Raw genomic sequence first — 53,505 nt, 5'->3', positions numbered from 1 at the left:
AACTTCAGTATTCAAATGTGTGTGTGTATATATATATATATATATATATATATATATATATATACGTATATCTATATACAGTGAGGCAAAAAAGTATTTAGTCAGCCACCAATTGTGCAAGTTCTCCCACTTAAAAAGATGAGAGAGGCCTGTAATGTTCATCATAGGTACACTTCAACTATGACAGACAAAATGAGAAAAACAAATCCAGAAAATCACATTGTAGGATTTTTTATGAATTTATTTGCAAATTATGGTGGAAAATAAGTATTTGGTCACCTACAAACAAGCAAGATTTCTGGCTCTCACAGACCTGTATTCTTCTTTAAGAGGCTAACCATTGCTTTTGTTTGTTCAATACACAGGGTTAAGTAGGCTAATCTGTTGTAGTTATTCACAAAGATTCTGTTGACAATCAGAGAGGTAGATACTGTCACGTTCGTTATACGAATGAGACAAAGGCGCAGCGTGGTAAGCGTACATTCTTCTTTTATTATAAGAACGAACACTGAACAAACGAACAAAATAACAAAACGAACCGTGAAGCACAATGCGTCTTGGCAATGCGTCTTGGCTGGATGCTCACTTGAGCCCGGCAAGTGCGGGGCGCTAGCACAAGGCGCACTGGGCTGTGCAGACGCACCGGAGACACAGTATGCAAAGCCGGCGCAGGATATCCTAGTCCAAGGAGGTGTACTGGAGACTAGGAGGCTGAGCCGGCACCCTCCGTCCTGGCTGGATGCTCATTCTAGCCCCGCAAATGTGAGGAGCTGGAATAGATCGCACCAGGCTATGAATGCGAACTGGAGACACCGTGTGCATCTCTGCATAACACGGTGCATGACCAGTCACACTCTCCCCATGGTAAGCACGAGGAGTTGGCTTAGGTCTCCAACCTGACTCAGCCAATCTCCTCGTGTGCCCCCCCCCCCCCCCCCCCCATTTTTTTTATTGGGGCTGCCTCTCGGGCTTGTCTCCTCGGTACAACTTCTCGTAATATCGCCGTTCCGCTTTCGCTGCCTCTATCTCCTCCTTAGGAAGGCGATACTCCCCCGCCTGCGTCCAGGGTCCTGCTCCATCCAGTATCTCCTCCCAGGTCCATTTTCCATAAAACGCTGCTCCTCCTTACCACGCTGGTTGGTCCTTTTGTAGTGGGTTCTTCTGTCACGTTCGTTATACGAATGAGACCAAGGCGCAGCATGGTAAGCATACATTCTTCTTTATTATAAGAACGAACACTGAACAAAATAACAAAACGAACCATGAAGCTAATATCAATAGTGCAGACAGGCAACTACACATAGACAAGCACCCATGAACACAAAAGGGAAAATGGCTACCTAAATATGACCCCAATCAGAGACAATGATAAACAGCTGCCTCTGATTGGGAACCATATCAGGCCACCATAGACATACATACTATCTAGACCTATAAAACCTCTAGACATACAAAAACCCTAGACAATACAAAAACTAGCATACCCACCCTAGTCACCTAACCAAAATATAAAGAAAACAAAGATAACTAAGGTCATGTAAGATAACTAAGGTCTGACGAAGAGGAGTAGTATGAAGGATCGGAGGACCAAAACGCAGCGTGGTAAGTGTTCATGTTTTTTAATGAATAACGAACACTGAACAAAACAATAAACGTGAAGTAAATCAAACCGAAACAGTCCCGTGTGGCACAGACACTAACACAGAAAATAAACACCCACAACTCAAAAGTGAAACCAGGCTACCTAAGTATGATTCTCAATCAGGGACAACGATTGACAGCTGCCTCTGATTGAGAACCATACTAGGCCGAACCCAGAAATCCCAAATTATAGAAAAACGAACATAGACAACCCACCCAACTCACGCCCTGACCATACTAAAACAAAGACATAACAAAGGAACTAAGGTCAGAACATGACAGGTCAGGGTGTGACAGATACAACATTGTTGTGTGTGTTTTTTTTTAACGGAACTTCTTGAAGGCAGAAATGAGCAATGACTACCCGGCAAATCTCTGGTTTTAGTTCTTGATATTCGTCATACCTGCAGTTTAAGCCTAGTTTCAGTCAGCAGGCTTGTGGTTTCACTGTCTCCCAGCTGTGGAGTGTGACAGAGCCACACAGCATAGGTTTTAGCAACACTATTCCACTCTGTACAAAACCAATTCTGTTCCAGTTATGTTCTATCAGGTTGTGTTTTGATGATCAATTTCTTCTCCTGATCTCATCCATTTCTAAATCTTATACATTGCTGAGTGGTGTCATTCACAACATACGCACAGGAAGGTTATTATTGTTTTTTTAGCCCAGTTGATCTAAAGTCTTACACCTCTATGGTTTATTAAGCCTAAATGTTTCTGACTTTATATAGTCACCCATCTATAATTAAAATGTCAAAGATACTGTGAGTCAAGAGTAAAACCATTAGGGGTTAGATGCATCTTCTTAAGACCACCAACTGACTGTAAACAAAACAGTATTGTATAGCTTCTAATGTAGAGCTGTAAAATCAAGCTAAATCCGATATTTTAGAAGACTTAGTGAGCATGGGGAATACAAGTGTAAATGTATGGTTGAACGCTTTCATATCAGTAAATGGCAGATGCATCATTGATTTGGCACTTTTACACAGGAGAATGACAACACAATGCCCCATACACACTCTTCAAGTGGATGGTTTTAAGAGGAACTGAGGCACATGATTTATATCGCTTTGTCAATATTGATCTGTGTCAGAGATAATAGAGCATGAATCATCCAAGTATTTTCAGTTCCTGATCTTTAACTCTGCTCATCAGAGAAGAGACACAGGGGAATGAGTCATACTGTAGGTAACCTACTGCTGCCACTGCTACCAAATCCATAGGCAAAGTTCATACTACCAACACCCTTACTGGGAGATGACAGACAGTCTATTTATGTTCTTTGGTTGTTTAGGGGTAATGAGTAAACTAGATAGGTGGTAGTAGAGTAGGGGCCTGAGGGCACACACTTAATATGTTGTGAAATTAGTTTGTTGTAAATGTATTGTAATGTTTTTCTGTATAACTGCCTTAATTTTGCTGGACACCAGGAAGAGTAGGTGCTGCCTTAAATACAAATACATAATAGAACATTAAAAAAAATATCTGATTAACTACACAGGCTTTTGAATGGACACAAATTTACATTTGACATTATTTTATGTAATGTACACAAACAAGCCTTAAGCCTTAAGGTATTTGTATAACTAAGAGATGGTGTTGACATGTGAACCTCCCATAATTAATTGAATTGGTTTACTGATAATATGCAACTAAACCTGTTGAGCACTTGCACACTGGGGTGGCTACCATTTAGGAGCTTTGATGTCTTCCTTCGCACATTGTGTTTCACCTGAAAGGCTAATAAAGGAGGACTCTGTTTCTGTGTCGAACTTGAGCTAATGACAAACACAACAAATATGAGTTGTAACACAACTGTTGTGTGATATGCATTGTTTATACAGCCTGAGTGTCTTGGTTGTAGACAGTTGGTACAGTTTTACTTGATTTATCAGTTCTTCTAAGTATTCTTATTATTTACAATATTGTTCTTTGACAATGTGCATGTCTGACAAATGTTCCTTCTATATACTAAGGTACTTTTTCATTCATATCGATACAATCCCAGTGCTCAGGATAATTTCTGTACTGCAAATCTTATCCAGAGGATAGTGGTAGAGAGTGAAAGAGGTATGAGGCATTATAATCAAGATATGAGCCAACAGGCCTTTTTAAATGCAAATATTGGAATGCCATTTAATCATGTCCTCCTCAGCTCTCTTTTAGTTGTCTCTTTTGTTCAGCAGTGGATATGTGGATCCTAAGGCGAATGTCAGCATTCACATTTGATGAGCTGAGAATAACAACTTATTTTATTTAACCTTTATTTAAGTAGGCAAGTCATTTAAGAACAAATTCTTATTTTACAATGATGGCCTACCCCGGCCAAACCCTCCCCTAACCTGGACGACGCTGAGCCAATTGTGCGCCACCCTATGGGGACTCCCGATCACCACAGGTTGTGATACAGACGGGATGGAACCAAGGTCTGTAGTGACGCTTCTAGCACTAACATGCAGTGCCTTCGACCACTCGGGAGCCCTTAAAACTTTGGTTCACACTTTACTTGAAGCACCTTTTAATTAAGTGCTATATTGCCATACGAACATGTTCGTATAGAGCATCATTAATCTGTGATATATTCACAATACAACAAAGTCTCTTCTGCCTTTATTGCTTTAGTACAGTGTTACAGTGGTCTATTACTGCATTATAAGATGTAGGCGATATAACACTAGGTAAAAGGCAGTGGCATGTATTCATGGATACCAAGGAAAGCCAGGCTTCCCACAAAAATTGACCAAGGAAAAAACATATAAAATAATGTGTCTTTCACCTCTCTGTGTTCAAATGAGTGGATTTGGCTATTTCAGCCACACCTGTTGCTGACCGGTGTATAAAAACGAGCACACAGCCATGCAATCTCCATAGAGAAACATTGGCAGAAGAATCGCCTCAACGAAGAGCTCAGTAACTTTCAAGGTGGCACCATCCATTGGATGCCACCTTTCCAACAATCCAGTTCGTAAAATTTCTGCCCTGCTAGAGCTACCCCGGTCAACTGTAAGTGCTGTTATTGTGAAGTGGAAATGTCTAGCAGCAACAACGGCTCATCCGCAAAGTGGTAGGCTACACAAGCTCACAGAACGTGACAGCCGAGTGCTGAAACGTGTAGCGTGTAAAAACCATCTGTCCTCAGCTGCAACACTCCCTACTGAGTTCCAAACTGCCTCTGGAAGCAACGTCAGCACAATAACTGTTTGTCTGGAGCTTCATGAAATGGGTTTCCATGGCCGAGCAGCCTCACACAAGCCTAAGATTACCATGCACAATGCCAAGGGTCGTCTGGAGTGGTGTAAAGCTTGCCGCCATTGGACTCTGGAGCAGTGGAAACGCGTTCTCTTGAGTGATAAATCACTCTTCACCATCTGGCAGTCTGACGGATGAATCTGGGTTTGGCGGATGACAGGAGAACGTTACCTTTTTGAATGGATAGTGCCAACTGTAAAGTTTGATGGAGGAGGATTAATGATCTGGGGCTGTTTTTCATGAGTCCCTTTGTTCCAGTGAAGGGAAATCTTAACACTACAGCATATAATGCCTTTCTAGACGATTCTGTGCTTCCAACTTTGTGGCAACAGTTTAGGGAAGGCCCTTTCCTGTTTCAGCAGGACAATGCCCCCGTCGAGATCAGTGTGGAAGAACTTGACTTGCCTGCACATAGCCCTGACATCAACCCCATTGAACACCTTTGGGATGAATTGGAACGCCGACTGTAAGCCAGGCGTAATTGCCCAACATCAGTGCCCGACCTAACTAATGCTCTTGTGGCTGAATGGAAGCGCCTGCAGCAATGTTCCAACATCTAGTGGAAAGCCTTCCCAAAAGAGTGGAGGTTGTTATAGCAGCAAAGGGTGGATCAACTCCATATTAATGCCCATAATTTTTTTATTAGATGTTTGACAAGCAGGTGTCCACATACTTTTGGTCATGAATTGTATTTAATGGAAAAAGCATTTGAGCAAGCGAAATAGCACCCCTCTGTTTCTATATGTGTAGGCCATCTATCTGATGCTGTCTGGTTATAAAGCATATGACATTGTTGCCGCCCGTAGCATTGCATGCAAGGGAAGCCAGCGAGCATTTGCCCTCCCTTGATTAAAATAAAAACATAAAATAATAGCTGATCAGAGTTGAGCTAAACTGAGTGTCAAGGGATGCCAGTTTGGATTTGGCTTCACTCCGATCACATCGCTTCAAGAGAAACAAAAGAAACTTGAATTGTTGCATCTTGTTGTGTTGTTTCCCTCCGGTGGCTAGCTAGTTAGATAAAATTGGCCTTTTCCTAAATTAGCTATGGATGGAGATAGGGATTTAGGTTTATGGTTTTACTTAATTCTCCTTACTGGCCAATGATTATAACAGCGATTCTGATCCAACCATAAATTCATACATGGACTGCGAGGATGGAAGTTCAATAGTTACAGTATGTAGCTAGATGTAGAAGGCTAATGTTGCCATGAAAGGAAGTTAAAGAGTGTAGTGGAAAATCGATTCAAACATGACACGACCAAGAACTTTGAATTCAATTATAGACTTTTAATACACCCGTATTACAAGCCGGAGAGCCCCGCGGGACCCACGGGACCCACCCCCTCCAGAGCTCTCGCTCCAGTATTTATCCACATATTACATATAAGCCCATCCCACATGTAAATTACGTTACATTTCAATCCGTGCATCCTGCTTGTTCAGCCCAGTAACGCCCACATCTGCTTTCGGCCAGATTATATGATGTCAAGACCCTTCCTTTGACCTAAAGATAATATACATCCCCCTTCCTGTGGCCTGTGCTCAGACCCTGTAATTAACCCTGTGTCCCTATTGTATGTGTCTTTCATCTCTTTTAGCTTTAGGGTTCCCAGCTGTTCTGGTCACCTTCTTTTCATATGGTTGTCTAAGAGCAAACAGACTTATGTCTCCCCTGTGATGTGACTGATGCCTGTAATCAATCAATTGGTCATTGGCTGACCCCGTCCTTAGGCAACCTCTTTGATCCTTGTATGTCCAGCTGGCCTAAACGTCTATGTGTCTGCATTTTTAGTGTCCCCTATGGCCTTTAACTGCTTCCTGCCCTATACAATAGAAAATGCATTTTTACCAGAACAGGGAATGAACCCATACGTGTACCTTTTCTCTTTTGTTATCAAATCATGTATATAATCTCTCCCACATAACCAATTTCACCCACATAACCTCCCTCTGGTGCTTTAATAAGCACCAAAAAACTTAAAAGGACATATACGGAACATAATATCAACAGTTGATTAACAAAAATCAAGCTTCCTAATTAACTAGACCAAACATCTCTAGTATTTCATAAGAGTAAAAGATCTAGTTAGAAACAAACAATAAAAGAAATACATAACATTCTGTTGAAGCATGAGTATGTAGGTACAAAGTCAAATTGACACAACATCATTCTAAATCTAGGCTTTCAACTCAGACACCTCTCCAACAAACATGATACCAACCTCTGTTAAAAGATTAAGGACATGGTCCATAGACACTTATAACCGGGATATCCCACTGTTACCTTCATGTTTTTGGCAAAACTAACTTTTAATTAAAAGAAAACCCAGATATATTCATCGATATACCTATAAAAACATTCAACAAAACATACAAAAACACAAAACCAAAAGCAAAAATAGAAATACATAGTACCCCTGAATTTACTATGGAAAATACCCTTTTTGTGGATACGTATCAGTTTATTTTATTTTATTTAACCTTAATTTAACTAGGCAAGTCAGTTAAGAACAAATTCTTATTTTCAATGACGGCCTAGGAACAGTGGGTTAACTGCCTGTTCAGGGGCAGAACGACAGATTTGTACCATGTCAGCTCGGGGATATGAACATGCAAACTTTTGGTTAGTAGTCCAACGCTCTAACCACTAGGCTACCCTGCCGCCCCAGTTGACTGTCCTATGACTTTGGAATGTCAGCATCTACATGTAAACCATCCTTATGAAAACCCTGGCAAGTGTAACCACCTCCAGAGACCAATCCATACAGGCAGTTTGGATTACCAAAAGGGCAGTCAAGGGGTCCACCAACCACATTGCATAACTGTCCATTCCCATCAGTATAGTGGCCTGGCCTACCCGGCACAGGATTAACTATCACCAGAGTGTCAGCTCTACTTACAAACATCTGTTTAACCGTTGTCTGGATCACAAGTGATTTCACCCAGGGTAGAACACAACAAAATACAATACCCAGAGCCAATATCCCCCCTCCCAGCATAAAGGTCATCCTAGCAAACATGGCTCCCCATTTCCAACCAATCCCAAACATGAGAGTCAACCCCAGCATTTGCCTTAACCTCTACTCGTAACCCTTTAAGTATAGCCATAGCGATTGCAAAGGATCCATTAGGCGCAGTGTTATTGGGAATAAAGGTGCAACAATCATCCCCGAACATAACACAAACTCCACCCTTCTCTGCCAAAAGCCAATTGAGAGCCTGTCTATTTCGCCAAGACATTTTACTGGTAACCTGTACCTGTTCCCCCAACGCAGTTAGAGCCGAGTCAGTATAGTTAATGAATCTCTGTTGGTTATAGTATATATAATTAATCCACTCTAAGTTCTTATTTGGAGTTATCCACAAAAATATAGATTCAAATCCAGATTTAACTTCATCTCTTGCCTTAAACTCCCGAGGTACCCCTCTAGGCTGTCCAATTGCATCAAAGTATACCTCAGTGTCTTTCTCATACGCCCTCTTAACTCTAGAGTTAACATAGTCATCATGGGGTGATTTAATAATGGTTACCTGTTGAATTGCTCTAACTAAAGTACAAAGACCCAATCCATCCATCTGGCAGTACATTCAACAGTTTGTTATTTCCACACATCCAGAACTATCCGCAAGACCTCTGTCTTGATTGTTTAGCATAATAAGAGATGGCGCAACCTGAGTTATTTTACCACACAACTCTTTTCTATTCCTCACCAACCCTTTATCTTTATTTCTACAAACCCCTGCAGTCTCTAGTACCCAAATAGTATCACATTCTACAGTGGTGTTTCCTACATCAATACCTTCGGTGTTATGGCTGTAAAAACATTCATATATTCCTTTAATCACAGTGTTTCCATCTAACAAAGGTCCATTTAATTCAGTTCAAATGTTATATACAGCACAATCCTTATCACCCTACCCAGTGTTGTTCTACACAGTCCTGTTCTTGCTATTTCAATTTCAAATTCTTCACCTTCTACTAGTGTCATCTTGTTCATGATAAACTCCCAGCCTTCCACATATTTGGTTAGTGTCAGATCACATCCTTTGGGGTCCCAAACAGCTTCTCCCTTTGTTATATGACGCGTCCATCCACAGAGTGACTCCTCCGGTACAGGTTTCTTCTTCCATACAGAAACTGTCCTCTGTTCCCCTGGTTCTGTTAGAAGTTGTGGCGGAACATGAAACTTAAACCTATCAACAGGTCCTGTCTTTTTACCTCGTTCGACAGGTTCCTCTCTTCTCTTCCTGCTTTTATCATTTATCTTGATGGTGAGTGCGTGCATCATCTTCGTATTGTCCTCAGTCGCTCTTATTCTGTCATTGTCACTGTTCTTTCGTGGTCCTAATTCCAATAGTTCATTATGGAGATCAGGTAAGAGCTGAAAAATCAATTGTAGGGAAATCCCCATTTCTTTCATCTTGCAGGATTTCTGTTCTTCCTTGCACGATTTCTCCTTCTGCTCTTGGTATAATGCTTCTCCTCCGCTTTCTTCTCCTGTTGTTCCCTCCTCAGGCCGAACCTGGCTTCCATCTGAGAAGGCATCCATTTCAGGGAAGAGATGTTCCCATTCTTTAGGCGATACCTCAGGGTCCCACTGTAGAGGGCTTCTGTCAAGGAGGTCTGCCCCAACAGGTATATCACCAGTAGTAGCAGACATGTTACCCCCTCCCACTTCTGGGCTTTCTGGCCATACTGGAGGAAACTTTGGTCGTTTGTCTCTTTACTTTTCAGGCTCTTTTCTTTTCAGGCTCTTTTCCCCTGGTGCTTCTTCGGAGTGTGTTAGCTGATGCACTCGTTGTATTTGGTCTGCCATTTTATTGAGTCCTCCCCGGGGCTTTGATCGATTCCGCTGCTCCTGCTCCCTCCGGGGTCCTTTCTGGTGAATCAGCATCCTCTGTGTCCCCACCTCTGTATGGTTGTGTCCTTCTCTCCGTCGGGACTCGGTACAGTGGTTTAGATGATACCACGTCTTGCTTCTTTTCACTTGGACGGCCGTAATTGTGGCCGTTGCCACCTCGTAGGGTCCTTCTCTCCTCGGCTGATCCCACTTCCTTCGGAACACTCGACCGTAGACTGGATCTCCTGGTATCACTGGGAGAGGTCCTTCTGGTCTCCTTGGATCATCAGATGTGGAACCTCTCGTCCTGGTTCAGGTTTCTGCCTTCTTTCTGTGGGGCATTCATACTTAAAGACTTATGGCCTCTGTTCTACGATTACACCATGCATTCTCTTACTTTCATCACACAAACTGACATTCCAGCTGAAGCTGGAGAACCCTTCTCCATCTGGTTTCCTAAACAAAAGACTTGGAAAACAAAAGACACAACATAACATTATTGACAATGTTATGTGTTATGCATGACTGTATTCATAAATACTGAAATCTAAGACCATGACAATTCCCATTCTCTCTTCACCCGACTCTATGCTTTCAGGATGTGTTTCTGCTGGACTCTACAAAAATGGAGGCCCTAATTAGCTTCCTCATGCTTTTATCCAGTCTTCCCCTTTCGGCCACAGGTTCTGAGAGGTGTTCCCAAATCATGTCATTTTTTACTTAGTTCCCCATTTGCTCTATATCAACTGATTAGCCTATGCATAACCTTAATCAACATTATTTTTTCTTCTTGAACTAATTCAACACTGAATGGGCTTCCACATCGAGCCTTCAACATGTAGTTACAATTACCCTAATATCTATCCTTATTCCCATGATACATTATCAAATAAACCAAATAACCCCCAAACTCAACCCAGTATGTCTACAGTAGAATCTAGTCTCTCTCTCTCTCTCTGTTGTTTTGTTTCACGTCCTCTGTCATGGTGTTTTCAAGCTCACCCATTATTCAGCTGGACCTTACTTCTTGTGAAACTTATGCACCCATCAAAGAGAGACATGACGATCTTTACCACTGCAGGTGCTGTAAGAAGTATATCCCCAGCCTGGTGTATCTTGATGTACACTCAGTCTCCAGAATTCAGCCCATGCCGTTCCATCTGGCATCTTACGTACTCTTCTCCTGGAAACATACATACTAACACATGGGTTATTTCCTGACAACAGACTTTCTTAAATAACAGCCCTATGTAAACATTCTGTTATGTAAACATTCTGTCTCAAATACCTGACCTCTTGCCACAAAAATATTCATAATGATATCCAAGTTATGGTCCCTACAGCAACTGCTGTAAGAATAACATGTACTCAGTCAAGTATCTTCCAGTTGAAAGAATATCCAATCCTAACAAAACTAAGTCCTAAGCTTCTTCAAAATGCCACTACTTATTACTTTTACCATAATCTAGGTGTGTGTAATGTTCTATCTACCCTTAGAATTGTCTCTATTTCTACAAGACCAACTATCCTTGTGAATTATCTTGTCTATTAATATACATTGTTAATATACATTGTTTCTAGAAATAACACCCCCCCTTGTTATCATAACCTTCATATGAATCCCCAATGTAGTTACAGTTTCTAACCCATAACACATAAGTCACTACTCCTAAATTCCTTCCATAGTTTGATACATACTTAAACATTCTCAAATCATTTTTAGTCAATTTATATCAGTCTCCCCTCAGACACTTATTTTCCTCAAAACACAAATAAATTGACCAAACAAGAAAAATAGTAAAGTAAATTATAATAACTGCATATTTGCAATAAATTACCACTATTTGTAATGTCTTCTTCATCCTTGGGTGTTATCACACAACAAACTATCATTTTTATTCAATTACTTATGTCATTCCAATGTATCACTCCAATTACAATGATATTGTAAAATAAAAGAAACAAAAACCCTTAATCTAATATTCTGCGAGTTCTGTCAACCAACCAGGATTAGTTTCCAGAGTTTTCCTATATTTAAAACATAACTAAATGTTGTTTATAAATTATCCAATCCAATATTCAGGATAATAGTCCTTAGTGTTTACTTTAACTCAAATTTTACCTACTCAATTTAGTTCATCATCCCTTTAATAATTGACATTATACTAAAAACTTTTAGTACCAGTAACATCTATTTTATCATGCACCTTTTTGCCTCTGTTTTTCTATCATGAGTGGCCTGGTAACAAAAGGTCATTACCCTAATCCCCCCTAGTCTTTCTTCTTCCAGACACATCTCATTCCAGATACAGTTCACAGGTCATCAGACACAGTTGTCCTTCACTATTCAGCCAGTAGGGTGGGGTAGAGTTCCACACACACACTTGGTGTGATGATAGTCACATTCCATGATAACTCCCTCATTCTACTGGCAATCTCTCAGATAAACTACAGATTATGTAGTTATCAACATAACCCTTGCAGAGAATCCTACCTCAATAAACTATTTGACATAACTGTTATCCCTTGTTAACATATTTTTCCATTTTATATTTTATATGCAGAAAGAACAAAGCACATTTTGTATTTACCCAAAGACCATAACCCCAGGGAACTGATATTTTCTCCTATAACCCCATGTTAAATAAAAATAAACTTATTTAAATAACTAGTCAATTCAAGATTACAACTCTTCATCCTTTTCCCAAGGATATAATGGAATTTCAAAGTAATCGTACACTTTGAATAGAGACTGGTGTTGTTCAATCATTTTATAATTCAATCCCACCTGTTCCAACAATTTCTAGTGAAGTTGATCAGTCTTCACAGGAAATTATTAGGGTTCAGGGCATTTGACACCATTCAAATGTTTTCACTCTCTCTTTTCTTTAGAAACAACTTAACTATATTTTCAAAAACATTTCCATCCTTCTGCATACCCAGTCTAAAACTGAATTGAAAAAAACATTGAAAATGTAACCCCTTTTCTTTTGGAAAAGAAATGTACATTTCGTCAGCATTCACCATGCCACCTAAATCAGCAAGCTGCTAAAAAATCCCCTCACTTTTCCCAAGCATGCAATAAAAGCTCCAGCCATGCACGGAACACACAATTCCTCCCTGCTCGGCCCTCTGTATGGTCCTACCCTTTAGAAATTGAAACACCCATACACTACAATTTACTCTTCTTTCAACCACCTTCACCACATTCTGCAATCCTTCATATACGTTTATTCTCCGTATTTTATCGCTAACAACAACTTCCTCCACGCATTCAATCGCCATTGACACCACCAGTTTAATACAAAACGACTCCAAGTGGGGCTATTTGTAAATTACATCGGTACCTTACTAGAAGTTAGGTAAAACGTGATCTAGTACGTATTTTATCACATATAAACTGTACTCTTTATGAACCACTTTTTGATAAATCAGAGACTATACACCGCTTGGAGAAAACTCCATTCATATTAACCTTAGAATGATCAGCCGCTGTTCTTTTGAAAAGGGTGCTCCCACATTCCAGTGTCATTCTTACACTAATTTTCCCACACCCTTAGTTAGCCCTGCTCTACAACTTCTTACACTTCCCCTATCGTAATGCATTTCTGATGATAGAATGTTAAGTTAAGCTTCGTGTTATGGTTTTATGTGATTGTTCCAATTCATTATTTTATTTATCCTGTTTACCGGGTAATGTTGCCCTACATTATACCGTCTGCTCCTTTATATCCAAATTGAATTGGTAGAATTAACGTTCGCGTCTTTCAGCGTCCCTATGGCTTTATTTCATTTCGCTATCTCTATATTCCAGGAAGAAACAGTCCGTTCGTTTCCATGTCACTTATTTATTTCCCCTAAACACTCCCATCGCATTATACACTTTATTTACTATTTCCCAAGGCAGATCTACCCTACTTTCTCAAATAATAGTTTATTCACATCACTTAATACCCCTAGTAAAACCTATTCTATAATGTCTACAACTGTATTACTGAATTCTACAGAAGCCTTAATGTCTTATTCTAGTACAGCACCTCAAATATCACTGTGTTTTTATCTTTGCTTATACTATTACTTTAACTTTGTTCAGTGTATTAAATCCTATTTCATATAATTTTCCTTCTAATTCAGCTTATTCATAATGTAATGCACTTTCTTATCTCTTTATTTATCCGCTTGCTATTTTGTTTACGGGGCTCGTGATATTTTTAATATGTGTTCTAGACTTCTCACTTTATTCTAAACCGCCTAGATTTATTTTAACCAGCATATTTTAGTCTATTTCTTTCTACTTTGCATCCGTTATACACTACCCATGCCTTGTTTAATACCTCTTTTTGACACCTATTGTATTTTTACAACTCATTATCCAGTCAATGTTTTATCCTTATGTATTGCCCATTATTTATCGACTTCCCAGTGCGTGTTAACTGCGCTATCTTTCTCAAATTACACTGTTAACTGTTAGAGAGGCCTGCGCATTCCCAGTTGGTCACAGACACACAGCCTGTTCTTCCTCTTCTTTCTAATCTGCTCATTCATCACAAAGAATTATATTACCGCATTCATTCAATCCCTTTGTTCTTACCTAAAAACAAAATAGTTTATTACCTAGCCTAATTCACTTCCTCAACATAAGCTGGTATTATCCTATGAGATTTTTCACGCATACCCTTCGTTTTTTCCTAAAAACGACCTATAATTTCTTTATTGACTTAATTCACTTCCTCTACATAAGTCTAGATTATAGGATTTCTTTTTGCAGTTGAACGTCGCACAATCAGGCTGGCGTTCTTCCTGTGTTCTAAATATCCATCCGTTTCAGACCTCTTTCATAGAGCGGTAGCCACGAATATTTCCCTATCTACTTATCAATAAAGTAGCCTACCCATGCAGTCCTTCAGCTAAATATTTCGAGGCGGTATCGCAGGATTACTTATCAATAAAGTGACCTACCCATTCAGACCCTCTGGTAAATATTTTGAAGCGGTATCGTAGGATTTCTATAATTACTTATTCTATTCAGACCTTATAAACAGGTAACAGGTAACTGCAGCCCTGCGCCCAACATGCCGAATAACACACCCGACACCAGCGAAGTTCACAGCCCCCCTCTACTCACTCACTAAACATGCACATTCATTATACAATTCCCAAGCTTACACACATGCATGCAAATTCATTGAATTTCAAAAAGTTCTTTCGTTTCTATAATTTTTAGGAAATTTGAGAGAGAGACCTACTTGACCCTCCTCTTGCTGAGGCAGGATCTCTGAAGCGATCTACGCAAACATTTCACTGTTTTCTTACCTTTAGCTGGGTGGCCACCCTTGTTTGCCCAGATCGTCCAAAGATCCCGCTGCCAGCCAAGAACGTTTTTTAGTCCCTAATTCTCCTGGCATGCTCGCCAAAATCTGTAGTGGAAAATCGATTCAAACATGACACGACCATGAATGTTGAATTCAATGATATACTTTTAATACACCCGTATTACACGCCGGAGAGCCCCGCGGGACCCACGGGACCCACCCCCTCCAGAGCTCTCGCTCCAGTATTTATCCACATATTACATATAAGCCCATCCCACATGTAAATTACGTTACATTTCAATCCGTGCATCCTGCTTGTTCAGCCCAGTAACGCCCACATCTGCTTTCGGCCAGATTATATGATGTCAAGACCCTTCCTTTGACCTAAAGATAATATACATCCCCCCTTCCTGTGGCCTGTGCTCAGACCCTGTAATTAACCCTGTGTCCCTATTGTATGTGTCTTTCATCTCTTTTAGCTTTAGGGTTCCCAGCTGTTCTGGTCACCTTCTTTTCATATGGTTGTCTAAGAGCAAACAGACGTATGTCTCCCCTGTGATGTGACTGATGCCTGTAATCCATCAATTGGTCATTGGCTGACCCCGTCCTTAGGCAACCTCTTTGATCCTTGTATGTCCAGCTGGCCTAAACGTCTACGTGTCTGCATTTTTAGTGTCCCCTATGGCCTTTAACTGCTTCCTGCCCTATACAATAGAAAATGCATTTTACCAGAACAGGGAATGAACCCATACGTGTACCTTTTCTCTTTTGTTATCAAATCATGTATATAATCTCTCCCACATAACCAATTTCACCCACTAGAGCAAGAATTTTAGCCAGGTAAATCAAATCAAATCAAATCAACTTTATTTATGTAGCCCTTCGTACATCAGCTGATATCTCAAAGTGCTGTACAGAAACCCAGCCTAAAACCATAAACAGCAAGCAATGCAGGTGTAGAAGCACGGTGGCTAGGAAAAACTCCCTAGAAAGGCCAAAACCTAGGAAGAAACCTAGAGAGGAACCAGGCTATGTGGGGTGGCCAGTCCTCTTCTGGCTGTGCCGGGTGGAGATTATAACAGAACATGGCCAAGATGTTCAAATGTTCATAAATGCCCAGCATGGTCCTTGTTGTCCTAGGTAGCCTAGGACAACAACAAATAAAAGCCTGTACTGTATGTTAGTCATAGACTGTTTCGTCAACATGAAAGAGAGGAGGATGGCATTGGCATTTCTCTACAAGTAGGGTGAGTCAACATGTTTTTCTACTTGCATGCATGCACACACACACACACACACACACACACACACACACACACACACACACACACACACACACACACACACACACACACACACACACACACACACACACACATACAAACACACATATACACACACACACACACACACAAACAAATCAGAACCATGTACAACCACATAATATTTAGCTTACATTGATTTGATTAAATTGTTTTTGGTATCTTTTAGTTGTCACTGTACTAGACTAAGCACAGGGGATTTGATGATGTTGAAATGGTGCTGGAATAGTGGAGGCAGCTCCTGTTTTCTTTGTGACTGGCGGTAACTCTCAATGGTTCTAAATCAATAGTTGTTCAGTAGTCCAAAAAAGTCTTAAACATTAACTTGCTTGACCATGCTGAAGATCATGTAACTGTTTGTTACATACAATATACTTTGTGGACTTCAACGGACAGAGTTTGCTCTCCAGCTTTGTGATGAAACAAAGGTGTGGTTTATTTTATTCTGCCCCTCTGTCTTCTTGTTATCTCGACCTTAGGCCTATATACTAACAGGCATATGAACTAATAGATTATAGAGCAAACAATACAATATTACAACACAGGTTGTAATATGGCTTTTTTATTGGTTTGGTTTTACCCACGTACCGCTACTGGTAAAAAGGTGCTTCAAGTAAAGGTTAACCCAACATTGTTCTTTCCTCTATTTGAACTGTAGTTGTATAGAGGTTGTACAGAAAACATGTTAACTTGTAGCAACTTCTAGAGGCCTCAGTACAAAAACATCTATGTACCTTTGAAGATTCTGTCCAGATGTCAATGTGAGATATGGGTATTGAGGTATTAACAGAAACTCAGGTTTCAGGTTGAGGTGTTTTGGAAAGCATCCCAGTGGCATGAAGATATCTAGAGCACTGCAGAAATTAAAGGGACATGCCCTCTGCAAAGTTTAAACATTACGGGGGTTTAATTCAAAGTCATCCTTGTGTAAATGTGAGAGTTTGGTATACAGTTGTTCTGAGTGTGAGTGGCTATAGGTTGCCATGTGAAAGTTCCCCTAAAACCAAGACAACAAAAGCCCACATGGTTATACAGTAGATTAACCTAATAGAGCTGTCAATTAGAGGATGTGGTAACATTCGAGTTACCTTTAAGGTTGAAACCTCCAATAGATGCTATTGTAGCCACCATGAATGTTAATTAAATGTCATTGTTTTGTTTATGAAACAAAATACTGTCAACAATGGAAGTTACTGTTTTCATCTTTACATATCGCACCACCTCATCTGATGTAACGGGCATGACGTATTCTCCTTAAATATTTTACTTTACTGTAATACATTTGTTAGATACTGTATATTTGCTATACTGTACACTTAAACCTACTCCAGATAGCACTGTGGGAAAGCTTTCAGCAAGCACAGAGAACTATTTTTGGCCCGACAGCAGTGACCTCCGGTGGTGTAATGTGTGAAAGAAGGTTTTATGATGGAAGTACTCATGGGAAATGGAGTCGTTTACAGGTCAGTGTTACAAGCACTGGGATATGTAGCTCATTAAATGAGTGGGGTTTGACATGGGGAGGATAAATAGGGGGAGAGGATGATGTTGGGCGTTAAATAGCCTTGAGGGGTGGGTCAGTGGGGTGGGTCAGTATAGAACACCGTTCGGGTCTTTACGTGTCAAACATTTACACATCAAATTGATATGTCAAATAACACTTCAAATAAGCTTTTTAATTTGAAGTGCCAATTAAGAATGTTATATTATTGAATGTGTGCTCTAAATTTGCATTCGCAAGCCAAGCGTAACCACTACGGTCAGTAGCACTGTCAAAGCTGGATTTCTTTAGTAAAAAGGCTGCAAACAGCCTCTACAATGTGTTTACAATACCGTGCTGGTAATATGCCACCATTTGTTCAACCGAACAATACACATAAAAATACAGAACACACTGTGTATTTACTGATGGTGTTTAATTAGGTTCTCTGGACATAAAGGGCATCCCACAGGGATCGTTTCTTGGTCAAATGATTTTATCTATGTACATTTACAATAGTGGTTTATCTGTAAAAAACATATATATATATACTTTTATCTGTATGGAGGTGACACTGTGATGTATGCTATTCCTCCCACAGGCTCTGTCAGAGATTCAATCTGCCTTTATTGCCCTGCAGAAATACTTTGTTGACTGAATTGGTACTTAATGCAGATTGGATACTTTGGATGGTGCCCTCAATGACTGTGTCCCTGCTGGGCATCTGGATTGAGAGCTTCTATCTTTCCAAAACATGTGAATGACTGAATTGTGGCATTTAACATTCAGAGGTAAACCTCTAGACCTCAGGTTGTCCCTCTCAGGCCCCAGGACTTCGCGTGCCGAACCTGCCCGTGCGCCTGGGCCCCAGGTCCCTGGGCAACGGGAGTTGCCACTGATCCCTACCTAAAAGGTGAATGATTTCCTCGAACCAAGCATGTCTGGGCCGACAGGGAGCCACAAGAATCAATGATAAACCCTCTTGGTACACCTTCTCCAACATGGGCTGAATCAGAACCCCTGCCACAAATGTATAAAGGAGCATCCGAGGCCACTGGTGCGCAAGAGCAACCATTCCCAACTAGGCTATCTGGTCCTTAATCAAGAAAAATAGACAACACTGTGTGTTTTCTTGCGATGTGTAAAGATCTTCGTCGGCCCTGCCGAACCTCTTGCCCATATCTGGGCAACCACCCAGGGGTGTAGTCTCCACTCCTGAGGATGAGGGCCCCCGTTGCATAGTAGATTTGCACCCAAGTTGAGACAACCCGGGAACATGCATCACCTGAAGTGAGGGCAAATGCTCACTGATACACAGCAACAAGGAGTGAGCCAAGGTGAGAAGGGGAGGGACCGAATCCCCCCCTGCCTGTAGATGTATGTAGATGCCTGTAGATGACACCGTTGTCGGATCTGACTGGCACATGCTGGTCCGACAAACACGGGAGGAGGTGCCTGAGCATTAAGTACAAGTTCCAAGTAATTGATATGTCGAGCAAATCAAATGACATTTTATTTGTCACATGCACTGAGTACAACACTGTAATATACCTTACAGTGAATACTTACTTACAAGCCCTTAACCAACAATGCAGTTTTAAGTGTTTAGTAAAAAAATTGATGAGTCAAAAATAAAAGTAATTAAAGAGCAGTAGTAAAATAACAATAGCGAGGCTATATACAGGGGGTACCGGTACAAGGTCAATGTGCGGGGGCACCAGTTAGTCAAGGTAATTGAGGTAATATTTACATGTAGGTAGAGTTAAAGTGACTATGCATAGATAATAAACAGAGACTAGCAGCAGTGTAAAAGAGGGGGCGGGGACATTGCAAATAGTCTGGGTAGCCATTTGAATAGCTGTTCAGGAGTCTTACGGCTTGGAGGTAGAAGCTGTTAAGAAGTATTTTGGACCTAGACTTGACGCTCTTGCACCGCTTGCCGTGCGGTAGCAGAGAGAACAGTCTATGACTAGGGTGGTTGGAGTCTGACCATTTTTAAGGCCTTCCTCTGACACCACCTGGTATAGAGTTCCTGGATGGCAGGAAGCTTGGCCCCAGTGATGTACTGGGCCGTACGCACTACTCTCTGTAGAGCCTTGCGGTCGAGCAGTTGCCATACCAGGCAGTGATGCAACCTTTCAAGATGCTCCCAATGGTGCAGCTGTAGAACCTTTTGAGGATCTGAGGACCCATGACAAATCTTTTCAGTCTCCTGAGGGGGAATAGGTATTGTCGTGCCCTCTTCACGGTTGTCTTGGTGTGCTTGGACCATGTTAGTTTGTTGGTGATGTGGACACCAAGGAACTTGAATCTTTCAACCTGCTCCACTACAGCACCATCAATGAGAAAGGGGGCGTGCTTAGTCCTCCTTTTCCTGTAGTCCACAATCATCTCCTTTGTCTTGATCATGTTGAGGGAGAGGTTGTTGTCCTTGCACCACACGGTCAGGTCTCTGACGACCTCCCTATAGGCTTTCTCGTTGTTGTCTGTGATCAGGCCTACCCTTGTTGTGTCATCTGCAAACTTAATGATGGTGTTGGAGTTGTGCTTGGCTCAGCATTCAACACCATAGTGCCCTCAAAGCTCATCACTAAGCTAGACTTGGACTTCCAGGATCCAGTGAACAGGGAGTACAGGAGGGGACTGAGCACGCACCCCTGAGGGGGCCCCGTGTTGAGGATCAGCATGGCGGATGTGTTGTTACCTACCCTTACCACCTGGGGGGGGGCCCCGTCAGGAAGTCCAGGATCCAGTTGCAGATGGATGTGTTTAGTCCCAGGGACCTTAGCTTAGTGATGAGCTTTGAGGGCACTATTGGTGTTGAACGCTGTCGTGTCTTTGGCATCATTAAAGTGTATACTTATTTTATCAAATCAATTCTCTAATTATTATTACGTGATTAAACTAATCATGTAAATGTAATTAACTAGGAAGTCGGGGCACCAAGGAAAATCTTCAGTTTACAAAGTTATAATTTTCCTAATATAACTCTTCAGATATTTTAATATCTGACCAATTAGTCTTCTTATTAAGGAATTATTCTTTACCTCACGTTAGTCTCATTCCAAACGTCGTAAATTGTTGGTTATCTGCACAAACCCAGCCTTTACTATGACTCATCCACACACCAATCGTCTTAATCATTTATTTACTAACTAACTAAATAATCACAGAAATGCATAAACAAACAACAATTATGGTTACAAGGAAATGATAGGGGAGGTTCCCTAGTGGGCTAAGCCTATATGACGGCTTGGTGGACAAAGGGAAGTGGGTGTGGACTGAGAACAGCGGGAAAGACAAACAAGTAATCACTACACAGTTGATAATTATATTAATTTAAATGCTAATCCTTTGCACATGAACACTCACACATTCGGGAATAACTGCAATCCAATATATATTTACGCTCAATGTGTCATCATGATCTCTGTTGGAATTGTCCGTCTGTCTGTTGGAGAGTTCGTCGGAGTGTCTCTCTCTCTGCTCCCCATTAGATCAAAGTCTTTCGTGGTTAGAACTTCATTTGACATTATTTCTAGCTGCAGACTAGTAATTAGTATCTAAGATTTGCTCTTATTCTGTTGGGATCGATAGTCTCAGAGTTAACCATTTCCACCCTTGTAGCCAATGCTCCACGTGGTATGGTTAGGAATTCAACATCCATTCCAACCTTAGCAGACACTGAGGTTTTTGTGGTTGATTTCCTCAGGAGTTTTTTTTTATTCGTAACTGTAGAAAAGGGCAGTTCCATGATGCCAGATCATGTCTGTGCTCACGGGGGTGGGCCAAGGACTTAGTTAAACTTTAAAGGGAATACAATTTTTTATCATTAAAGGTTTAACATATTACATCATTTCACAAATAGTTTAATCTATACTCATTCATTTTATACAAGAATTAGATACAAACCCCATAATTGAGAAATGTACATATTCAGAGATATAGTCGTGTTTTTCCTGTCCTCTCTGAGGTCACCAAAGGAAACACACTCGTCATACCTGTCCCTTAAGTGTCCACGGACCATTCCCACCTCCTCACAAGTGGACATTTGATATCAAATCCCCATTTTGGGGATTTAGGAGTTCGCCATGTGAAATCCTTTGTTCTCTCTGTGTTTCTTTCTGCGTGGCCAGGGGGAGAGAGTATCCTCCAGGAATTTATGACCTGAGATAACAGAACTTGGGTGTAGGAGAGGGAGAGAGAAAGAAGGGTAACCCACTAGCTATACCCAAAAAGGGCCACTTCCTGACAACACTGAGCTGTAGTCAATGAATAGCATTCTCACATAGGTGTTCCTTTTGTCTAGGTGTGAAAGGGCAGTGTGGAGTGCAATAGAGATTGCATCATCTGTGGATTTGTTGGGGTGGTGTGCAAATTGGAGTGGGTCTAAGGTTTCTGGGATAATGGTGTTGATGACCAACCTTTCAAAGCACTTCATGGCTACAGATGTGAGTGCTACAGGTTGGTAGTCATTTTTTATTTTACCTTTACTTAACTAGGAAAGTCAGTTAAGAACACATTCTTATTTTCAATGAAGGCCTAGGAACAGTGGGTTAACTGCCTTGTTTGGGCAGAACGACAGTATTCTTGGGCACAGGGACTATGCTGGTCTGGTTGAAACATGTTGGTATTACAGACTCAGAGAGATTGAAAATATCAGTGAAGACACTTGCCAGTTGGTCAGTGCATACTCGGAGTACATGTCCTGGTAATCCTGCGGCCTTGTGAATGTTGACCTGTTTAAAGGTCTTAAACACATCTGCTGCGGAGAGCGTGATCACACAGTCGTCCGGAACAGCTGATGCGCTCATGCATGTTTCAGTGTTACTTACCTTGAAGTGAGCATAGAAGTTATTTAGCTCGTCTGGTAGGCTTGTGTCATTGGTCAGCTCTCAGCTGTGCTTCCCTTTGTAGTTTGTTATAGTTTGCAAGCTATGCCACATCCGATGAGCATCGGAGCCGGTGTATTACGACTCGATCTTAGTCCTCTATTGAGGCTTTGCATTTTTGATGGTTCGTCAGAGGGCATAGTGGAACATCTTATAAGTTTCCAGGTTAGAGTCCCACTCCTTGAAAGCAGCAGCTCTACCCTTTAGCTCAGTACATATGTTGCCTGTAATCCATGGCTTCTGGTTGAGGTCTGTCTGTAAAGTCACTGTGGGGATGACGTAATCGAGGCACTTATTGATGAAGCCAGTGACTGATGTGGGGTACTCCTCAATGACATTGTAAGAATCCCAGAAAAAGTTCCAGTCTGTGCTAGTAAAACAGTCCTGTAGCTTAGCATCTGCTTCATCTGACCACTATTTTATTGAGTCACTGGTACTTCCTACTTTCATTTTTGCTTGTAAGCAGGAATCAGGAGGATATAATTATAGTCAGATTTGCCAAATGGAGGGCGAGGGATTGCTTTGTACGCGTCTGTGGAGTAAAGGTGGTCTAGAGTTTTTTTCCCCTCTGGTTGCACATTTAACATGCTGGTAGAAATTAGGTAAAACTGATTTAAGTTTCCCAGCATTAAAGTCCCCAGCCACTAGGAGCGCCACCTCTGGATGAGCATTTTCATGTTTGCTTACGGCCGTATACAGCTCATTGAGTGCGGTCTTAGTGCCAGCATTGATCTGTGGTGGTAAATAGACAGCTACAACGATTATAGATGAAAATTCTCTAGGTAGATAGTGTGGTCTACAGCTTATCATGAGATACTCTAACTCAGGCGAGCAAAACTTCGAGACTTCCTTAGATATTGTGCACCAGCTGTTGTCTACAAATATACATAGACCACAACTTTTTGTCTTACCAGATGCTGCTGTTCTATCCTGCCGATACAGTGTATAACCTGCCGGCTGTATGTTATTCATGTCGTCGTTCAGCCATGACTCGGTTAATCATAAGATATTAAAAATGTTTAGTCCCGTTGGTAGAATATACGTCCACTTTATTATCGAGTGATTGTACGTTGGCCAATAGTACCGATGGCAAAGGCAGATTAGCCACTTGTCGCCGGATCCTCAGAAGGCACCCCATTCTCCTTCCGCAAAACCTCAGTCTCTTTCTCAAATCAAATCAAATTTGCGAATGATGGTGATGAGGGCCTGTTTGGGTGTCTGGAGTAAATCCTTCTAGTCCGAGTCATTAAAGAAAAAGTATATGTCTAGTTCAAGGTGAGTAATCGCTGTTCTGATGTCCAGAAGCTCTTTCGGTCATAAGGGACGGTAACAACAACATTATGTACAAAATAAGTTACAAACAATGAGCCCATAAAACAACAGCCATCCCCTCCGGCGCCATCTTTAGAGTTATTAATGTGACTTCAGTTGTTCTACAAACGTTGGGCTATATGTTTAGATTTTTTTATACATTGTAAGGCTGCATGATAGGACTCTAATGTGTCTGTCTTCACTTGTAGCCTGTGCGAAAAACCCAATCACCTGATTGAGAGCAATGTGAGTGGGAGATGATTAGGAGCGCGCTGGAGAAGGTCACAACGGCCACTGGCTGCAAAAGACATGGATTTTTTTAGGGTGCATTGCAGCCACACAAAGGGGATGCCATCATTAAATTGGTTAATTTCTATGTTTGTAGAAAGACTAAAGTTACATTCATATCTCTAAATTAAGCATATTCAGCTTTGTTCAATTGTATTCTTCATACTATAAAATAATGCCACGGGATTCTAAGCAAATTTTGTCCGCTAAATGAACAGCCATTTGGCATAGTGAAGAGGGTTAAACCAAGGCCTCATACCTTTTAAAGGGTTAATAAATTGTGTTATGATAAACTGTGTGGTCTCCTCTTCAGGAGATCTCTGTGTGTTTAACCAGTTTTGAGTGTTGTGCCGTTCAGACACTATCAGAAGACGGAAACAGTCTACAGTACATACAACTCCTGTCTGGGCCCCACCTGGCTATCTGAGGTTCTGAGAAATACTGAATGGTTTTCTGAGAACACAAGGCTATTGCAGGCCTGATGAAAACAGCCACCTGTCAGAAGATGCTTGGACTAGTTCACCTTATTATGACTCTATACTTGTGATGAAATGTCAAGTTGTGGTCAAACCCACTTCAGAGCTTTTAATTGCTGATAAGATGGTTGCTGCTGTCAGGGGGAGGTTAGATTTATTAAAATGTTGTTGCCAGGGAAACTCATGCAAGGAGGACTGGGAGAGGCTATATGAGTTACAGGATGTCTTAGACATTTTGCAGAACCTGGGGAGAGCTATTATGTACTGTACTCTGTACCAACTTCTGACTACAATTGTATTACTAAAGGAGTATTTTAAAACGTAGTCTGTGTTTCCTTTCCATTACTAATGTATGTTTGATAATCATATTGACCTGATAATTTGTTTAAGAAATTGACCAACAATAGCCAGATCAGGACCTAACATAAGGACAACTCAGAGGATGCTATTCTGTTCTTCTGAAAGAGACTATATTTTCTTCATTTCATGCTTCTTTAGACCTGTCCAAAATAAATAATGGATTTATTGTGATGGTCTAGGCTATATTACATGGATTTATTATACTTTTAAAAAAATGTAGATGCAAAAGTCTACATCAGTGGCTTCTAGGTTATGTGTGGAAGCCAAAATATGCTAAATGTGTTTGTTAATTAACGTTCAATTACCGTGAGACCAACAGTTATTTGCTTGACAATCACCGGCTGATGAAATTTCGTGACCACCCAGCCCTAGTCCTAATCACTCAGGGAACTGAACTGGCTTCCAGTTAATCTCCGGATGGTGCAGATCAAACTGTTGATGGTTTTTACATTTATACATGGACTTTCCCTAAGTTACTTGTCTCATAGCCATCACACCAGAGCCAGTGTTGCCAATATCAGACCACTGCGCTATACGAGCATGGCTGGAAAAAGCTCCTTCCTTAAGACTGGTGCAGAGGAATGGAATGGTGTTCCAAGCAATATTAAATCCTTCACTTTTGCCCAATGGTTTATGGGCAAAATGCTTTAAAATGGCAAAGGTTAAAGAAAGTATGATTGTATTGAATCAAATCAAATCAAATGTATTTATATAGCCCTTCGTACATCAGCTGATATCTCAAAGTGCTGTACAGAAACCCAGCCTAAAACCCCAAACAGCAAGCAATGCAGGTGTAGAAGCACGGTGGCTAGGAAAAACTCCCTAGTAAGGCCAATACCTAGGAAGAAACCTAGAGAGGAACCAGGCTATGTGGGGTGGCCAGTCCTCTTCTGGCTGTGCCGGGTGGAGATTATAACAGAACATGGCCAAGATGTTCAAATGTTCATAAATGACCAGCATGGTCGAATAATAATAAGGCAGAACAGTTGAAACTGGAGCAGCAGCACAGTCAGGTGGAAGTTGAAACTGGAGCAGCAGCATGGCCAGGTGGACTGGGGACAGCAAGGAGTCATCATGTCAGGTAGTCCTGGGGCATGGTCCTAGGGCTCAGGTCAGTTGAAACTGGAACAGCAGCATGGCCAGGTGGACTGGGGACAGCAAGGAGTCATCATGTCAGGTAGTCCTGGGGCATGGTCCTAGGGCTCAGGTCCTCCGAGAGAGAGAAAGAAAGAGAGAAGGAGAGAATTAGAGAACGCACACTTAGATTCACACAGGACACCGAATAGGACAGGAGAAGTACTCCAGATATAACAAACTGACCCCAGCCCCCCGACACCTTGAGATAGATAATAAAACAGCTTCTCAGTCCCAGCTGTGATGCACCTGTACTGACATCGCCTTGTATTTGTAAATGTACTGGATGCCCATTAGCTGCCAAGGCAGCAGCTACTATTTCTGGCGTCCGGCAAAATTAAGGCAATTATACAATTGTAAAATCATTACAATCCATTCATTACAGAATTCACAAGACACAAGACAAGAGGTCTCTAGGTGTTTATTTCGCCTTCGCAGAAGGCAGGAATCGTGGTAACAGACAGGCAATGGTCATACACAGGTAGGCAAACAGGCAGAGCTGGGAAAAGGCTTAATAGAGTCAAAACCAACAATACCTCACAAAGGCACAAACAGAATGAGCTGAACTAAATAAGGAGCTAATGAGACCAGGTGAGTAACTAACACAGGTGAAATCAATGAAGAAAAATTAAAGACAGGGCTATGTTCAAGAACACAAAGAAAAAGGGCTACGTTCAAGAACATAGCAAAACAGAACACAAGGTTGACTAAGAAAATAAATACAGAACCTTACAGTATTGTAATGTTTATAAAATTGTATAAACTGCCTTAATTTCGCTGGACCCCAGGAAGAGTAGCTACTTCTTTGACAGCAGCTAATGGGGATCCATAATAAATACAAGTACAACACACTAAATGTGTGCCCCCCATGTGTACGTGTGTGTGTATATTGCATATGTTATCATGTATGTGTATGCATGTGCCTATGTCTGTGTTACTTCACAGTCCAAAGTGTTCCATAAGGTGTATTTTTATGTTTTTTTAAATCTTTAAATCTTATTCTACTGCTTGCATCAGTTACCTAATGTGGAATAGATGTCCATGTAGTCATGGCTCTATGTAGAACTGTGCGCCTCCCATAGTCTGTTCTGGACTTCCGAACTGTGAACTGCGAGTCTTATGCGGTATGCATGGGTGTCTGAGCTGTGTGCTAGTCCTTTAAACATAGCTCAGTGCTTTCAACATGTCAATACATCTCACAAATACAAGTAGTGATGACGTCAATCTCTACTTTGAGCCAGGAGAGATTGACATGCATATCATTCATGTTTGCTGTCTGTGTACATCCAAGGGCTAGCCGTGCTGCCCTGTTCTGAGCCAATTGCAATTTTCCTAAGTCCCTCTTTGTGGCACCTGATCACACGACTGAACAGTAGTCCAGATCCGACAAAACTAGAGCTTGGAGGACTTGCCTTGTTGATAGTGCTGTTAAGAAGGTAGAGCAGCGCTTTATTATGGACAGACTTCTCCCAATCTAAGCTACTGTTGTATCAATATGTTTTGACCATGACAGTTTACAATCGAGGGTTACTACAAGTTTAGTCACTTCAACTTGCTCAACTTCCACATTATTTATTACAATATTTAGTTGAAGTCTGGAGTTTAGTGAATGATTTGTCCCAAATACAATGCCTTTAGTTTAAAAGCATTGTAAAAATCATGACTAACTTATTCATTGCCACCCATTCTGAAACTAACTGCAGCTCTTTGTTAAGTTTTGCAGTAATTTCAGTTGCTGTAGTAGCTGTGGTGTATAGTGTTGAGTAACACATCAGTAATTTGTGTGGTTGTTGATTGTCCTTCCCTATAAGCGTGCTGAAAGCCTGTTGTCAATGTGTTTACTGTAAAATTGTATTCTATCTGGTCAAACACCTTTTTCCCCCAAACTTTACTAAGGGTTGGTAACAGGCTGATTGGTCAGTTACTTGAGCCAGTAAAGGGGGCTTTACTATTCTTGGGTCGCGGAATTACTTTTTCTTCCTTCCAGGCCTGAGGGCACACACTCTCTAGTAGGCTTAAATTGAAGATATGGCAAATAGGAGTGGCAATATCATCTGCTATTATCCTCAGTAATTTTCCATCCAAGCTGTCAGACCCCGGTGGCTTGTCATTGTTGATAGACAACAATCATTTTTTCACCTCTTCCACACTCACTTTACGGAATTCAAAATTACAAATCTTGTCTTTCAAAATGTGGTAAGATATACTTGGATGTGTAGTGTCAGCGTTTGTTGCTGGCATGTCATGCTGTCACGACTTTTGCCGAAGTCGGGTCCTCTCCTTGTTCGGGCGACGCTCGGCGGTCGGCATCGCCGGTCTTCTAGCCATCATCGATCCACTTTTAATTTTCCATTTGTTTTGTCTCGTTTTCCTCAAACCTGGTTTCAATCCCCTCAATCACTTGTTGTGTATTTAACCCTCTGTTCCCCCATGTCTTTGTGTGGGATTGTTTATTTTCCATTCCTTTTCCTCATCCCTCTCAACCATAACATTGTCACAGCAGATTTCCTCGTCTTCCTCTGAAGAGGTGAAACAAGGATCGGACCAAACGCAGCGTGGTAGGTGTCCATGGTTTTTAATAAGAAAAACTAAACATGAACACAAATTAATAACGTGAACTGGCAACGAAACAGTCCCGTTTGGCACAAACACTGACACAGGAAACAATCACCCACAAAAATACCCAAAGAACATGGCTGCCTAAATATGGTTCCCAATCAGAGACAACGATAAACACCTGCCTCTGATTGAGAACCAATCCAGGCAACCATAGACTTACCTAAACACCTAGAATGAACACAACCCCATAAATCTACAAAAAACCCTAGACAATTACAAACACCCTAGATGAGATAAAAAACATACATCACCCATGTCACACCCTGACCTAACCAAAATAATAAAGAAAACAAAGATAACTAAGGCCAGGGCGTGACAAACATTTTTCAATTCCTCATCAATCTGTCAATTAGTCATGTTCTTAATGGGTGCATGCATTATTAGTAACTGGGATAAGCAATTTCATAAATGTGTCCAGTGCAACGTCCGTTTTCTCCTTTACACCACGGACCAACAACTATTCTTTACATCAACAACATAGGAATCACTACAGAACTTATTGTATGACCTCTTATACATCATATTAGGCCCAGACGTTTGGAACTTTGGTTTCCTAGATATGGCTATTATTTTATGATCACTACATCCTATGGATTTGGATACTGCTTTCAAGGAAATTTCTGCAGCATTAGTAAAGATGTGATCAATACATGTTAATGATTTAATTCCTGTGCTGTTTGTAACTACCCTGGTAGGTTGACTGATAACCTGAACCAAGTTACAGGCACTGGTTACAGGTTGAAGCTTTTTCTTGAGTGGGCAGCTTGATTGAAAGCCAGTTAATATTTAAATCACCCAGAAAATATACCTCTCTGTTGATATCACATACATCATAAAAATGTCACACATGTTGGCCTTCTAGGCATCCAGGAGTCGCCTCTTCACTGTTGACGCTGAGACTGGTGTTTTGCGGGTACTATTTAATGAAGCTGGCAGTTGAGGACTTGTGAGGCATCTGCTTCTCAAACTAGACACTCTAATGTACTTGTCCTCTTGCTCAGTTGTGTACCGGGGCCTCCCACTCCCCTTTCTATTCTGGTTAGAGCCAGTTCTGTTCTGCGAAAGTAGTAGTACATAGCATTGTACGAGATCTTCCGTTTCTTGGCAATTTCTAGCCCATTTTGAGCCCGTAATCGAACCCACAAATGCTGATGCTCCAGATACTCAACTAGTCTAAAGAATCAATTTGCCTTTTAAAGTTATATACTTGGATTAGCTAACACGATGTGCCATTGGAACACAGGAGTGATGGTTGCTGATAATTGGCCTCTCTATGCCTATGTAAATATTGCATTAAAAAAATCTGCTGTTTCCAACTAAAATAGTCATTTACAACATTAACAATGTCTCCACTCTATTTCTTATCAATTTGATGTTATTTTAATGGACAAAAAAATAGCTTTTCTTTCAAAAACAAGGACATTTCAAAAACAAGGACAAGTGAACCAAAACTTTTGAATGGTAGTGTATGTTAACATGGGCTATTTTTAGCACTTTTTTTCTGGGGTGCTTGCTTGTTTCCATTGCTTTACTGGGAAGCTTTGCAGAAGTAGATATTATCATGTTAATTATGTTAGTGCAGGGTGAGCTGCACACAGTGGACTTCCTACTAGGGCACACTGCCTCAGTGCTAACACCATAAATCTGGTTCATAGACACATGATTGCTGCATACAATAGCTGTCGGATCAGGGCAGTTAGAGGAACATAAATTAGGTTACATATATTGTGTCTACCAATGCCCCTAGTATAATGTACATTTGCTAAAGCATTATGATGCCTCAGTGACAAAATGGTAGGGATTAACTGAGAAGGGCTTAGTTCATTGATAAATCATTGTTTCAACACAACCTTATAATGCTATGAAAGGATCCAGGAACCCAAATTAGTTGGGTGGATCTCATCCTCCATATAAAACGTGTTTTGTTTCCGAAAGGTATCCAAATTGTCAACAAAAGTGGCCATGCTAAAGTAGCTTGCTAAAGCGTTCAATGTCACGATTCAAAGTGGGCACAGGGCCAGATATGATCGATATTTTATTAGTGTCTACCAGTTTCAAATGTTCAGAGCTGCCCTTCATACAGTTCCTTGCGAAAGTATTCGGCCCCCTTGAACTTTGCGACCTTTTGCCACATTTCAGGCTTCAAACATAAAGATATAAAACTGTATTTTTTTGTGAAGAATCAACAACAAGTGGGACACAATCATGACGTGGAACGACATTTATTGGATATTTCAAACTTTTTTAACAAATCAAAAACTGAAAAATTGGGCGTGCAAAATTATTCAGCCCCCTTAAGTTAATACTTTGTAGCGCCACCTTTTGCTGCGATTACAGCTGTAAGTCGCTTGGGGTATGTCTCTATCAGTTTTGCACATCGAGAGACTGAAATTTTTTCCCATTCCTCCTTGCAAAACAGCTCGAGCTCAGTGAGGTTGGATGGAGAGTATTTGTGAACAGCAGTTTTCAGTTCTTTCCACAGATTCTCGATTGGATTCAGGTCTGGACTTTGACTTGGCCATTCTAACACCTGGATATGTTTATTTTTGAACCATTCCATTGTAGATTTTGCTTTATGTTTTGGATCATTGTCTTGTTGGAAGACAAATCTCCGTCCCAGTCTCAGGTCTTTTGCAGACTCCATCAGGTTTTCTTCCAGAATGGTCCTGTATTTGGCTCCATCCATCTTCCCATCAATTTTAACCATCTTCCCTGTCCCTGCTGAAGAAAAGCAGGCCCAAACCATGATGCTGCCACCACCATGTTTGACAGTAGGGATGGGTGATGAGCTGTGTTGCTTTTACGCCAAACATAACGTTTTGCATTGTTCCAAAAAGTTCAATTTTGGTTTCATCTGACCAGAGCACCTTCTTCCACATGTTTGGTGTGTCTCCCAGGTGGCTTGTGGCAAACTTTAAACAACACTTTTTATGGATATCTTTAAGAAATGGCTTTCTTCTTGCCACTCTTCCATAAAGGCCAGATTTGTGCAATATACGACTGATTGTTGTCCTATGGACAGAGTCTCCCACCTCAGCTGTAGATCTCTGCAGTTCATCCAGAGTGATCATGGGCCTCTTGGCTGCATCTCTGATCAGTCTTCTCCTTGTATGAGCTGAAAGTTTAGTGGGACGGCCAGGTCTTGGTAGATTTGCAGTGGTCTGATACTCCTTCCATTTCAATATTATCGCTTGCACAGTGCTCCTTGGGATGTTTAAAGCTTGGGAAATCGTTTTGTATCTCGGACCTGCCTGGTGTGTTCCTTGTTCTTCATGATGCTCTCTGCGCTTTTAACGGACCTCTGAGAATATCACAGTGCAGGTGCATTTATACGGAGACTTGATTACACACAGGTGGATTGTATTTATCATCATTAGTCATTTAGGTCAACATTGGATCATTCAGAGATCCTCACTGAACTTCTGGAGAGAGTTTGCTGCACTGAAAGTAAAGGGGCTGAATAATTTTGCACGGCCAATTTTTCAGTTTTTGATTTGTTAAAAAAGTTTGAAATATCCAATAAATGTCGTTCCACTTCATGATTGTGTCCCACTTGTTGTTGATTCCTCACAAAAAAATACAGTTTTATATCTTTATGTTTGAAGCCTGAAATGTGGCAAAAGGTCGCAAAGTTCAAGGGGGCCGAATACTTTCGCAAGGCACTGTAATGTCATTAAAACCCACATGGACTATGATAGAATCGATGTCCATGTCCTGGCGTAGTACATTTGGAAGCAAGTTAGTAATGTAATTTACTCGAGCTCCAGGATAGGACATTGTTTTTGCACCAGGAACAGTCATATTTCTTACCATGGAGCTGCCCACAATCAGACCTCTGACAGATGGAGAAGCCCCGCTTGATCCAGAGCAGGGACGGAAGGTTGCCGACGTCAACTTCGAAATCGTAGGGAAGGAGTAGGAGTAGGCTCAGCGGACACAAGTACCCCCAGTAACGAAGGTGCAGGGAGATTAGACTCTAGAGATCACCTGGGACTAACTTCGTTAGCTTGATGGCTAACGTTAAGTTTACCTAGTTTAGCGGTTCTTTCAAGCAGACTTTAACCTGTCAGTTAGGCAGGATTACGGGACAAGAAATAGCATTCCTAGCTGTTAAAAGCTAACCGCGTCACAGAATCACTGCAAAAACAAGTTAGGTATTTATGTTTAACAAAGATTGGTAATATTTTAGTTAAAATAACAAATCAAGTGTTTCCAATATATAGTGTTCAGCTGCCCATTCTGATGATGTCAGATATTAATCAGTCTTTTCCCTGTGCCTTCTGGATGATAGCGGGGTGAACAGGCCTTGGCTCGGCTAGTTGATGTCCTTGATAATCTTTTTGGCCTTCCTGTGACATCGGGTTCTGCAGGTGTCCTGGAGGGCAGGTAGTGTGCTCCCAGTGATGCGTTGGGCAGACTGCACCACCCTCTGGAGAGCCCTGCGATTGTGGGTGGTGCAGTTGCCGTACCAGGTGGTAATACAGCCCTACAGGATGCCCTCAGTTGTGCATCTGTAAGTTTGTGAGGCTCTTAGGGGCCAAGACGAATTTCTTCAGCCTCCTGAGGTTGAAGATGCGCTGTTGCGCCTTCTTCACCACACTGTCTGTGTGGGTGGACCATTTCAGATGGTCAGTGATGTGTACACTGAGGAACTTGAAGCTTTTTACCTTCTCAACTGCAGTTCCGTTGATGTGTGCTTAGGGCAGTAGCGGTCACAAAATTTCATCAGCCCACAAAATTTCATCAGCCGGTGATTGCCAAGGAAATAATTGCCGGTCTCACGGTAATTGACCACAAGCCACTGATGCAGATCTTTAGAACATAAACATAAATACATGTAATATAGCCTACACCTTCACAATAAATCCATTATTTATTTTAGACAGGTCTAAAGAAACATGATAGGAAGAAAATGTAGTCTATTTCAGAAGAACAGAATAGCATACTCTGAATTATACTTATGTTAAATTAGGCCATATTGCTGTGGGCTCCATAAATGTATTTAGCAGACAAGATTTGCCTAGAATTCCGTGGCATTATTTAATAGTATAAAGAATAAAATTTAACAAAGCTGAATAAAATAGAAAGGATATTTTCTCCAACCGATTTGAGGGAGTATGCACATGCGGCTATTCTGTGCGAGCGGTTAACAAAGAAATAGCTACTCCAAAATGCTTAATTTAAAGCGATTAATATAACTTTACTTGTTCTACAAATGTTGGGCTATATGTTTCGATTTTTAATACATTGTAAGGCTGCATGATGCGACTAATGATGCTTGAAAAGCATGAGCTCTGCTCAGGCAGTACACTCTTCATCAGTCTCTCATTCACAATTTGACAAGCACTTTGTAATGCCTCGAATTTCCTGAAGGCATCCCCTTTGTGTGGCCGTAATGCCCCCTAAAAAAATCCATGCCTTTTGCAGCCAGTGGCTAAATATTATAATTATAATTCCCTTCTCCCTGAATGCTGCATGCTCCGAAGCACCTCTCACTCAGATGGCTCAGCATCATGTGATCGGGTACTTCTTGCAGGCTACAAGTGAAGACTGACAGATCGGGGATGCATCCTTAACCAATTCTGAGGTGCATATTGAAGATATTGGAAGAACTGTCCAGGTTTACTTTTCGTCAACAAGATGAGTAGGCAAAATGAAGAGCAAAAGCACTAGCCTACATCAATCTACTATCCCCATGGTACAAAAGTTGACCTGTTCTGTGCTAGAAATAAATATCCCAAACATCATCTGGGACTGTTGTGGGATGTGATAGATCCCAAATTAATACAACCACTAGCATCAAAAATACTTTTATGCAATGAGGCTGACGCAACAGATCAGAATGTTTAGCTTAAAATGTTGATAAACTATTAGGCTATTTCTTCACATTATAAGTGCAGCAATACGCACACGGCAGTAGGCTATAAGCGTGAATGTTCCATTTGCAGGAAAACACCATTATCAAAAGTAACCACAAATGTGATTATGCATGTAATACTTTTATTATGATGGTTCATTTTTATGGTGAAAATTATCTTCCCAAAACTTGAAACTCACATGCTGCTTATGTGTGCCAATTAGGCTCTACACCCCTTGTAAAGCGGATTTATTTGCTTAATTTTAAGAAGTTATTTGGACACTTTAGTTGAAATACAAACCTTATCAAAACATAAAGGCTTACGGGCTAGGCTACGTGAGGTGTGCAACTATGATTCGAAAAAGTCACGAAAAAAAAGGCATTGTTTCTTGCGAAATGCATCATTCGCATAGATATCTGAGTGATTAGAGGGACAATAGAGTGCTGAGTACCAGGCTGTTAGCAAGTTTAGTAGACTACTAATGACCATCAGCAGCATCAGAGCTTGGAGAAGCCTAATTACCATGACTAATTGGTCACGTGGAATTTGACTGCCTTCATGACTCGTGACCCTAAGCATGATCCCTCGGCTGTCTCCGGAAGTATACAATCAGCTCCTTCGTTTTGTTGATGTTGAGGGAGAGGTTATTTTCCTGGCATCATCTGCAAACTTGATAATTGAGTTGGAGGCGTGCATGGCCACGCAGTCATTGCTGAACAGGGAGTACAGGAGGGGGCTGAGCATGCACCCTTGTGGGGCCCCTGTGTTGAGGATCAACATAGAGGAGGTGTTGTTTCCTACCTTCACCACCTGGGGGAAGCCCGTCAGGAAGTCTATGACCCAGTTACACAGGGTGGGGTTCAGACACAGGGCTCCGGGCTTAATCATGAGCTTGGAGGGTACTAGGGTGTTGAAGGCTGAGCTATAGCCAATGAACAGCATTCTTACATAGGTATTCCTCTTGTCCAGATGGGATAGGGCAGTGTGAAGTGGGATTGCATCGTCTGTGGGATCTATTGGGGAGGTATGCAAATTGAAGTGGGTCTAGGGTGTCAGGTAAGGTGCAGGTGATATGATCCTTATCTTGCCTCTCAAAGCACGTCATGATGACAGAAGTGAGTGCTACGGAGTGATAGTCATTCAGTTCAGTTACCTTTGCTTTCTTGGGTACAGGAACATTGGTGGACATCTTGAAGCAAGTGGGGACAGGAGACTGTTAGAGTTGCATCAATTCGAATCTGGTATCAGGATAAATATGACAATGAGTCACCGATTGTATACTATGTATTTTTTATTAGCTAAGCAATAAGTGGTAAATGCAATTTTCATATATATGGGCTCTCTGTCCCACCTTGCAGGGCAAAACAGAGAACTGACTTGTTCCTGACAAAGATGTTATAATATACCCTGATGACAGTAGTAGTTCCTGCTTCCGAGCCGGCCTGTCAGAGTAGAGACTGGGCGTGGTTTAAACTCACCTAGCCTATCGTTGATTGTTGTCCTACGAGCTGGTACCAGCCCCCGGGCGCTCCAGTTGATAGATGTAACTTGCTGTGTCGAGTATCTATGCGCTCATTCCCTAGATACCGTTATCACATATCTGGTTTCTGTTATTGTTAAGTTTGAGTTCTAACAAAAACAGTCTGTGGTTTGCTACACTACATTCTGTATGTGTCTGTTTTTATGTTATTCTGTATTTTTCCATCATGAGAAAGGCCCATGGCCCTGAAACGGTTAACAATGTTTCAAGTCAGCTATGTTGCATAACACCTATATACATCCACACAAGCCAACAGCAGATAATATTAAATCACATATATGGTAACGGGCTATAGTGCATAACACAGAAACCTCATAAGACTTGGATATGGAGAGATTGAATATGTCCGTAAACACTCCAGATAGCTATGCTCTGAGGAGGTGGCTATATATGTAGTGTGGGCCGGCAGCCTTGCGAGGGTTAACATGCTTAAACGTCTTACTCATGTCAGCCACAGAGAACGAGAGCACGGGACTGTGTCGAAACTGTTGTTTTCCGAGTTTCCAGTTGTCTTGAACTTACTGAAGTAGGGAGAGTTCCGAGTTCCCAGTAGTTTTCAACACAGCATTGAAAGGGCCAAACACATGTCTTGCGTCGGGTGTTGGGGGTGTACGTCATGACGTTGACGAGGAAGTGAACACGTGTGAGGAAAAATAAGAAGTCCACGTTTGCTGAGGCCACAAACCTTGAGTAGGTGAAGTTATTGTTATTTGCATAGATAATCCGATATGTCAAACAGATCTGGTAAACATTCAAACGTAGCTATACTATAGTGTGTATGGGAACCAGCCCGTGGTCTTGGATTTTCTTGAAAATGAGTTCAGTAAACGTTACTGAACTTGTAAACTTGAGGCAATTTCCACTCCACTAGCTAAATTGCTAACGTTAGCCATATGCATTGCGTCTTCATTTTTTTTCAATTATGGGGTGGTAGTTGTCATGTGTTTGTAGCTGTTGTATAATCTTTGGATACTCTACAGTACATATTATAATCAGCAAATTGGGCTAACTGAGATGAGAGTTAACTGAGTAGCTAGGCTTGGCTAGAAGTAACTAATTGATAGTCAGCTAACGGTAACAAGGTAGGAATGGTGTAATATTAACGGGTATTTTATTTTGTTTCAGGAAAGTTCTTCCTCAACTGTTAACTTCAACATGGCTGTCAGGGCATCTTTCGAGAAGAACAACGAAATAGGCTGCTTCGCCAAATTAACAAACACATATTGCCTAGTTGCAATTGGTGGGTCAGAGAATTTCTATAGGTAAGATATGTTGCATATTTTCCAGACGTTGCTTGCTAGTTAACGTTAGCTGAGATAGCTTGAGATGGTACATTTATTTTCAACCAACCTTGACGATACTAACCTAATTTTAGAATAGAAAGGCACCAGTGTTTGTATTTATTAGGGGTCCTCATTAGCTACTTTTCCTGGGGTCCAAACATATTAAAGCACTTACATTTAAAAGTATATATGTAATGTAACCTTTATTTAACTAGGCAAGTCAGTTAAGAACAAAATCTTATTTACAAAGACGGTTTACTGGGGAACAGTGGGTTAACTGCCTTGTTCAGGGGCAGAAGGACAGATTTTATATCGCTCATCCATATATTTATATGTATATATTCTTATTCCATCTCTTTACATAGTTTTGTGTGTTAGATATTACTGCACTGTCGCAACTTGTGTTGGGTGTCATTCAAAGCACACTTGATTTCTGAGTCACGCTCATGAATCAGCACTGCGGTGGACACTCACCTGTCTTGATCAAGAGGACAGAGCATAAGAGTAAATTCCATAATAAATGGACAAGTAAAATTGTATTGAAAGCTTTACATACAGTATTGTCAGCTTTCTCCAGGGAATGTTGTTATAAATGAGCATAGAGTACCACAGTATGAGTCACAATACCCTAGCGGTCAATCAGGGAAATTGGTTCCAATTGTCAAGACAAAGGTAAGAATTTCTGTATGAAATATCTAATGTTACTTAAAGGTAAAAGTGACCTTGTCCGAGAGAGATTTACATGGTTATAAAAACGTCACGCCAGGGTAAGCCTATACAGAACACAGCCCTTATTTTAATTTTCCAAAATCCCGTATGGGGAAAAAAATTAATGGTGAAAATGATTTTAACCATTTCCCTTGTTTGACCGCTAGGTTTTATGAGTATTGTCACCTCCACTGTCGGGCTCTATTGCTGTCATGGTAACATGAAATCTATGTTTTCAGTGTCTTTGAAGGCGAGTTGTCAGAAACCATCCCAGTTGTACATGCCTCAATAGCAGGATGTCGGATAATTGGAAGAATGTGTGTGGGTGAGTATAGCTCTGTAGGTCAAACAGCTAGGCTTTGTGCAAGTGCACAAAGAAACACAAAGCAATGTCATCAGTTCAACAGGAGAGTGGAATACTCAATTATGCTTTATGTAAGACCAATACTGCGCTTTCTATTTTCTGAAAATTATTTGGATAATTGACTGTCACAACGAATGTGCTAAATTGTAAACAATTTTGCACTTAGCCCAGCTAACCCTGCTCAACTACTTCCACAATAAATTTGCTATTCAGGGAATCGTCATGGACTCCTGGTGCCCAACAACACTACTGACCAGGAGCTGCAGCACATTAGGAATTGTCTTCCAGACACTGTGAAGATCCAGAGGGTCGAGGAGCGTCTCTCAGCACTGGGGAATGTCATAGCCTGTAATGACTATGTGGCCCTGGTGCATCCTGATCTGGACAGGGTGAGAAAAAACAACACCTCATACCTTTGTTTGTCATGTATGATTGCAGTGCTGCCAACTCTCACGCATAAGCATGAGACACGCATTTGACCCTCTTCCCATGCCATACTTGTTTCTCACGGGTTGAAAAAAGTACTGCTTTTATTTTCTAATTCGGTGTGTCCACTTTCAACTGTGCCTCCAAATCACTTTGAAATGGAAGCATATTGCGCCTGCAATTCTACATCATAAGCGTTGTAACCTCGGAAGCTTCACCCGGGAGATCCACCATTTTCTGCCACCGCACTGTGAACCGCGGCATATTGAAGTTTGTGATTTAGTTAAGGTTCCTGGGACCAAAGCGATTGGATGCGCGTTTCATAAAGAATTGTCCCCCACGATTAGCATGGCGAAGGGAGCCACGGCAGACTGGATAGGCACGTTTGTCAAAAGATCAGCACAGGAAACTTGTAGCACTGTTTTGCAAAAAAATATTTTTGCCTTTATTTAACTAGGCATGTCAGGAACAGTGGGTTAACTGCCTGTTCAGGGGCAGAATGACAGATTTGTACCTTGTCAGCTCGGGGGTTTGAACTTGCAACCTTCCGGTTACTAGTCCAACGCTCTAACCACTAGGCTATCCTGCTGCCCCAAACATAATTGTCAACAAATGAATTTGCTGTCACTACTGTCCCTGTCGCAGAATGCTTCCTTTTGACAGCATGTGATAATATAGCCTGGTAATATCTTGCCTATGTAGAGTAAGATGATGGTTTACTTACCTCAATTTCGACTTCGACTCATCTGCCCTGGGCTCTTTCTATAATTACGACCCAATTTTCAGGCTACCCAAGCCTAAACGCTGGCGTTAGAGGCAAGGGGGGGGATTCTGGCAAGATTAAGTAGACGGGAAAACCAGCCACCTCTTCCTTCAATTCTACTGGCTAATGTACAGTCACTTGATAATAAGATGGGTGACCTCCGATCGTGGATTTGCTACCAACGGGACTCTCGAAACTGCAATATTCTCTGCTTTTATGAAACATGGCTCTCGGACAAGATACAACCCATGGCTATCCAATTCGATGGATTCTTTATTCACCATGTGGACAGGACAGGGGAGTTAAGGAAATTGAGGGGGAGGAGTTCATCAACAACTGGTGTGCTGACTTGAGTGCGGTGGAAGAGCCGACCCATTTTTCACCGACTTGGAATACATGTTCAAATGCTGACCCTTCTACTTCCGAAGGGAGTTTTCAGCTGTTATCGTGACTGTTGTATACATTCCATCCCTGGACAATAAAAATAATAAGCTGCCACTTAACGAACTGTACGAGGCTATAAACAAGCAGGAGAACTTGCATCCAGAGGCCGCTTTTCTGGTTGCCGGCGATTTAAAAATAAATAAAATAATAATTCTGCGTCATTAAGACACATGATGTCCAACTTCCATCAACACGTCTCCCTCGGCACTAGGGGCAATAAAGTCCTAGATCAGTTATTCTACCCTCAAGCAAGCACACAAGGCCCTACCTCGTCCCCTATTCTGCAAATTAGATCACGACTCTGTACTCATGGTTCCTGTTTACAAGCAGAAGTTCAAACAGAAAGTACCCTAGACCAGGGTTTCCAAAACTGTCCTCGGGACCCCAAGGGGTGCACGTTTGTTTTTGTTTTTTTGCGCTAGCACTACGTAGCCGATTCAACTAATCATCTCGCTTTGATAATTTGAATCAGCTCTTTACTGTTAAGACAAAAACCAAAACGAGTTTGGAAACACTACCCTAGACCCACTCCCAAGCCCACTACATCCTTGGGGCCGAGCTCCCTGCCGTCAAGGACCTCAATATCAGGCGGTTTGAAAGGAAGGCCTGGAAAATCGCTAGACTCCTCACCCAAGCCACAGACTGACTGTTCTCTGCCCCTGCACGGCAAGCGGTGCTGGTGCATGGTGCATCAAGTCTGACAGCAACAGGCTCCTGAACATCTATCCACAAGCCATAAGACTGCTAAATAGCCAACTACACCGAACTAAAATAAACGCATGTAAAGTGTTGGTTTTTTGAGCTGAAATAAAAGATCCCAGCCATTTTCCATATAGAGCTTATTTCTAAATTTTTTGCACAATTGTTTACATCCCTGTTAATGAGCATTTCTCCTTTTCCCTTGATAATCCATCCACCCGACAGGTGTGGCATATCAAGAAGCTGATTAAAACAGCATGATCATTACACAGGTGTACCTTGTGCCGTGGACAATAAAAGGCCACTCACAAATGCCACAGATGTCTCAAGTTTTGAGGGAGCGTGCAATTGGACTGCAGGAATGTCCATCAGAGCTCTTGATAGAGAATTGAATGTTCACTTCTCTACCATAAGCTGCCTCAACATCGTTTTAGAGAATTTGGCAGTACGTCCAACCGGCCTCAACCGCAGACCATGTGTAACCACGCCAGCCCAGGACCACCACCTTCACCTGCGGAATCGTCTGAGACCAGCCAACCGGACAGGTGATGAAACTACGTGTTTGCACAACCAAACAATTTCTGCGCAAACTGTCAGAAGCCATCTTAGGGAAGCTCAGCTACGTGCTTGCCGTACCTCACCAGGGCCTTGACCTGACTGTAGTTCGGGGTCATAACTGACTTCAGTGGGCAATTGCTTACCTTCGATGGCCACTGGCATGCTGGAGAAGTGTACTCTTCATGGATGAACCCTGGTTTCAACTGTACTGGGCAGATGGCAGACAGCGTGTATGGTGTGTGTGGGCGAGCGGTTTGCTGACGTCAACGTTGTGAACCATGTGCCCCGTGGTGGTGCGGTTAATGTAAGGGCAGGCATAAGCCACGGACAATGAACACAATTGGCATTTATCGATGGATATTTGAATGTGCAGAGATACCGTGACGATCCTGAGACTCATTGTCGTGCCATTCATCCACTGCCATCGCCTCATGCTTCAGCGTGACGCAAGGATCTGTACACAATTTGTGGAAGCTGAAAATCTCCCAGTTCTTCCATGGGCCTGCATACACACCAGACATATCACCCATTGAGCATTTTTGGGATGCTCTGGATCGACATGTACAACAGCGTGTTCCAGTTCCAGACAAAATCCAGCAACTTCGCACAGCCGTTGAAGAGGAGTTGGACAACAGGCCACAATCAACAGCCTGATCAACCATGCAAAGATGTATCACACCAGATACTGACTGGTTTTCTGATCCACGCCCCTAGCTTTGTTTTTGATTAGTTGTATTTTTAAAATCATTTTTACCCCCTTTTTTTCCCTCCTCAATTTTGTGATTACGATCTTGTCATCGCTGCAACTCCCCAATGGGCTCGGTAGAGGTGAAGGTCAAGTCATGTGTCCTCGGAAACATGACCCGCCAAGCCACGCTTCTTAACAAGCACTTGCTTAACCCGTAATCCGTAATCCAGCTGCATAGTTTTTTTTCATGCTCATCCCTAGTACGCTGTCTGATGTAGGGGATGTTAACACACTTCCCATGTTTGTTTAGGAGACTGAGGAGATCCTGGCGGACAGTCTGAAGGTGGAGGTGTTCCGTCAGACAGTAGCAGAGCAAGTTCTAGTGGGGAGCTACTGTGCCTTCAGCAATCAGGGGGGACTGGTACACCCCAAAACCTCCATAGAAGACCAGGATGAGCTCTCCTCCTTACTCCAAGTGCCTCTGGTGGTGAGAAGTAGTTGTCATAGTGGTGCTTATGCTCATTTCTACATTTTCACTAGCCCCGACTGCAAGGCTCATGTGGATCTGAATCAATCTGATACACATAAGCAATGTGGTAATAGATCTACCTTGCCCTCTGATAGGCAAAGTGGAAATTTATCTTTTTTTTCTACTTAAGTGCCCAGGGGGGCACATTGCATCAAGTTGTTGCCAAATCTCCCCCTCTCTGGCACTCCACAGGCTGGAACAGTGAACCGTGGTAGCGAGGTCATCGCCGCAGGGATGGTGGTAAATGACTGGTGTGCCTTCACTGGGCTGGACACCACCAGCACAGAGCTGTCCGTCATCGAGAGTGTGTTCAGACTGAGCGAGGCGCAGCCCAGTGCAATCGCTACCACGATGAGAGACTCTCTAATTGACAGGTGAGTGATCACTTCTGACACCATGAGAACTCACAAATTTTAGGCATCATCTAGAGGTTGCTTCATTTCCTTTTTCCACTAAAAAAATCTATGTATGACCTGAAAAGGCAGGATTAAGATTGAGCCCGAGAGACAGGCATAGCCACTCCATCCATTTATAATGCGAAGTCGTCTTATGTCACAGCGCGTGGCTTTTTGTTTTTGAAGCAGAATTTGGCCCTTGGGGCTGTATGTTTGAGGCCCCTGCTTTCATCCCTTTAGAGATCCGACTTTCATAAAACCATGAGCAATTTGCTCACGTTCAGCTGTGTTCAACACTAGACTGAATCTATTTTCTGACTAGGCTATTAAAGTTGCCATACAGCCTCCTTTTCACCTCTTATGTGATTTACCTGACAATGAGGGCTTTCGACTTGTTAGGCGAACTCTGCCAACTAGACGAAAGTAAATGAGTGAAGTCGGGAGGTGCGACAACTTAGTCGGCCACTGTTGTGTTTTTCAAACGGCAAGGCTCAGATCAACATGGCAGTGTCAAAGTAGTGCCATTGTTTTCTAAAAGTTTAATTATATAAAAGCATATAGCTCTATCCTCCATAACACAGACTAACTGAAATCATATCTGTGTATCCTACAAAAAAAAAATTCCATATCCATTGTATACATGAATTGCAGAAAAGTTGGTTCCTGTTTCAGTCACATCTTTGGTCACGTTCGTGTGGGTCAAACAAAAACAACCTAATGATTGGTTGACAATAGAGCCTCCCACAACGCAGGCGATGGCTGCACTTTGAAGTTGAGGAACTGCAAAAACATCCAGTCAACTTCATGACCTTTGAGCACAAAAACCCCAAACAGCAAGCAATGCAGGTGTAGAAGCACGGTGGCTAGGAAAAACTCCCTAGAAAGGCCAAAACCTACGAAGAAACCTAGAGGAACCAGGCTATGAGGGGTGGCCAGTCCTCTTCTGGCTGTGCCGGGTGGAGATTATAACAGAACATGGCCAAGATGTTCAAATGTTCATAAATGACCAGGGTGGTCAGATAATAATAATCACAGTATTTGTCAAGGGTGCAGCAAGTCGGTACCTCAGGAGTAAATGTCAGTTGGCTTTTCATAGCCGATCATTAAGAGTATCTCTACCACTCCTGCTGTCTCTAGAGAGTTGAAAACAGCAGATCTGGGACAGGTAGCACGTCCGGTGAACAGGTCAGGATTCCATAGCCGCAGGCAGAACAGTTGAAACTGGAGCAGCAGCATGGCCAGGTGGACTGGGGACAGCAAGGAGTCATCATGCCAGGTAGTCCTGAGGCATGGTCCTAGGGCTCAGGTCCTCCGAACGAGAGAATTAGAGAGAGCATACTTAAATTCACTAAGGACACCAGATAAGACAGGAGAAGTACTCCAGATATATCAAACTGACCCTAGCCCCCCGACACAAACTACTGCAGCATAAATACTGGAGGCTGAGACAGGAGGGGTCAGAGGGGTATCTTCAACCACCAACTTACCATCCTGAGACGAGGCCGAGTATAGACCACAAAAAAAGATCTCCGCAACGGCACAACCGAAGGGGGGGGCGCCAACCCAGACCGGAAGATTACATCAGTGACTCAACCCACTCAAGTGACGCACCCCTCCTAGGGACGGCATGAAAGAGCACCAGTAAGCAAGTGACTCAGCCCCTGTAATAGGGTTAGAGGCAGAGAATCCCAGGGGAAAGAGGGGAAACGGGCAGGCAGAGATGGCAAGGGCGGTTCGTTGCTCCAGAGCCTTTCCGTTCACCTTCACACTCCTGGGCCAGACTACACTCAATCATATGACCCACTGAAGAGATGTCTTCAGTAAAGACTTAAAGGTTGAGACCAAGTCTGCGTCTCTCACATGGGTTGGCAGACCATTCCATAAAAATGGAGCTCTGTAGGAGAAAGCCCTGCCTCCAGCTGTTTGCTTAGAAATTCTAGGGACAATTAGGAGGCCTGCATCTTGTGACCGTAGAGTACATATAGGTATGTACGGCAGGACCAAATCAGAGAGAGAGCCTTTCGGTTACTAGACTAACGCTCTAACCACTAGGCTACCTGCAGCCCCAGTTTCTCTGTCCATTCACTGAAAGACCCTAGATCTCTATCAGAAATATCCAGTTGATTAACTATTAATCCATGTTAGGTAAATTAGGCTAACCAGCTATCTATCTAAACTTTGTAGTTCATCATGGCCGGATTGTGTCCAGGGGCCTTGACCCAAAGTGGACCCCATTTTTGATTTGGTTGAGTCACTCGGGTATCATATGAACACACAAGACATGGCAAAATGTGTAGAATCTCAGGAAATTAGCTTTAAAATGGCACACAAAGTTTTCTCTGACAACGAGGGGTGAGGTTTGCGATGTGGGGGTTTGTTACTACACTGATAAATTACAATATCCATCCAGACCTTTGCCACCTAGGAAATGTGTTGTCACCGGACCTTCTGAAATAGTAGTTGAGTATCCCTGATATACACCCTCGGGAAGAATTACACATTGTGTGACCAGTAAGCGCTACATTTCCTGTTTTTATAAATTCATAGGATGTTTAGAAATTACGTGGAGTCTGGAATTTGTGAAAATTCTATACTGAACAAAAAAATTACCGCAACATGAGCTGAAATAAAAGATCCCAGAAATGTTCCATATGCTTCAAAAAGCGTATTTCTCTAAAATGTGCACACATTTCTTTACATCCCTGTTAGTGAGCATTTCTCATTTTCCAAGATAATCATCCACCTGACAGGTATGGCATAAAGAAGCTGATTAAACAGCATCGTTACACAGGTGCACCTTGTGTTCGGAACAATAAAAGGTCACGCAACACAAAGCTACAGATGTCTCAAGTTTTGAGGGAGTGTGCAATTGTCATGCTGACTTGACTGCAGGAATGTCCACCAGAGCTATTGCCAGAGAAGTGAATGTTACTTTCTCTACCATAAGCCGCCTCCAACCTCGATTTATAGAATTTGGCAGTATTTCCAACTGGCCTCAACCGCAGACCATGTGTATGGTATTGTGTGGGAGAGCAGCTTGCCTATGTCAGCGTTGTGAACAGTGTCCCTCATGGTGTCTGTGGGGTTATGGTATGGGCAGGCATGAGCTACGAACAATGAACACTATTGCATTTTATCGATTGCAATTTGAATGCACAGACCTACCGTGACGATCCTGATGCCCATTGTCGCGCCATTCATCCACCTCATGTTTCAGCATGGTAATGCATGGCGCAAGGATCAGTACACAATTCCTGGAAGCTGAGAAATGTCCCAGTTCTTCCATGGCCTGCATACTCACCAGACATGTCACCCATTGAGCAAGTTCAGGATGCTCTGGATTGACAGCGTATTCCAGTTCCAGACAATATCCAGCAACTTCGCCCAGCCATTGAAGAGGAGTGGGACAACATTCCACAGCCTGATAAACTCTATGCAGAGATGTCGCGCTGCATGAGGCAAATGGTGGTCACACCAGATAGTCACTGTGAAACGTGAATTTGGACCAATCCCTGACAACCCATTCATCAAAACGTAGCTACAAAGCTTTACTTTGTATCTGCTGCTGTTTTTTTTTGTGTCTCTGAAAAATCAGAATGATTCCAGTCAAAAGATGTCCGATGGCCATGAAACACCCTCAGGACTTTCCCATACTTCTTGGCGATAGTGTCACATCAGTCTTACTGATGAGGAATACCCTTCGCAAAGAGCAAATATGAAGACCGCGGGTTTGACAAAAAGGGCTGTCCCGCAGATGAACGTTCTTTGCGCTGCACTTACTTTACATTTGGCTCATATTGCGTAAATATCATACCAGTATTATAATTTTTATAAATGGGAAACAACTGTCACTTATTATTTATGTATTTTGACAACCACATTGACATTTTAGTGAAAACGGATTTGTTAACTGCTGTTTTTTTTTCTTACATTGTTTGTCGTGTCACCTAACACCATACCTATATTAAATACAACACCAGCTTGATTTTGTTTTTATACATATTCTCTTTTACAGAAAGTGATTTGATGAATTGATAGGGACAGTCACACATTGTATAAGATTACTTCCCAAGCAAAGTCCAATTTCTTTGGCTCCTTCTAAAGGTTGTAGCTCAGCTTCTAAATGTCATGGAGACAAATGAAATATATTTCCATGTTCATCAGTAGTGTCTTCCCCTGGCATTTTACAGCTTTTTCTAGCATAAAGCATAACGTATTTATGCATTGTTTTAGATCAGTATAAACAATTGGGAACTGTAAAGTATATACTTTTTACCCCTCAAATCAAGGAAGGACCCGACCTGCCCCACAAAACGTTGGCACACCCTAGGTTGGGAACTCCTGAGCTATAGCCATAGTCATGTATTGCATAGCAAGACTGACTGTTGATTCCCAATCACTGCTTTTTTCAGCTGTTTTTGTCCAAGATATTGAGTGAAACTGAAACGGTGCATCATCTGAATGGCTGGAAGCAGCAGAAAATGTGCTAGCTGTGATGTACAACCTGATAGCAATATTTTTTTTTACTACCTAGTGATTTATTAGTGAATTCTATTAATCATGCAGTGACTGCATCCATATAATTCTGCTAACAAACTTACTAGGCGGGTGATGGAACCTAGTTTTGAAGCATAAATGGCAAATGTTATGTTTTTGACAGATTATTAGACATTATCGGTTTGTTTCATTTCTGCACAGTAGGTCAAAGTGTCAGTTACTCTTAAGTGTGTATACAATACTGCATTTATACTTGGGATATAGTTTTTCAATGGGAAGTTATAAAATAACATTAAGATGCTGATGGAGACTTTCAGACATTCAATTACCAGTGCAGATAAAATGCTATACTGCTGCAGCACCATTTCTAATATAAAATTATTTCTCTCTTTCAGCCTCGCATAAGATGCCATTCTGCCTTCAATGAAAGGTTTGAGTCATCCCTGAAAATCTGTTGCAGAACACTTGCTGTCATTTGATATTGTTAACACCTTCCACGTTTAGTATTGGAAATTTGTATGGTATGTCATTGCTAGACTTCCCAATTCCTTAAAGAGATCCGGTACTAGGAAATGATTTTTTTAACCTCCCGCTTTGGGCTGGATGTGTCAGTGTAGATCATGCATAATATATGAGAAGAATACTTTCTTACCTCAATTAGCCACGTAATCCTTAGTTTGAAAGCGACTTTTCTTGTAGGTGTGCTGCACCATTTTCCTTACATGTTCCCCCATATGGGCCAGCACCCTAGCAATTGGAGTTCTAGATTGATTCCCCCCTCATCTGTAGATCGATGAGGGGGGAATACTATTTAATCCATTTTAGATCAAGGCTATAAAGTTAACAATGTGGAAAAAGTCAAGGATCTGAACTTTCCGAATGTACTGTATGTGACGTAGTACGCAATTTTCGGGGACTACTTTTGGCTACTTTCATAAGTACCGGAAAATCTCTAACTTTGTCCAATTACCATGTTTGGTTATTGAAATGTCGATTTTTCTGTAAAACAGCATCATAACATGTACAATTTGAATGCCAGGTTTTCGTTCATCGTTTTTTAACCATTTTTGAAACTGGTGTTACGGTGGTTTCCTTGCTGTGGGAAACTAGAGAAATGTTAATGTTCCCAATGTGAAATGGAAAATGTACATTAAGTTTGTCTGCAAATCAATTACATTTAAGCCTTGCATGGCAAACACGTGGTTGAGATGTAGAGATATTCCCTGCTGATTTTTTTGCAATATACAAAAAATGGATTACCCTATAGGATCATGTTGTATTTGTCACACTATCTGTTTCTTATTGACAATTGATCTTTGATTTTCTTACCTTGACCTTGAATGAGACTGTGGTTGTGGTCAAACCTTTGAGTGATGACATTATTTTAGGGCTGGATTGAATCGGTTGCGCCGAAGATCAGCGTTATAGCATGATTGAAATTTTAAAGGTAATATTTCCATGTTCGTGGAGACTGCATAAGTTAGCGCTATTGGAAATCGCACTATAGCGCTGAACTTCAGTAATATGGTTTGATAAAGTTTTTTTTTACTCTTTCCACCTACATGGGTATTTGGTGCCCTCTGCTGACAACTTACATTGAAAACATGACTTTCTTTAGTTTTTTTTTAGACCCACTCCCAGTACAGTGACATCTCATTTAATTTGTACATTATATTATATGCACTATAAAGTATATAGCTTCTTTACTATATGCATGCAGCACATTCCTTAACACTAAGCTATTGGCAGTAATTTGTGAGTAAATGTCATGTACTAGGAATGCACCAATATGCATTACTTTGGAAAAGCTCTTTAGACCCACTCCTAGTACTGCAACAGTTTGGAGTGAATAACATTTCATCATTTTTACATTTTATTTTTTTATTTGGATGAAGTCAAAGTTGAGACAAAGGTATTTGTCATAAGCCCTGTATAACACAATACACATCTAAATACAATATACACAAGAAGCTAAATGTAATCAATCATAAAACACATTCTTCAGCTGCCTGGATGGGCATCTGCGATCAATTTCCAAACAAACAAAAATGTTGGGGGGTGGGGACTCTCGGGGTTCAAAACTGCAAATGTTTCTCTCCGCCCCATGGCAACGTGTAGAATTGCAGAAAACTCGCTTTAAAACTGCAACATTTTCTCTACGCCCTATGGCAAAATATGTACTACAGGAAATGTACTCTAAAACTTTTTTTGTCCTCAAGAGGGGTGTGGGCTGCTAAAATGTTTTGCGTGCCAGGTGCCCAATTTTTTTTTTGCTTAGGGCCCCTCATGATGAGTTACATTTTTTTGTGGCACCCACTCACATCAAAGTGGCCCATTTGGGCTGTAGAGGCACCAATACCTCAAATTTTAGAGTAGATTTAGCATCTCTGTGATCAGGTCTGGTGACTCATGACTCTAATTTAACAATGAAGTAAGGCAGATGACCTTAAATTACCTTATTGGTCGCTTAGGGCAGCAGGGTGCCCTCGACCCAGTTTATATATACATTTTTTTTAAATCCTTTTTTGGAACTGTCCGAGTCCCCATTTACTCGGACATTTGCATACACACCCAGGCTGTATGCAATTTCAAAATTTGGTTGTCGATCAGGTGTTTCTCTCTTGTCAGTCACTGACAGTCAATCAGCCATGTCAGCTAAACCAAATGGATTGGTCAATTTAGTCTAGCCAGCTATCTAAACTTGTAAACACAATACCCCATAATGACAAAGCAAAAACAGGTTTTATTACACCATGTTTCACCGTAGGGATGGTGTTGGCCAGGTGATGAGCGATACCTGGTTTCCTCTAGACGTCACGATGCTTGGCATTCAGGCCAAAGAGTTCAATCTTGGTTTCATCAGACCAGAGAATCTTGTTTCTAATGGTCAGAGTCCTTTAGGTGCCTTTTTGGCAAATTCCAAGCAGGCTTTCATGTGCCTTTTACTGAGGAGTGGCTTTTGTCTGGCCACTACCATAATGGCCTGATTCTTCTGTTTATGAATGATGGCGGCCACTGTGGTCTTGGGGACCTTCAATGCTGCAGACATATCTGTGCGTCGACACAATCCTGTTTCGAAGCTCTACGGACAATTCCTTCGACCTCATGGCTTGTTTTTGGGACCTCATATATACATAGGTGTATACCTTTTTAGAAAATAGTTTGTTTTCAAATCAAGTTAGTGACCCAGGATTTGTTTAAAATGGCCTGTGACATTGTTTGTGAAATTATATTATATAAAATGCGCGAATCCCAATAGAAAGAAAAAGGCTTTTCCAGTAATGTTTTTTATTTTTTTTATTTACCGTTTAACCTTTTAACCTATTGTTTTTATAAACAACTTATAAACATTCTTTAGATCGGCAGGGCTGAAAAAGTATCATATGTAGTATCATATGGAATGGTACTACTGTATTCTAAAATCTTGGTATCATAACTAACATGACATTTTGGTAGCGTGATATTACCGTGGTACAGGTATACCAGGATCCGAAGTGGGGCAGCGGTCTAAGGCACTGCATCTCAGTGCTAGAGGTGTCACTACAGACCCTGGTTTGATTCCAGGCTGTATCACATCCGGCCATGAGTGGGAGTCCCATAGGGCGGCGCAGAATTGGCCCAGCGTCGGCCGGGTTAATTTGTTCTTAACTGTGCAACACTAATGTAGACAAAGAGGACTGAGAATATGACCCCTGATATATTTTGGGATGCCTTTTAAGGTGTACATTAGGGGAAGGATAATGTTATACTCAGCAAAAGTTCAATCTGATAAATAAGAAAAAAGAACTTAGAGAAATCACATAATTACCATCTTTTACTTTTGAAGAGAGCCAACAACTACAGGTTAAATTCAAATAAAGCATCTTCCAGATCTCACACCACGAATACATGCTAAACCAGTATTAATTTAGAAAAATAAAGATACAACAGCGGTAGTTAGAAACAACTAGATTTAATGACAATTTAAAAAACTTCTATGAAAGTTGGACAGATCCTATAGCCTTCTAAGACTCAACTCAATTATCAGCACACAAAAAAAACGATCACCCAAGAAGAAATGTTCGATACTGTTAAAACATTCGCATGGAGAAAGGCACCAGGAATGCATGGCTTTCACATAGAATTCTATTCAACATTTAGAGACCATAGCACCCCTATTTACACAAATGACCCAATTCAGTACTTCCTAGTTCAATGTATCAAACAGTTATTTCAGTTTTACTAAAACCAGGAAAATCTGGAGTCCCTTGCTGATTGTAGACCCATAAGTTTAATAAATTGTGACAAAGTAATGAAGTTTATAAGCAATAGAATGGCAAGTCTTACCAGACTTGATACATAGCACATGGTTTATAAAAAATAGACAGATTTATCGATAATGGCTGTTGATGCCGAAAAGGCTTTGACCGTCTTGAATGGCTTTTTTATTTTATTCAAAACTTGAGGCTTTCAACTTTCCAGCTGAAATAATAAATAATATAAACAATATTAGCAAAAATATACACAAGATGATGAAAATTGCTTTGGAAAAGGGCACAAGACAGGGATGTTGCACTGGCAATTGAACTGTTTGCAGAAGTAATTAGACAGGACCCAAACCTAACAGGTAAATTAAACTTATTTGCGGATGATCTCCTGATATACATGACATGACCAATATTGAAAAGTCAATGCCCCTTTGCTAAAAAAAAATTCTGGATATAAAATTAGTGGATAAAAATGAAATAATGTTAATAGCAAAAAGATGAATAACTCACGATCTACTGCAATCCTTTTAGTGGACCACAAATAATAAATATTCTTAAGTGACAAACAAATATATAAAGATAACTTTACTCCATAACTCAACAATATGAAAGCATATCTAATTAAATGGAATAATCTTTCCATAAATCTTACAGGTAGAATAACCTCTTTAGAATGGCATGACTGACAACGTTTTTGCATTTATTTTCGGTAATACCAAATTATGTTTTTAAGTATACTCTGCCATAAGACTTTATAAGGGCAAATAAAAGGAAAGTTTTACATCTTCAATCTGAAGGTGGTTTTAACCTTACATACTTGGAATTGTATCAACTCGCTACCCAAGGTTTTTACTTGCGACATATAGTTAAATGCATTAAAGAGGAACAATTGGTATACATTGAAGATGCGCCTGCTCATCCCCAGAATATTTTTGTGTCTATTTAAGGGACAAAGCTAAGAACACTATAACAATATGGGGGAAAAATGAAACGTAATCTACAAGAGTCAATATCACTCCCTACAAACAGAGCCTTATGAAACCATAAATGTACGGTGCATTTGGAAAGAATTCAGACCCCTTAACCTTTTCCACATTTACTTACGTTACAGCCATATTCTAAAATTGATTAAATAAAAAATGTACCTCAATCTGCACAAAATATCCCATAATGACAAAGGGAAAATGGGTTTTTAAAAATGTTTGCAAATGTTTGCAAAAATAAGCAACAGATTTACATAAGTATTCAGACCCCTTGCGACTTGAAATTGAGATCAGGTGCATCCTGTTTCCATTTATCATCCTTGTTTCTACAACTTGATTGGAGTCCACCTGTGGTAAAAGCAATTGATTGGACATGATTTGGAAAGGCACACACCTGTCTATATAAGGTCCCACAGTTGACAGTGCATGTCAGAGCAAAAACCAAGCCATGTGGTAGAAGGAATTGTCCTTAGACAGGATTGTGTTGAGTCACATTTCTGCAGCATTGAAGGTCCCCAAGAACACAGTGGCCTCTATTCTTAAATGGAAGACGTTTGGAACCACCAAGAGACTTCCAATCTGAGCAATCGGG

The 53,505-nt window shown here is 41.3% G+C and overlaps 1 protein-coding gene across 3 annotated transcripts; it reads left to right on the top strand.

Moving 5' to 3' along the window:
- Positions 1 to 36,888: 36,888 nt before the first annotated feature.
- Positions 36,889 to 49,220, top strand: LOC109890775 (eukaryotic translation initiation factor 6). 3 transcript variants are annotated; one of them, XM_020482800.2, is made up of 7 exons: positions 36,889 to 37,019; positions 37,455 to 37,591; positions 38,560 to 38,645; positions 38,898 to 39,073; positions 42,573 to 42,749; positions 42,984 to 43,165; positions 48,079 to 49,220. In XM_020482800.2, the coding sequence occupies exons 2-7, from the start codon at positions 37,485 to 37,487 to the stop codon at positions 48,086 to 48,088; spliced, it is 738 nt and encodes a 245-aa protein (XP_020338389.1). In that variant the 5' UTR covers positions 36,889 to 37,019; positions 37,455 to 37,484; the 3' UTR covers positions 48,089 to 49,220. The 3 variants fall into 3 exon arrangements, with proteins under 3 accessions (XP_020338389.1, XP_020338390.1, XP_020338392.1); XM_020482801.2 differs by having other exon boundaries at positions 37,007 to 37,073; XM_020482803.2 differs by having other exon boundaries at positions 37,011 to 37,147.
- Positions 49,221 to 53,505: the final 4,285 nt, after the last annotated feature.

Source organism: Oncorhynchus kisutch, linkage group LG5 (assembly GCF_002021735.2).
Source record: "Oncorhynchus kisutch isolate 150728-3 linkage group LG5, Okis_V2, whole genome shotgun sequence".
In the NCBI taxonomy this organism is placed as follows: domain Eukaryota; kingdom Metazoa; phylum Chordata; class Actinopteri; order Salmoniformes; family Salmonidae; genus Oncorhynchus; species Oncorhynchus kisutch.
The sequence above is the reverse complement of the archived record's forward strand: the minus strand, read 5'-3'. Positions and strand labels throughout refer to the sequence as shown.

Bases quoted from the DNA above. Each gene is read 5' to 3' on its own strand.
- LOC109890775 (XM_020482800.2), top strand. From the start codon at position 37,485: ATGGCTGTCAGGGCATCTTTCGAGAAGAACAACGAAATAGGCTGCTTC. The intron at 37,592-38,559 runs GTAAGATATGTT...CTATGTTTTCAG, and splicing joins GGGTCAGAGAATTTCTATAG to TGTCTTTGAAGGCGAGTTGT. The intron at 39,074-42,572 runs GTGAGAAAAAAC...ATGTTTGTTTAG, and splicing joins TGCATCCTGATCTGGACAGG to GAGACTGAGGAGATCCTGGC.